This window comes from Schistocerca piceifrons, chromosome 4 (assembly GCF_021461385.2).
Source record: "Schistocerca piceifrons isolate TAMUIC-IGC-003096 chromosome 4, iqSchPice1.1, whole genome shotgun sequence".
In the NCBI taxonomy this organism is placed as follows: domain Eukaryota; kingdom Metazoa; phylum Arthropoda; class Insecta; order Orthoptera; family Acrididae; genus Schistocerca; species Schistocerca piceifrons.
The window spans coordinates 338352844-338424932 of record NC_060141.1 but is presented as its reverse complement, the minus strand read 5'-3'; positions in this window follow the sequence as shown (position 1 = coordinate 338424932).

Below are 72089 nucleotides of genomic sequence, written 5' to 3'. Positions count from 1 at the left end.
GCAACATGTCGACACTCCGGAGAGCATGCTGAGTTACAACAGTGGTGTGTGAACGAGCGTTATTGTGTTGGAAAACAGCCCTTGGAATGCTATGATGGCAGCGCAACAGATTGAACCACCAGACTGACATACAAATTCTCAGTGAGGATACGTGGGATAACCACGAGACTGCTCCTGCTCTCATACGATATCGCACGCCAGACCAAAACTCCAATGTGTTTAGCACGCTGACAGGTTGGTTGCAAGCCCTCAACAGACGGCCATGACTGACGACGAGGTAGAAAACACCTGCTCCCAATGAGCTCTTGCTTGACACCACTTAAGTCATAAATGATGATAGTTTAGGGTCAGTGGAATGCATGTCTGGCTCGGAGATGTCTTGACGTAGCCTATTTGCAACAGTTTGTTGTATCACTGTGGTGTGAACTACTCCTCAAATTGCTACTGCAGATACAGTACGATGCACCACAGCCATAAGCCGAACACGATGGCCTTACCTCTCGGCAGTGACACGTGGCCGACCCGAGTCCAGTCTTCTTACGACCTACATTGTCGTAACCACAGCTGCGCCCATTTATGTACAGTAGCTAAATTCCTGGCAAGTATTTCTGCAGTAGGAACATTCAGCTTCTCGTAAACCTATTACACGACTTCTTTCAAACTCAGTGAGGTATTGATTGATGGCGTGTTTGTCGCATTAAAGACTTGACTAACATCAACTAACCACCTCCAGTCTCGAAGGTAACTAACGCTCACGACCAATACAGCGTTTATTTAAAACAAATCTGATTTGCACCTTCATAGTGGCGATACTACGCGTCTCATGCGACCGATGCGAAATTTGAATAGAAATAATCTTGCAGATATAGGAACGCACCAGCCAGCTTTCGTCTGTGTCACACAACTCCTTCTTCGTACTGCGATTTTTTCCTCGTCACTGTATTTTAGACACTTTCCATAAATATAAAACGGACATAGCAATGCAGCGTAAAAATAAAAAGGAATATAGGTCATGACCTCTCTGCAGAAAAAGTGTTTCATACTGAGGTTCTCATAGTGAAAATTGAAAGTATGCTCAATAACAAATCCATATCACCAGATAAGTCGCCATTAGCACATAACTTACGATACGGAAGACAAAGAAAGGAATAAAAAAACATTACACACAATCAGTCAGCGTATCTTGCAACAAGATTAAGTAAGGTGCTATGCATTCCAGCGTAAACACGAATTTTGTGGAGTTTGGTTGTTTCAGAACGGAGAGGGTCAAAAGCAACAGTCATTATACACACGAAGCACTTGCAAGTGAAGATGTTCTGCCGCGCGGGATTAATCGAGCCGAGTTGTAGAGACATACGATATTATTATACATAGCACAACATATTGACTCAGTCATGTGTAATTTGAAGGCAATGTGGAAGTGCATATTCATTCATTGCCTCATGCCGTATTTCTTGTCCTGGTAGGGAGAAAGAAAGACTGCGTCAATGAAACAGGTACCATAATAAGAAGAAGGAAAGATAAATACATAAAAGATAAATCTTCCTCTAAAGATACAGCGGTTGTAATTCTTATCTCGCACTTGATACCTAGATTTTTCTACATACTGGAAACTCTTATTCTGGTTTGGTGTTTTTGTTACATACTTACCTTGCTATCTTCCATGTCTGCAGGAAAACTAAAGCAATGAAGTTGGTTCAGTTAACAACGAGTATAACTGAAATATTTACTGACAATGAGTTCAGATAGAGGCAGTACTTCGTCAAATGTTTCCAGGTTGTAAACACTTTGCGTTGGGACGATGGACAGATCGAAGTAGTTGTTGTACTCAATCTTTCCTCTGAAACTAATTTTTCTCCTTGGGTTGTATGTCATTAATAATTCTGAAACAAATATCGTATACCATTAAACTCAAATGTCGTTCCGTTACCAGAACACGTGTAGTTATAATTTGAACAACATTTTGTTATCTTTACTAGTATCAGCCATTTGATATCCATTTCTGAACAAAGACTTCTCAAGACTTTTCCATGATTCGCGGTGTTCAGCCGTACACATTCATGTCTCTTCTGGGAGTTTTCTCGCGCAGTGTCTAACGTTCTTTCAGTAGGTCGCGGCTTCGGTCTTTATCATCTGGAATACAGCGAGGATCGTGTCTGGTGTATCTGTCACCACTTCACTTGGCTACATGTCCTACTCAGTTTCATCTTCGTTGATGTTACAATTCCATTTACTTCTCCAAATTCTTCTCTTTTCTGTTTCTCGATTGTAGTAATTCTCAACATGTTTTTCTCCATTTTTCATTTAGCCGTTCTAAGTTCTGGAATGGTTTTCGTTTTAAAATCCTATGGCCCCTACTATTAGTTAACACTCGTAAAATACACTGATTGTGAACTCAGGTTTCGATCAGTCTGATTCCTTGGTTTGAAAACATAATTTAGGTTTTGCTAGTTTATCTTCTTGTTCAGCCCACACAGTCTTATCGAACTTGACTTTGAAATGTATTTTTCAACTGTCTCTATTAATTTTTTCATTCATCATTTAAGTTCATTTGCAGTACAGCCGAACACATTACAGTGTTATGAGGAAAACGAAGCTGATTCAAATATATATCGTCAATCTGCAACACCAGGAAAGAGAAGCTATAATGAAATTTTTCTTACTGTGTGTATACTTTACAGCAGGAATAATACATGATTAAACTTGTGGGTGTGTACATTGCGAAATTTAGTGCACGGAACTTTCACTTCTGGCTACATAAATGGATCGAATCCAGCTTGGCATCAAATCGATCTAACCGTGGATGACACGTGTAGGTCATTCCAAACTTCTTCATATCTGTGCCATTGATCAAGACTGGTGCAGTATGACAATGACGAATGGTATCTGGCAACGTTTCTACTCTCGAACGTTCGAGAAAGATACAAGAGGCATTCAATAAGTAAAGCAAACATTTTTTCAGCCACTTTCGGTTGAAAAAATGTCCAGTTTTTTTAGGTACATCTAGGAATAATCTCGCTTCAGTACTTACAGTTTCATGAAATTTCTATTGATGGCGAGTCTGTACGTAGCCTTCAAAACGGCGTCTGTAACGGAGGTGCGTTCCAAGCAGACAGCTGTCATTGAGTGTCTTCTGGTGTAAAACCACAGCATTACAGATACTCATAAGCGCTTGCAGAATGTCTAAGAAGCCTTGGCAGTGAACAAAAGCACAGTGAGTGAGGCGTCTGTCAACACCGCAACAAGGTCACGTAAACCCGTTCGGTCTCCCGCGTGCCAGCCATCTGCAAACGGTTGTAGCTTCCGCAATGTTGGAACCTGCGGACATTCTCCTTCGAGATGATCGACGGATCACAATCAAACACCTGACTATTCAACTAAGCGTCTCTGTTGGTAGTTCCTTCATGGTGCAAAGATTAACTCTGAAATGTTCTGCGCTGCACTCAAGAAACTGGAGAAACGACTTCAGCTTGTTCGTCGCCAGAAACACTCAAACTAATTTCCTCTTCTCCAAGACAATGCAAGACACACACATGTCTGCACACCCAAGAGGAGCTCACAAAACTCACTGGTCTCATCTTCCTCATCCAATTCAAAGCCCGGATCTTGCACATTCCGGTTTCCATCGGTTTGGTCCAACGAAGGAAGCAGTACTTGTATGATGGGGACATTATTGATGCAGCAAGACGTTGGATCCGACGTCGACCAGTGGAGTGGTACCATCTGGGCATATAGGCCCTCCAAGTAAGGTGGCGTAAGACCGTCATATTGAACGTACCTTGTGATGAAAAGTATTGTTTTTGAGCCAAAACAATAACGTAGTGTATTGGAATCGTGAATAAAACAAACCTGCTTTCAGAAAAAATTTTGTTGTATTACTTATTAAACGTCCCTTGTACATCCATCGTGGTGCTGTCTGCAGAAATGGAATTCGTCTGAAAGGTGACGTGGTGCCAGTGCTGTGTCCAATGGTGTCGTCTGACACACCACCGTCAGCGCATCTATCTAGGGTGGCGCCTCAAGGAAACCAACGATTGTCACCGTGCTGACAGACCGTAGTTCTCCAGACGTCGCCGCATTGTCCATGTGGATTCTTGCCTTGCTGGAAACATCACCATTTTGACCCAAGGTGCGTGACGTGACTGTTTAATCCTGCATGTCCAGCGAACAATGTGTCTGTCCTCTCGGGTGATAGTCGCGTGAGGTCGTTGACCTCCTGCCTGGCAGTAAGAATGATCCTCATGAATCCATCGATTCCATATTCACAAGACAGTTTTGGAATCCTGATCAACACATGCAGCAATATCGCGAAACCATAACACGCAGTCATGATAGGCTACGATCCTCGTTGTCGATCTCCTACACTTCCTTATAAACGCTTCTTCTTCTTTTAGGAGGCGTAACACTCAAACAACCAACATTAAAACACCATTTCTGAATGAACAACCTACGGTGTAATGTTTCTCTATATACAGAATGTAGGTGCCGCTACACCTGCCAGCTTTTTGCGGTGCACTGACATGCTGATTCCTTGCAATTCCAGGATGTAGTGCACTTCATGCCAGTTTGACTTTTGTTGTATGTCGCCTTCATTATATTGTATTTTTAATTGCCACCGGTATAGAATGAGACGACAAGAATTGCATATATGGACCTGGCGATAGTATCGCATACCCAAGGTGTAAAATGGAAGTGCGTTGAGAACTGTCATTTGTACGCAGGTGATTCACGTGAAAAATTGTTCAACGTGATAGTAGCCCCATGACGGGAATCAACAGACTTCGAACGTGGAAGGGTAGTTGGGTTCAAAAATTGGTTCAAATGGCTATGAGCACTATGGGACTCAACTGCTGAGGTCATTAGTCCCCTAGAACTTAGAACTTGTTAAACCTAACTAACCTAAAGACATCACAAACATCCATGCCCGAGACAGGATTCGAACCTGCGACCGTAGCGGTCTTGCGGTTCCAGACTGCAGCGCCGTTAACCGCACGGCCACTCCGGCCGGCTGGTAGTTGGGGCTAGACGCATGGGACATTCCATTTCGGAAATCGTTAGGCGATTCAACATTCCGAGATACACACTCTCAGCAGTGTGCCGAGAATAACAAATTTCACGTGTTACCTCGCATCACGGAAACGCAGTAATCGACGGCCTTCACTTAAAGCTCAAGTGCAGCAGTGTTTGCATCGAACTATTAGCACTAAATTATAAGAAACAAAGCGTGAAATACCGCGAAAATCAATGTGGGATCTAGACGATCGTATCCGTAGGGACAGTGCGGGGAAATTTGAAGTTAATGGGCTATGGCAGCAGACGACCGACGCGAGTGCCTCTACTAACAGCACGACATCGCCTGTGCCACCTCTCCTGGGCTCGTGACCATATCGGTTGCGTCCCAGAAGACTGGAAAATCGTGAACTCCACAGTTGAATACCGATTTCAGTTGGTAACAGGTGATTGTAGGGTTCGACTGTGGCGCCGGCCCCACGACCCAACTGTCTACAAGACATTGTCCAAGCTGGTGGTGCCTCCATAGCAATGTGGGCTGTGTTAACACACACACATCAAAAAAAGTTTTGCATCTCTTCGGTTCAGAGAGTTCCGGAGCCTGTGTAGAAAATTAGAATAGAGGTCAACAGAAATATCATTTCCGCCCTTTTTATTGCTGATGAAAATCACACATCGCGTGTTGTACCACCATACAGCGAGACCTTCAGACGTGGTGGTCCAGATTGCTGTACACACCGGTACCTGTAATACCCAGTAGCACGTCCTCTTGCTTTGATGCATGCCTGCATTCGTCGTGGAATACTATCCACAAGTTCATCAAGGCACTGTTGGTCCAGATTGTCCCACTCCTCAACGGCGATTCGGCGTAAATCCCTCAGAGTGGTTGGTGGGTCACATCGTCCATAAACAGTCATTTTCAATCTATCCCAGGCATGTTAGACAGGGTTCATGTCTGGAGAACATGCTGGCCACTTTAGTCGATCGATGTCGTTATCCTGAAGAAAGTCATTCACAAGATGCGCACGATGGAGGCGCGAATTGAAGTCCACAAAGACGAATGCCTCGCCAATACGCTGCTGATATGGTGGCACTATTGGTCGGAGAATGGCATTCACGTATCGTTACGGAGCCTTTCATGACCGTCAGCGTCGTACGTCGGCCGCACATAACGCCACCCCAAAACTGCAAGGAACCTTCACCTTGCTGCACTCGCTGTACAGTGTGTCTAAGGCGTTTGGCCTGACCGGGTTGCCTCCAAACACGTCTCCGACGATTGTCTGGTTGAAGGCATATGCGACACTCATCGGTGAAGAGAACGCGATGCCAATCCTGAGCGGTCCATTCGGCATGTTGTTTGGCCCATCTGTACCGCACAGCATGGCATGGTGGTTGCAAAGATATACCTCGCCATGGATGTCGGGAGTGAACTTGCGCATCATGCAGCCTACGACGCATAGTTTGAGTCGTAACACGACGTCTTGTAGCGGCACGAAAAGCATTATTCAACATGGTGGCGTTGCTGTCAGGGTTCCTCCGAGCCATAATCCGTAGGTTGCGGCCATCCACTGCAGTAGTAGCCCTTGGGCGGCCTGAGCGTGCCATGTCATCGACAGTTCCTGTCTCTCTGTATCTCCTCTATGTCCGAACAATATTGGTTTGGTTCGCTCCGAGACGCTTGAACACTTCCCTTCTTGTAAGCCCTTCCTGGCACAAAGTAACAACGAGGATGCGATCGAACCGCCGTACTGATCGTCTAGGTATCTACAGACAACACGAGCCGTGTACCTCCTTCTTGGTGGAATGACTGGAACTGATCGGCTGTCGGACTCCCTCCGTCTTCAAATGGCACAAATGGCTAAGCACTATGGGACTTAATATCTGAGGTCATCAGTCCCCTAGACTTAAACCTAGCTATGGACATAACACACATCCATGCCCGAGGCAGGATACGAATCTGCGACCGTAGCAGCCGCGTGGTTCCACACTTAAGCGCCTAGAACCACTCGACCACCGCGGCCGGCTCCTCCGTCTAATAGGCGCTGCTCATTCATGGTTGTTTACATCTTTGGGCGGTTTTAGTGACATTTTTGAACAGTCAAGTGACAGTGTCTGCGATGCAATGTCTACAGTCAACGTCTATCTTCAGTAGTTCTGTGAAGCGGGGCTAAGCAAAACTTTTTTTGCTGTTTGTAGAATGAACTGACTGCTCCGGCTCCGGTCTATCTGTACCCGCCATTGACCGTAAATGTATGGAGACTTGGAGAGCATTTGCAGAAAAACAGTGATGGAATTTTTATGGATGACAATGCGCCATGACACTGGGCCACAACTGTTCGCGATTGGTTTGGAAAACATTCCGGACTATTTAAGAGAATGATTTGGCCACCCAGATCGCGCCACGTGAATACTGTCGAACATCTACGGGACATAATCGAGAGGTCAGTTACTGCGCAAAATGCTGCACTGAAAACACTTTCGCGCGAATGGACGGCTGTAGAGGCAGCATGGCTAATTATTTTTGCGGGTCACTTGTTAGGTGCATGCTACATCGAGTTGCTGCACTACGTCGTGGGAGGTATCTCACAAAATTTGTCACCTCAGCGTATAATTAAAATGGAAAGGAGTTTCGAGTTTCGCGTAGCCAGATTTATGCAGAATTAAGTTTTTAGTGAATTCTAAGACGACGACCGAATGCGAGGTGAGTAAATGATATTGAGTAACGTGCAAGGAACGTCGATGGCGAAGGTGGAAGAAAATGTTACATGACAAAGTTATGAGACTCTTTTCTGTACAGCAGTGGATGTTATTCGTTGATGATAACATCGTTGCTGCCCGGTTGAGTACATACGTGAGGAGAGAGCAACGCTGGAAACGTCCACTTCAGTATTCATGTAGATTAGGATTATACGCATTTCTGAGGTCCAACTAACGTGTCTGACAGAGCAACACTGATCTCCAGTGACACACACGTCTGACTTGTCAACTGCACCCACCCAAATCCTGTTAATGTGTACCTAAGCCAAACCTACAGTCTTGCGTCACTCGGTGTTAAGAAACGTCCGAGCTTTTGATATACCGGACACGAGGCTGCCAGAGAGACACAAAAGAAGACACCCGGGAGTGAGAGCTCTGGATTAAGTCTTTTCTATCGCAGCGCGGGACGTGGCGGCCCTCTACATACTAATCCGGCCGTCGGCCGCCGCGGCTGTTCATCTGCGCTGACCATTACCCGCGGCGGGCTGTCAGATACGGCCGCGACACCCACCAGCGGACAGGCGGCGGTGACGCGCTGCTCGGCGAGCCGTATCTGCCGGCTCAGCTCGTAAGCCGCCAGCCGCGAAGCCGCCGCGTAATGTGCCGTCCTTATCTGGGATCGCCGCGGCTGGCGTGACGTTCAGCCCCCACACACCTGCCTCGACACACGCTAACACATACGCAGGGTAGGAGGGGGGAGGGGCAGGTAGTGGGTGCTTGTGGTGGCGGGAAGAGGGAGGGGGGGGGGGGGGGGGGAAGGCAGAGCGAGAGGGAGAGCAGAGATAATCTGTAGCAGGAGTGCTCAGGAGTCAAGAAGAAATACTATGCGGTCGGTACCTGAAGGGCGCGGGCATCGCGGCCTCCCATCGGAGCGGCCAGTACGCGCGCTGCAATCTGTACTCGTTAGTCGGAGGCGTGTAAGAACCGGCGCATTAACAGTGCGGGGCGACACGACAAAAACGTAGCGGCGCCCCGCTCTGGGCTCGCGTGCTGCTATCTGCCGAGTGACCGCCGCCGCCGTACGGCTGGCCGGGCCAATCTGGGCGCCGATCGCGGCGCGCCGATGCTTTATGGGTTCATTAGCGGCGCTGCGTGCTCATTAACCAGCGGGGATGCCTAATTGAAGCGTATTTTATACACGCCGGCAGACGCCCACGCCCTCGACACCTGGCGGCGGCAGCAGCGGCGGCGGCGGTGGCGGTGGCGACCCTGCCACCACCACGTGGCGCTGTCATCGCCTTGAGATCGAGCCGTACCGACAACCGGCGAGGGCTCTCCAACTGCCTCGCATTTTACCCTAGAGATCGTCGCTCCTGGACTCGAAATCGCTTTTGCGACCTAGCAGGAGAGCTTGCTTACTGGCCTTAAATACAAGAAATTCAGATTATACTTCCGGCTGACGTCTTCGACAACCACACATACTTCGACAAATGAACACCTGTTATTTTCACACGCACACAAAGGTTCAAATGGCTCTGAGCACTATAGGACTTAACTGTTGAGGTCATCAGTCCCCTAGAACTTAGAACTACTTTAACCTAATTAACCAAAGGGCATCACACACATCCATGCCCGAAGCAGGATTCGAACCTGCGACCGTAGCGGTCGTGCGGTTCCAGACTGTAGCGCCTAGAACCGCTCGGCCACCGGGCCGGCCACACACACACACACACACACACACACACACACACTGACACTGTAAACACTAGCGCCATCACGTAACTAAGGCTGGCCGACGTAATAAGTTATCAACGTTGAATATTAATAACCAACGAGTGGGCCAACGTTAACTGTGCGCTTCTATTGTTTGTACAAATGCGTGGTGTCTCTTCTTACGGACATGTTCCAAAGAACAGACACCACGCTTTCATATAATTATTGATTCATCTAGATGGGCAATATACTACTGGCCATTAAAATTGCTACACCACGAAGATGACGTACTACAGATGCGAAATTCAACCGAGAGGAAGTAGATGCTGTGATATGCAAATGATTAGCTTTTCAGAGCATTCACACAAGGTTGGCGCCGGTCGCGACACCTACATCGTGCTCACATGAGGAAAGTTTCCAACCGATTCCTCATACACAAACAGCAGTTGACCGGCGTTGCCTGGTGAAACATTGTTGTGATGCCTCGTGTAAGGAGGAGAAATGCGTACCATCACGTTTCCGACTTTGATAAAGGTGGGATTGTAGCCTATCGCGGTTGCGGTTTGTCGTATAGCGACATTACTGCTCGCATTGGTCGAGATCCAATGACTGTTAGCAGAATATGGAATCGGTGGATTCAGGAGGATAATACGGAACGCCCTGCTGGACCCCAACGGCCTCGTATCACTAGCAGTCGAGATGACAGGCATCTTATCCGCATGGCTGTAACGGATCGTGCAGCCACGTATCGATCCCTGAGTCAACAGATGCGGACGTTTGCAAGACAACAACCATCTGCACGAAGAGTTCGACGACGTTTGCAACAGCATGGACTATCAGCTCGGATACCGTGACTGCGGTTACCCTTGACGCTACATCACAGACAGGAGCGCCTGCCGTTGTGTACTCAACGACGAACCTGGGTGCACGAATGGCAAAACGTCATTTTTTCGGATGAATCCAGATTCTGTTTACAGCATCATGATGGTCGCATCCGTGTTTGGCGACATCGCGGTGAAAGCACATTGGAAGCGTGTATTCGTCATCGCCGTACTGGCGTATCACCCGGCGTGATGGTATGAGGTGCCATTGGTTACACATCTCGGTCACCTATTGTTCGCATTCACGGCACTTTGATCAGTGGACGTTACATTTCAGATGTGTTACGACCGGTCGCTCAACTCTTCATTCGATCCCTCCGAAACCCTACATTTCAGCAGGATAACGCACGACCGCATGTTGCAGGTCCTGTACGGGCCTTTCTGGATACAGAAAATGTTCAACTGCTGCCCTGGCCAGCACATTCTCCAGATCTCTCACCAATTGAAAACGTCTGCTCAATGGTGGCCGAGTAAGTGGCTCGTCACAATACGCCAGTCACTACTCATGATGAACTGTGGTATCGTTTTGAAGCTGCACGGGCAGCTGTATTTGTACACACCATCCAAGCGCTGTTTGACTCAATGCCCAGGCGTATCAAGGCCGTTGTTACGGCCAGAGGTGGTTGTTCTGGGTACTGATTTCTCAGGATTTATGCACCCAAACTGCGTGAAAATGTAATCACATGTCAGTTCTAGTATAATATATTTGTCCAATGAATACCCGTTTATCATCTGCATTTCTTCTTGGTGCAGCAATTTTAATGGCCAGTAGTGTAAATACACAACCTTCAGTGCGGATGCGCAATTACGTTCGAGTACTTGCTGGAGTCACAAAGCAGCGAGCATGGAGGATACGGATGGGGACTGCGGATAAGCATTGCTGTGTGGGAATCTGTGACGGCCGGGATGCGTGCCGAGATAGTCGGCGAAATTGCGGTAAATATTGTGTCCGGGTGGCGCAGTGGTTCACGCAAGTGAGTTGTAATCACGAGATTCAGAATTCGAATCCTCCGTCGCACATTTTTCTCTCGTCTACATCTCCATCTACGTGATTACTCTACTGTTCACAATAAACTGCCTGGCAGAGGTTCAAAGAACCGCCTTCAAGCTGTCTCTCTACCGTTCCACTGTAGAACGGCACGCGGAAAAAACGAGCACTTAAATTTTTCTGTGCGAGCCCTGATTTCTCTTATTTTATTGTGATGATCATTTCTCCCTATGTAGGTGGGAGGCAACAGAATGTTTTCGCAATCGGAGGAGAAAACTGGTGATTGAAATTTCATGATAAGATCCCGTCGCAACGAAAAACGCCTTTGTTTTAATGATTGCCACTACAATTCACGTGTCACATCTGTGACACTATCTCCCCTATTTCGCTATAATACAAAACGAACTGCCCTTGTTTGTACTTTTTCGATGTCATCCGTCAGTCTCACCTGATGCGGATACCACACCGCACAGCAATACTCCAGAATAGGGCGGACAAGCGTGGTGTAAGCAGTCTCTTTAGTAGACCTGTTGCACCTTTTAAGTGTTCTGCCAATGAATTGTAGTCTTTGGTTTGCTCTACCCACAACATTATCTACGTGATCGTTACTGTTTAGGTTATTTGTAATTGTAATCCCTAAGTATTTAGTTGAATTTACAGCCTTCAGATTTGTGTGACTCATCGCATAATCGAAATTAAGCTGATTTCTTTTAGTACTCACGTGAATAACTTTACACTTTTCCTTATTCAGGGTTGATTGCCACTTTTCGCACCATACAGATATCTTATCTAAATCATTTTCCAAGTAGTTTTTATCATCAGATGACTTTAAAAGACGGTGAATGACAGCATCTTCATTCGTATAAAGTCCCGATGCAGCTCATATCAACAATTCCTTCCATTTTCTTCTTTCTCCCCCTCTACCTTCAGTTTACATAACCATGGAGAGTGAAAGATTAAACAAAGAATTTGAGTAAAACCTCTATCTCTGTTTACAGGATCATTTGTTAATTTAATTTCAACTGCCTCCTAATACAACTATCCCAACATCTAGAAGTGCATGCCAAAAGCTCTATGATGTTTCAATTCACAGCACAACCGGTGCCCAGTCAATGTTCGGCAGTAGCAGATATCCTCGGCTGTTGGAACTGTGCGTGACACTTAACCGTCGACACACCGTTTCTCCCTGTTCCCGATGGTATGATCAACATATGACACGCACAATTGCAAGGGATACTGTAGACACCCAGACACCAGGCTTACGCAAATCAAGATCGTACTTTATTAATTCTTCATAATCTTATATGGTGGCCTGAAAACACATTGCACGTCACATTATCACAGAATTCCAGGGAACAACGAGCTTTTGATCTGTCTTTCACAATAACCATACTGACGAAAGGCGACTTCGAGATGCACTAACTCAGCTGACAAACTTCCAGGGTCCGATATGATGTTTGCCCTGTGAACCATCACCCTGTAGAAACAGATCGATGTTGGCTTCCATGTAAACGGCTGGATATTCGGTTGGACTGAATTCAGGTTTTCTAGAAAACCATTTAATTTCTCACTGCCATTGGCCCAAACAATAAAAGTATCGTTTACATGTCTGAAAAAAACCTGCACGTTTCAATGCTGCCGACTCCAGGACATGTTCCCCGAGAACTTCCACAAACAGTCAGTAATAGATGACAACGGGCCGTCCATCGAACTACATCTGTCTGCTTATAGTAGTGGTCATTGAAGAAAAACTAGGTGGAAATAGATTCGTTAAGTCAACACAAAAACAAATCTCAATTAACCGTAACGAATGAGATAGTGAAACGAGAGTCAAGAGAGAAACCTCATTAAAACTTACTAAAATAGCAGAACCGTTGAAATAAATTCCCTCTAATTGACGTAAGAAATCTGTCGAGTTCATGTTGTGCAAAAACCGACTTATTTCTGTATATAGGCCCTACAATTCGAAAGCGATATAATTTAGGCTCTCGATAGTGTCTTGCGTTTATCGAAAACGTTACCCGGCTGCATCCGTGTAAGTATTTGAAAATTTTATACGTCGAGAGAAACTCAAGTTTCAACAGAGATTGCCGGCCGGAGTGGCTGAGCGGTTCTAGGCGCTACAGTCTGGAACTGCGCTACCGCTACGGTCGCAGGTTCGAATCCTGCTTCGGGGATGGATGTGTGTGATGTCCTTAGGTTAGTTCGGTTTAAGTAGTTCTAAGTTCTAGGGGACTGATGATCTCAGATCCCATAGTGCTCAGAGCCATTTGAACCATTTTTTTTTTTTTCAACAGAGATTATACACATATCAACAAAAGTTTTGCAACCTCCTGACATGTCGTATTGTGGCTGTTACTGCACCGATCGGAAAGTCATCCCTGACGCTGTTTGTAAACATACAAACAATATCTACTGGTACAACACCGCACTCGAATAGATTGCAGTAGAGTGAACACCCATCATCCCACGAACAACAGTCACGTACAGTGGTCGGGTCCTCGTCATCACGTTAAGTGCAGAAGGCTGACAGGTAGTTTTGACAAGTTACACCACATAGGCCATCTATGTTAGACACGTGCACAGGATGATCGATATCTATGACTTTTGTGTCAAACAAACTGTGGGAATTCAGCATTCATTCGGAGAGGCTTCTGGGCGTCATGTAATGAATTAAACAGTTAGGATACGATTGCATGGCGCGTATCTCCATTTCCGACGATCATGGCGAGCACAACGACTGAAACGTCATCCCCTTAGAAAAATTATACATGACTGTGCTTAAACTGTCACACAATATTTTTTAGCGCAACGCAATCTGACTTTCAATAATCCCTAGAAGAGAATGGCCCTGACTAAATTAACCTATAGGTTTCACAAATCACTTACCTCACAAAAATCTTCGTTACTCGAACTGCTGCAATACAGCGAGCGCCACTACTGCCAGCTAAATAAATGATTCAAACTACTGAATGCACTAACTACTGATAGGTATAGTTAGCAAAAGAAAGATTTTGATAGAGAACAAACAATGTATTTACCTAAATAGTGTTCAAAAGTCATAATATATATGTCAGTCCATGATATCCAATATTGCAAATTTACTCTTTCTGATGGACACACGTCCAGATCGTCCGCTCTCAAAATTCCGCCATCTCTCTCCCCACATCCACCACTGCTGGCGGTTCACCTCCAACTGCGCAACACTACGCGCTGTTAACAGCCAACTGCCCAACACTACAATAGCAAATTCCAATAATGCCACCCAGCCACAGACTGCACACAGCACAGCCAGTGATTTTCATACAGAGCGCTAGGTGGCGGTGGCGTTACCAATATAAGAACCTGAACAGCCTACTTACATAGCCTCCATGCTCCCCACGGAAAGACAGCGCTGATTCTTGACATGCAGATAGGTAATGGGCCACAACAGAGCAAACCCACAGCAGAGTCAGTCGAAGTTGTGAAGAATATTGTTGTAGGTAGGCCATCACAGAGCAGACCCAATGTAGTTCTGGTAGAGATTATGGTATTGGTGGGGCACCAGAGGTGCAGAACCACTGCATTCCTTGTAGAAATAATGGTATTGGTGGGCCATCAAAGATTCAGACCCACTGTATTCCTTGTAGAGACGGTCAGCAGGCATCTCCTGCGACTGTGCTGGTGCACTATCACCATCGAACAGTCTTGCGGACAATACAGCAAGTCCATAAATCACCACTTGTGCACTCGCAAAGTTTTTGGAATTGTCCTTAGAACCAGCAATACTGTTAACCAGTCCCTTGCTGAATTATCAACACACATGCAAGCACTAACAGTCCCAACTTCTCACATACTGTGCATATATTATGACCAACAGAAACGTGTGCAGTGAAATGATACTTAATTTGAAGAACTGGTGTCTATACAATTATAAATTTACAAGATAAGAATACAATTACAAAGGTACAAAATACATCATTAAAGAACATAACAGTACAGATAACATTTGTAGTAACACAGGCTTTACAAAAGAATAGAAATAAACATATACATCAGTGTTACAGGAATTATGACATAAGTAAATACATAAAATAACGAGAATAGTTTTCGAAACATTAATTTCACACATGAGCATTGAAACAGAACAGAATTAATAATGTCTAAACATCTTTACAAAGTAAATAACATATTACTAATGCAAATTATATTTGAGGATAACAGTATTACTCATCATTGTGAATGTAGCTTAGTACCAGAAAAATTCTACAACATAAATCTTATTAGCTAAACACATAAAGACAGGAGAAACACAAATACACAAGAGTACACAGACACATAGCAGAATAACACAGGAGGAAAGGACAGGGTTTGTTTTCAGTGTAACATTTGGTACTGCAGTCCAACCCAAAACTTCATTCCATAGATCTTTCATCTCATTTCAACATTAGTTTCCACCAAAAAAATCCTAACCAAGGATGATTTCTGTATTTATATGGTCACATATTTCTTACCTCATTATTTATTTTCCATTATCTTACCTCATCATTTATTTCCAAGAAAATCCTACCTAAACCTGTTGTCCCTAAACCCTGCTTTTTTGTTCATATCCTCTTTCAAAATACCTTTTTGGCCAAACCATAGTCTTATAGCTTCTCAATGCATTTCTTCCAATTCATGACAACTCGTTCTCTTATATAGCCTACCACATCTTAAGCTAACTTAAATCTATTGAGCTCAGATGCTAAACTAAGGGACGAGGCAATGCAGCAGCACAAAACAATTAACACAAACAGCAATGACAAAATAATGGAAATTGGAAAAACAAGCAACAGTGTATCTAAATTAGCAAAGGAAATGCAACATTACAACTAATATACGGCAATGTGCAGCAAATAAGAAAAATAAATCAGTAGTAAAACTGGCTTAACAGAGTAATACAAAGTGAAATTCAGTAGCGCTATGCCTGATACACAGCAGCAGCAAATGTAATAACTTATATCTAAACATGACAAACCCACAAGCAGAAAAAATAGTACACTAAAGACAACAATGCAGATAAGGGAAATGTATATTCACATCTTAACGTCTATGTAATTAAAGTGGTGCACCCCAAAACTTATTCTACAAAAAATTACCAAGTACTTGAAAAGAAAATTATATATGCAGTTACTGTTATTAGTCCCTTCTTGTTGTTCTTTCCTTTCCAAGTGCTCCTTTTTCGAAGAATGTGGATCATAAAATTATTATTTGATAGATCTGTTGACAGTAAGTGTTCACATCAGCGAATGTATTTAATTTTATTTTATATAACCAATGCTGCAACACAGCTGGAAACCAGATATCAAATGAAATAAGCAAGTATGTAAAGCAAAGCTTAAAAACATCATTCAACAGCCATGTGGCATTTCATAAGTCACTAGAGATTCTCTCAAGTCTCGTAGAAAGACACTTGTCATAGTCAGGTATGCAGATGTAAGAATATTTTCCATCAACTCATAAGCATATCAGCAAGTAGCACAAAGCACGTGCTCCACAGTATAATCATATGTTTCCAAGTAATAGCGTGTCATATTTGAGATGCTTTCCACAAAGGAATGTCAATAGCAAGGTTAATGGCCTCTTTTTTCCACCTAATGGCTTTTTCTCCAGGTGGCTTGCACAGCTGGCCGCTCACAACGCATTACGTCAAGGTCACTTGGCTTTCTTACCGAAATATTTACAACAGCAGTTTGCACTACAGGGACAGTCTCATATAAAAAATTTCACAGGTCGAGAATTTGCGTTACAAACGTGTAGAAACAAAATCCTATAAATATAACAGTGTCCAAAAATTTTCGTCGTCATTGTAATACATTTACGCATTTACACACATTTCATAACTCTTAAAGTACGATTCTTGGTTTCGAACATCCTTTTTCACAAACCAGAGTCCCTAACCACTACTCTTTATTCCTTGCCTTATTACACATACACATATTCGTCAACATTTCTTCAATATTTCATCATAATAAATACGTAGCATAATAATTCCTCATATAACATCAGCTTATTGATCATAAACATACCTCAACAGCATAATACACATCGTCATCGTAATAATAACGTCATAGCACCTCAGTCAAATCTCAGAATCGACGTAGCTTCCTCCAATAATTTAAAAACCTAAAAAAAATTCTCTGCTCATTGCAGTAGTGTCATCTACCTCAAACATACATTAAAAATCATGATCCCACACCAAATACATCTTTCAAAGCTGTCATAGTATCACAATGGTTCAAAAAAAATGAACAGTTCACAAAATACAGACAAAATAATATTTCATAAGTGTGAAATTATCCATCTGTGTAATTGTGTAAACATGTGTCACTGACATAGTAAAAAAAATTTGTTTCTCTGTTAAATAATCAGATAGCTGTGTAATTCAGTGTTAGAGAAATATGGTACCGATGTGTAAAGTTGTATAAGCAAATACCATATTAGCTAGGGCTTCTTGTGCTTGCCAAACACATGGTACACAAAGTAAGCTTGTACCCCCCTGAGGATTAATGTAATTATAACCTCAGGTGTTAAAGATTACAGCAATGGAATGAAATGTATCAAGGAAAACCTTTGTATCATCGTAATTCAAAAATCTTTAAAAATAAATGTTTTAAGTACAAAATTAATCACTCAAATGCGTGTCCTGTAGCGCTAAACTGTGCGTCTTTTTGTAAGATAATCTCTGTGGAAGTGTCGTAGTTATCGTCCTCTGTAAGCAAAGTTCTGCTGAAGTCAGTGTACTCACCTCTTCATAAACAAAAGTGAAATGCTTTGCATATAGATATCATAGTTATTATGCTTATTGCCATGATGAAGGAAGTACTGTGCTGTAACGTATTGTTGTGCTACGGAAAAGGCTGTCTCATTGTAGCTATACCACAAAAGTTACTACTAAAACATGTTTTACTTTGCAGAAGAATTCAGAAAAACTGTGCAAATATAAAACAGATACAGCGCAAAAGTAATAATATAAATTGTGTCACTCATTAGTAGCGTCGTGATACGATCGTGTAACTGTCACATAAACTAACCACTGTGTCATCTGGTATCTCTCAGAAAGTACTTTAAATCCAGAATGTATTTTCAAGTAAACCAAAATGTTGCATTAAAATCTCGTTAGCAGTACTGGTACATGTTCTAAGCATGTGAGCCTTATAGTCGTTACGTAATAGTGCAACTAACAAGCAAGAATGTACACACACAATAACACTGTGTCGTCTGTTCACTATAACACTGCACTAGTAAATCCTGTCTAAATATGTTCCCTAGGTTCTAGACTGGATAGTTAACTTCAAAACATTGTTGCATGTTAACAGTTTCTCAGTGTGACAAATTGTACTAGTAGCGTGAAGTGAAAAATTTTATGGGAAAGACTAAGTTAAACAGAAGGTTATCTCTCAATAAACGGTTTTACATGTGAAACGTGGTGCAATCTTTTACCCTTTCTAGTGCGCAGAGTTTCAACTTTAAAGCAATTATCATGTTGTATACATCAGTAAGAAATGCTAAAATTTTTCTCAAGGTTAGCGTCTATGTTATTTTTCTCTGAGTCAGCCGGTGCACGTGGCTGCCTGCGGTGTGAGTCATTGTCTGTCTCTTTGTTGGCACGCGTCGTTATTGGGATAAGGAGACCTAACTTCTTTAAATTCACCTTGTCGAGAGAGCCCTGCCCTGTTTGAATCCCTCCAGTTCTGATGAAATTCAGGTCTGTCGTTACGATTATATCGTCTGTCGTCATGTCAGTAGACCCTATAGTTTCGTTCCTGCCAGTCACGTGATGGAGAATTTTTCCCTGAATCGTAACTGCGCTCTGAACTGTTGCGGCTGAAGTTATTCTGTCTCCCTTGATAATAATTGGTTTGGTTCCCATATTGTTTGTTTCTATGGTTATCTTTGTCATATTCATTACTATGGAAATGTGATCTTTCTCCGTAACTATTATTCTTCCAACGGTTGTCGTATGGGTGGTGTTTGTTTTGGTCACGATTTATGATGTAAGAATATCCTTGTCGTGGCCATTTATTATTTCTGTCATAGCGGAATTGTGACGGATGTGACCTGTAATTGTTGTGTTCCTGTTTTCGCGTGCCGTGACTGTCAGTGGCGGTTTCCAATTCTTGTAACAGTCCCTGAAAAGCTTCAATGTCGTCTTTGCAACGTCCTGCTAAACTAATATGTCGTAAATGTTCAAGCAATGTGATTAAGCAAATGCAGATGAGTTCTCAGGGGCTGTATGGGTTTGACAGGTACTGATTCTTGTGCAACATGTCTTCAAAATATTTCACAAGACTGGAAAATTCAGATTGTTCGAAATGTTTCATCATTATGATGCTATAATTTACTCGGTCTTGTGTAGCTTGAGACCAATGTGCTGAGAGGAAGGCATGATAAAATTCTCCTTCACTGCGACAATCGTGAATGACCAATCGCATTCTTTCAGCTGGTTCATTCTCTAAGTAACCACACATAAATTCTTATCTGTGCTCTAATGACCAGCTGGGAGGAAAACAATGATAGAATTGATGAAGCCACGCTTGTGGATGAATGTCGTTGCCGCATTTCTTAAATGTTTTGAATTTACGTGTAGTAATGAACGGCTTATAGTCAAAACCATCGTGTCGGCGAGTCGCATATCGGTCATTGTTACGTCGTGTCGGCGGTTCCATTTCAACATTCGGTGCACCTTGCCAATTTCTTTCATAATTTCCGAAATGCCCTGTGTTATTATTTTGTGGCTTTTCGGTATTTATAAGTCCCTCTTCCCGTGTTGGAGCGCGAGTGTCCTCTGAAATACGTAAGTCTTGTATTACTTGTGCCAACTGATCTTGTACCTCCCGGATTTCTCTTTTGTGTTGCGTATTAATTTGATTCTGATTTTGTTTGAATTTTCTAATTTGTTCATACTCTTCTGTGTCAGTGAAGGCTACAGGTCTTGTGTCATTCAGATCATCATCTTCCTTTGTAGATAAGTTAGTTAATTGATCCGAAAGTTCGGCTACTCTCTCCAGTGGTGAACAGATTTCCTGAGTGCGTTTTTCAAAACCAGGTTTCAGAGTGTCCATTTGTGTTGAAATCGTATCTACTGTGTCCTTTAATTTTTCCGGAGTTTTTGCAAGTTGCGTAACTGAATCGGTAGATGCAACTGTGTCAATTTTAGCTTGCAAGGTGTCGTGATTTTCATGAACAATAATTTGCAGTTCTTTTATGGCTGCTTCGGGATTCTGTAATGCATTTTCATGACGTGAAAAAATAGGTTGAAAAGGCTCACAAATTTGTGTTTTTACGTCATTACAGACTTTTTGACATTTCGATTCGATTTTAAGTAACTCAGCAGTTAAACCTTCACGTGTTTGTTCAAGCGTTTGTTCCAATGAGTGTAACTTTTGAAGCTGTTGCTGTGTTTGTCTCTAATTTTGTTCCATCGTGTCTAACTTTTGAAGATTTTGTCCCATTTGTTTCTGATTTTGTTCAAGCGTTGTGTGTAACTTTTGTAGCCTTTGTCCCATTTGTTGCATTAAATGTGATAACAATGCACTGGTGTCTGAAACATGTTCGTCAGTGCTATTTGGCAGTTCATTTGAACCGGCAATATTCGCATTTTGAAAAGCAGAAAATGTGTCCTGACTTATTTGAGAAAACGGTGAGGACGCAAAACCTGAATCTACAGTATTTGCAAGATTGTGTCCTGTCGTTTCGGATTCCTGAGCCAAGCTGTAGCCGACCGATCGATCGATAATGCTTCCAAGTTCACTAATTGCTTCACTGTGTACACCATTATTTGCAGCCCGCTCCGTTTCCCTAAGCACAATTACCAAATTACTACTTTGAATGTCTGTTAATTCATTACACGGTGGCGCTAACAGACTGCTTTCGTCTTCACTGTCATTCCTTAGTTTACTTTGGAGCCTAGTGTTAAGTTTTTCACACGCCATTGTTGTCACAATATTTCACACGATAAAACAGAAAAGCACAATTTGAAGAGCAAAATAAGAAAAAACATTAGCATAGCATTGAAAACAATATCTAGTTAATTGCAAGCGCAGCTGCGAAATACTTGGTGCAAATCTACATGCATGCCTCAACTGTTTTACTGTACAACAATGAAAAACTACAACTACAAAGAAGATTCTCTCTACACTTATGCACTAGTAACAAACAATAGCTACACTAATTACACAAACTACAAGAAAAAATCAGAAGATTCCAGTGAGGTATCCTGGCACGTTTGCCATATGAAACGTCCCCTTAGAACAATTATACATGACTGTGCTTAAACTGCCACACAATACTTTTTGGTGCAACGAAATCTGACTTTCAATAATCCCTAGAAGAGAATGGCCCTGACTAAATTAACCTATACGTTTCACAAATCACTTACCTCACAAAAATCTTCGTTACTCAAACTACTGCAATACAGCGAGCGCCACTACTGCCAGCTAAATAAAAATTCAAACTGCTGAAGGCACTAACTACTTATAGGCATAGTTAGCAAAAGAAAGATTTTGATAGAGAAAGAACAATGTATTTACCTTAATAGTGTTCAAAAGTCATAATATATATATCAGTCCATGATATCCAATATTACAAATTTACTCTTTCTGATGGACACACGTCCAGATCGTCCGCTCTCAAAATTCCGCCATCTCTCTCCCCACATCCACCACTGCTGGCGGCTCACCTCTAACTGCGCAACGCTACGCGCTGTTAACAGCCATCTGCCCAACACTACAATAGCAAATTCCAACAATGCCACCCATCCACAGACTGCACACAGCACAGCCAGTGATTTTCATACAGAGCGCTAGGTGGCGGTGGCGTTACCAATATAAGAACCTAAACAGCCTACTTGCACGTCGTACACCACAACATAAAACACTCTTACTAATGGACTAGAAATATTGCAAAATGGGCGTCCCATGCCTGGCGTCGGGTGTTGTTTACTAACGAAACGCTGATGTGGGCGTACCCTAATAATCGAAGACAGCATGTATCGAGAACACCAGGTAAGTCGTGCACAGCTCGTATTAATGCATTTATTGTTTGTCGTCGTCTATTACGGAATGCCGCCTCGTTTTCTTATTCCATTTACTACCGTCACTGACTTCCTGCCTTACTTGTCCGTGAGCGGCAGCAGCAGCGCATATTGATAAGTGCACTGTCGTAGCATCTCTGTGTAACGCCGGAAATGCATACCCTCCTATTTCCATCTATTGTACTATAATTTTTTTCCTTATTTTTTCACCTGAAGATAAGATATTTCTGTCTCTTTATTGTAACTGTTTTAAAATTTGTATATACATGCATTTATGTCGATGTATAATTGGTTTGTCTTGTACATACTATTTGTATTTTTACGCTGGGTCTGGCCTAGGGAAAACTATGCTATCAAACGATTACATCGATAGGTCGTGTGGAGAACCAAAGTGTTTAGGATCTTTGGTAGTGTTATGAAACGTCCCCTTAGAAAAATTATACATGACTGTGCTTAAACTGACACACAATATTTTTAGCGCAACGCAATCTGACTTTCAAAAATCCCTACAAAAGAATTGCCCTGACTAACATTAACCTATATCTTTCACAAATCACTTACCTCACAAAAATCTTCGTTACTCAAGCTACTGCAATTCAGCGAGCGCCACTACTGCCGCCTAAATAAAAGATTCAAACTACTGAAGGCACTAACTACTGATAGGCATAGTTAGCAAATGAAAGATTTTGATAGAGAACAATCAATGTATTTACCTTAACAGTGTTCAAAAGTCATAATATATATAGCAGTTCATGACATCCAGTCTCATAAATTTCAAAACTCCGCCATTTCTCTCCCCACATCCACCACTGCTGGCGGCTCACCTCCAACTGCGCAACGCTACGCGCTGTTCACATCCAGCTGCCCAACACTACAATGGCAGACAACAATGCAAACTAGCCACAGACTGCACACAGCACAGCCAGTGATTTTCATACAGAGCGCTACGTAACGTTGCCAATAAGAAAACATAAACAGCCTACTTACAGTGGGAACTCGGCCGCGTGGAGCGAGAGCAGAGGGAGTCTGGCTGCGGTGGTGCAGTGGAGCATGTGTGTTGTGTGAAGCTCCCGCGAGTTGCCGCGCTTTCGGGGTTTGGCAGCATGTAATTGCGCTCGACTTGCGATGATAGTTTCTGACATGGTGTCGCGGACGGGAAGCATTAGCTGCCGCACATCAAGAGCCCGTTTCGTCTGGTGACCGTGTCGAGAAGAAGGCGCGCCAACATCCAGCTTCTGCAACAGCGACGGCCGACAATGAGTGACTGTCGCCACCTCCTCGATCGACGGCTTTAAACCTTCAATCAACCAACAAGGAAGACTGGAAGCACGTAAAGTTTCAGAACTGTATGGCAGACCTCAGCTTTTCAAACTTTTAAAATTGTTGCCTCACAAAATCACAGCAACTTAGCATGAACGTTTGTTGCTCATTGTCCCAATTGCATTACCAAGCAGGGTCCCTTCCTTTACCGGAATGAACCCGAGTGTCGTTGAAATTCAAACGCCAGCATCATTCGATTTCACTGCTTTAATTTCAAAGTTCAGTTAAGGTATTCATAGCTGGCTACAATATTTAGATTACACAAGCTCAAATTAAGAGTGCGAGTTTTGTTACCGTATTTTAGCTTACCTGTGACTGCAGCTCAGCTTGGTACGTACTAAATTTTACTATTGTTAATTGTTCAGAATCATTTAATTCTAGTTCAAAGTTAAATCAGTTATTTCTAAATTGCATAGATTCAAGTAGCTTTTGAAATAATTGTTGAGGTAGTCCAAGACTAACCGTATTTTACTGAATTTCGATGTGTTTCAGAAAGAAAGCCCACTATTAACTTCAGTCACTAAATTATCTTTCGATTTTCCGGTTTTATTAATTCTTTTGCTAAATTAAGTCAGAGTGTAGCGAAATTTATTACTTCTGACAAACTTTCAGTTTTCACACTACACATGTCAACCTTCAGTTGCCACGCTTCTAGTGCTAATTATATGTGTAATAACCTTTCTTTTTCAGTTACTATAGTAATTGTCCTTAGGACTGGCGACCGTAATTTCCCCCAAATCTCAAATATCTAATTACCGCTAGTTAATTGTTAACGTAACGGCCGCACATTTACTTTCTTTTTTAACTTTACCCCTTTTCAAAATTAATTTCCACCAGTTTCATTAGCATTTTTCCTTTCATTTAGATGTAACCCTTTCCTCCCTCTTTACCGACAAATTAACTTCGGCCACGATTGCTTTTCCCAAATTCCCATTAGGTACACGCGGTTTAATTTTTCACTGTCATTAAGGTCGATAAGTGAGGGGGAGGTTACATCTGGAGCCACCGACAGTATTTCCTGGTGGTCGTGTGTCTGGCAGTCTTCGGAACGGACCAGCGAGGAAATCTCCGCGGCGGTAGTTTGACCGAGGCCGCTGGCATCGTCCACGCACGATCGGAGTGTGTGGTGCTATTCTCGTTTCTACGAGGTCCGTAGCTCACCGATCCTGGACACGAAAGTCGAGTTTTGACTTAATATACCATCAAGTAACTACTGTTCACATTGTGTCGTTTGGAACAACGTGTGTTTTCAAGCTGGCAAATTTTAATCACCCTCCGGTGGAGTTTAACTGTACTTGGTTATTTGAATTTAAGTGCACCAGCGGAATCTTCTGCCTTGTGGCCGTTAACGTTCCGGTTACCTGCTCTTGCCGTTGACCTAAATTCAGGCAGTGTATTTTCCTCATCGTTTTGTCCCTGTCCAGCACGGTGTGAAGTCTGAGAGCTGCGTGTATAATTGGTTGTGGGTGCCAATACTTTCTGCGTTGTCCCATTAGCTCCCTGCTGTGTGCTGGTCGGGTGGAGAGGAAGTTATTTTGTTGGTTGGTCCGTTGACTGTGTGTCGGTTGGGTTGTCGTCGGATCGACAATGGTTGGTCTCCGACTGCCTGTCTCACCTAAGCGACCGTTAGTGTTTGAGTTCCAGGCCGACCCTCGAAATTTCTGAGCGCCCTTGGGTGCACTGCCTTTTCTTGTTTGTTCTTGTTGTTTGTACTTGTATGGCTTCTAGCCGATTTTTAGTTTAAGGTTGTTTGCCCCTAAGGTGTGAGATGGTTTGGGCCTTCAGCCTAATTTAAGAACTATTTTACATAAAGAATTTGGCATTTTTAAAATTAATGTTCTTGAGACTTGAGTGGGGGGGGCCTTCAGCCGATTTCGAATTTAAGTTGTTTGCTCTTAAAGTGTTAGATTCTTTGGGCCTTCAGCCTAATTAAGGAACTGTTTTAAGATAAGGCTCTGCCTTTTAAATTTCTGATTTTGGTTGAGCTTCAAGTTATTGGCTTTCACCGTTTTAATGTTAAAGTGGTCTTGGCCTTAAGGCATGAGATTGTACTGCCCATTCAGCCGCTAATTAAGTTCCAAAACTAAAGCTGTGTTTTTTTTTAAATATTCTTGGCTGTTGTAATGTTTGATCAAATAAAAGATAGTGTTTTCACGTGTAACTGACAGCCGCTTATTTTGGCCCCTTTCCACAACTTAAACTACCTGTCCTGTCCTGCGGGTTTAGCAGGGCGTCTCACCAGGTACTACTGAATGCCTGCAGCACTGCGTCCCACAAGTGCAATAAAGTGGCGGTAAACTGATATTCTGGGATGGCATTACATGGGGCCACTGTACACCTCTCTTGGTTGCTGAGGGCATTCTCACTGCTCTGCCATTCTGATACTGTAACCAATAGTGGGACCGTGTCGCCAACATTTTGGCGACAATTCTAACTTGATGGATGATAGCTAGCTTGCTCATCTTGCTTGAGAGGTGGCATGAGCCACCTCTCATATTTCTATCTTACTCTGATTAATTCGATTTTCCTCTCTAATTGCATGAGGTGAAAAGTTGCTATTCCTTCACATGCGGACTTCCCACGCAGCATCTCTCGTCACCCGGCTAATCCGGTAACAGGCGGGTTCTGCTGAACTTGAAAGGATTAAGCCGAAGGGTGTGATGGAGTCGAGTTGATGCTTTCCAGACGCTGACATTGTCATAAGAGTGGGCGCGGCATGCCCACAGAGGTCTGACGGAGCGGCTGGGATAGAGTTGCCGTTACTTCGAAGAAATTTACTGAAAACACTTCCTGGCGGGCTACCAGCGAGGCGTGGGAATCACTTGTGTTCCCAGGCAGTCTTGGTGGGCAAATTCCCACGTTTTTTGCAAAATCATGACTGTGATTAGCTGGCTCAGGGGATAGCTCTGTGACGTAGCAAATTCGGAGCAGGAATTGGCGCCAAGTACATCCATTGGTGGAAAAGTAGTGTGTCGGCAATAGAGTGGAATTTTCCGCCGGTTTTCGAGTTGCTGATTGGAACGTTTAACCATGGCCACTGTTGTGGGGGCAGGAATGATCTGTGTTCGGCTTGTGCAGGTGCTCTTGAGAGAGTCGGCTCTCGCCTTTTGGTCGGAGTAGGTTACAAGACTTAGCTCTCGCTGCTCTGGACAGCCTGCCTTCCGTTGGCTGTCTAATATACTTTTACTTAATTGTAACTGTTTGACGAAGTTGCTAAAGTTTTGACTTCAACGTAACTTTCCGAGTACAGTTGGCAATTGAGTGTTCTGCGTACAAGTGGCCTATGTCTGTCTTGAGCAGTTTTGGCTAAAGTTGACTGTATCAGAGTTACTGTGTGACTTTGCTTGTTAAAATCAATCACTGTACCGTCAGTGATTGTGTGGCGGGCCATCTTTATCTCCCTCAGAGGCGCATTTGTATTGCTAGGAAGTCTATAGTCTGGAACAACCAGACCAGGATAATTTGCTTCGGGCTATACTCGCGACTTTATCATCACCACGATGGGACGTCGAAGCAACCAGCCATCGCCTCCGGTACACCAGATCGTGTTCTTGCAGTTAAGAAGACAGCTTGGTAATGTATGTCCACAGCACCGGCACATTAGGGAATTTTGCTAGGTGATAATCAGAGCTCAGCAGAGCGTGCCTGTTCGTCTTTTCTAACTTTTTTTCTGTCTTGGGTGTTCATTGTCTGAGTTCTCGTAGCAGCAATTAAAGTTGGGTTGGCTGGGTGTTTCTCTTAAGATTTGAGTTGCAAGGAATTGGCTCCACATACCACTTCGTCATAAATGTCACAATCTTGTTTATGGACAACTTCACCGTCACAGCATTTATTTGTGTATCCAATTTGATCCAATTTGATGTACTGTAAATGTTTCATGTGTTTTGTTTATTATTTTGAGTTTAGTCATAATAAATCAAATTGTTATTTTGGACAGAAATTTCATTTTGTTAATCGGTAGAGCAAACCTTTCATTTCTCACTATGTTAATGAAACATTCCTTTGTTTAATTAATTTCTATCAAATAAAATTATTGCATGTGACAAACACTTTTATACTCCACTTGTAGGGTCGATTACAGTCAATTCGCGTTTCTTCTTAATCCATGTGCAACAGCAAAAGTCGGACTTAGAAAAGGGGGGCTTAGAGCATCATTTACATATGAATATTCTAGAATAATTTAGTGTTAAATACACTGCTAGGCCCGGCACCTCCCATGCTGTTATTGTGAACACGTTCATTCACCATACTAGGATCACCAGAATAGAGTAGCCTGCCTGTATTCTGGACCTGAATTCAATCGAACATTTGTGGAATCGATTGAAACGAGCGGTTATTGGAAGTCGACGACGACTGCGTACTCTATGTGCCTTACACACAACCGCCTTTGAAAGGTCGGCCGATTTGTGCCATTACTGGCTTGATGATCTCATAGATAGTATGCCACGACAGATTGAAGCCTGCAACCAAGCAAGGAAGTGTTCCATCACCTATTGACGTTGCCCAGAGTACCGTGAATAGCCCCCCCCTCCCCTCCCCCTCCGTCTTCTCCCAAGGAAAACTGACGATTTTGTCTTTATACTCATGTTTATTTGTTTGATCTGATCACATGATGACACTGAAAATGAATATATACGCGTGTTTCACAGTCAATTTTTGCGTTCTATGCCATGAATTTCTAGGTAGGTGGGCAATGGAAAACTGTTGTTGATGTATTTATTTGCCAGGCGCTCCAAGCCGTATTATGAAAGAAGTAATAACTGTTCCGTATCCACTAATGAATGTAACAAATCCAATTCCAAAGAAGGTTGGCACTAACAAGTATGAATACTGACAAAAATTATTCGAGCTTATGCCGATTGCTCCTCGATCACTGTCAAGTCCTGACTGTTGAGTAATTGCTGCTGCTGTCCTTATGGAAGCACAGTCATCATTTGACTATGGTCGGAAAGCACTTGACTGAAAGTACGTGGATATTGGACGGTATGTGGAAGCTGGAAGCTCGAGGAAATTTTATCAACATACACGGTGAGTCACTCACTATTGCCACCAAGAATAACTCTGAAAGTATGATAGGAGCTGTAAAGTTTGGGGGACAAAAGTTGCATGGGTCAGCGGGGGCCATAATATGACGTTGGTTTTTTGTTGATAGGTGTGGTAGCTTCAGAGATATGAAGGTCAACTTTTTTAAATGGGATGCTATAGTTTGGTGCTTATTTTCTGATAGCGGCTATCGAGACGAATCCAGTGGTGTGTAACAGTAAGCCACGCGGGATTAGCCGAGCGGTCTATGACGCTGCAGTCATGTACTGTGCGGCTGGTCCCGGTGGAGGTTCGAGTCCTCCCTCGGGCATGGGTGTGTGTGTTTGTCCTTAGGATAATTTAGGTTAATTAGTGTGTAAGCTTAGGGACTGATGACCTTAGCAGTTAAGTCCCATAAGGTTTCACACACATTTGAACATTTTTTTGTGACAGTAAAATCTCTATAGGTCAACAAAGATCACAGATGTGGCATGAACGTCCATTTACACAAGGTGTTCGAAGTGATAACCATTGGTATCAATGCAGTGCTGCAATCTTTTTATCATGGATTGGGTGGTATTCCTTATCACATTGGCACTTATCGAAGCACATGCTCTGACAATTCTCTCTCGCTCATCGTCAGGTGTAGTTGGAACATCTTTATAAACAATCCCCACAAGACAAAATCCAGAGGTGCCAAGTCTGGTGAGTGAGCCGGCCACGACACATCTCCTCCGCGTCCAATCCCATGATCTGGGCATTGTCTCTGCAACTCATTTCTAGCCATCAGCGAAAGATGTGCCGGCCAACCATCATGTTGATACCACATTCTGTTCCTTGTTCCCAAAGGTATTTCTTCCAAACGCAGATCTAATGTTTCTTGCAGGAATGTGGTGTACTTCCTACCACTAAGAGTTCCTTCCATGACATAGTGGTCTCCAATTGTGTCCTCCAGAATCCCACACCACACATTCAACGACCATGGTTTTTGGTGTGCAACTTGTCGCAGCCAACATGGATTTTCAGTTGCCCAAAAATACATGTTATGCAAATTAGCATTTGCATGGTTCGTAAATGTAGCCTCGTCAGTAAATAAAATCAAATTAATAAATGTGTCATCCCTCTGAATCTGAAGTTGAGCCCATCGGCAGAATTCTATGCGACGCATACAAGCCGTACCAGTTAATTCTTGGTGGAGACTGATATGATAAGAAAGATTTTGTAGTGATGCAGAGCACGAACAACACTACTCTGGCTCCTGTCAGATTGTCTTGCGATTTGACGCAAACTAACACAAGGATCTCGAATCACAGTGGCAAGAGTACCAATTTCCGTTTCCTCGTTAGTAACTTTCCGTTGCCGGATATGTTTCCCATGCTTTAAAGATCCAGTTGTTCTCAATTTATCATACACATGTTTAAATGTACGACCTATAGGGTGAGTACGTTGAGAATATTTTTCAGCGTATAAGTCTCTACCTCTCACCGAATTTGGCAACGGCCTTGCCGCAGTGGATACACCAGTTTCCGTGAGATCACTGAAGTTAAGCACTGTCGGGCGTGGCAGGCGCTTGGACGGGTGACCATCCGGCAGCCATACTCTGTTGCCATTTTTCGGGGTGCACTCAGCCTCGTGATGCCAATTGAGAAGCTACACGACCGAATAGTAGCGGTTCCGGTCAAAGAAAACCATCATAACTACCGGGAGAGCGGTGTGCTGACCACGCGCCCCTCCTATCCGCATCCTCCCCTGAGGATGACACGTCGGTCTGATGGTCCCGACGGGCCACTTGTGGCCTGAAGACGGAGTGCTCTCACCGAATTTCGTTGGCATTCTACGTAAACAAGAAGCATATCGACTTGTTCTTCGAAGGAATACATCATTCACATTCGCTTGATTCGACGATAGTAGTCTTACCGCTCCTTTTAGTGTTGCTTTGCGAAACCATCGAATGGTGTTTACATGTCAATGGCACGTTAGACAGAATGGCAGTATTCGGCGAATATTTACTAATTGCACGATATATGAGAGAGAATTGTCAGAGTACGTGCTTCGATAAGTGCCGAAGTGATAAGGAATACGACTCAATAAATGATAAAAATATTGCAGCACTGCATTGATACCAATGGCCATCACTTCGAACACCTTCTATAATGGACGTTCATGCTACGTTTGTGCTCTTTGTTGACCTTCAAAGAACTTACTGTTACACATAATTGGATTCGTCTCGATAGCCGCCATCAGAAAAATAAGTACCAAACTATAGCATCCCATTTAAAAAACAAAGTTGACCTTCAAATCTCTGACGCGACCCCACCTAGCAACAAAAAACCAACGCCATATTATGGCTCCGGTTGTCCCATGCAATATTTGTCTTATGACTTACCTCTCAATATGGATGTAAATTTAGTTTTTTACTTACTTCGACAGTATAGGCGGCGTTTATCGGTTAGTGTCCATCTGTCTGCCTCCCCATCCCCCCCTAACCCCTCCCCCAACCCCCCTTCCTCTCCTTACATCCTAACTACACTGGTGTCAATTTAGTATCCTACCACAGAATAAAACTTGTACTATATTTCTAAATGCTAAAGCCCCCTACTGCTAACACAAATCAGTACTTTTATACACATTACTTCTAGCTGGAACAAACAGAAGCTGCCTTTACCAATATTCCAGATCACTTCAATGTAAGAATAAAAATAAGTCAACAGTTAAAGAACTTTTGTTCATGGTTTTTTAAATATAAAGTGTACAGCCATACAAGCAGCTTTAGTCCATTACAATCACTATAACTTTTATACATATACCTTTAGCTAAAATAAACAGAATATACTCTTGCTAATACCCAAGACCACGTTAACATAACAACAGAAATAAGTCAACAGTTCATCTGAAGGTTTGTTACCAATTTAAATATAAAGGTCCTAGTCATACAGACAGCTGTATCTCACTGTAGATACAATAACGCTAAATCACTGATTCCTAAATATTCATGTTAATGCCAATCATGATTAAAAACAAACAAAAATGCTATAAACTGTCTGTATTATACGAAATATAGAAATAGAATAAAGGTACCCGATCACCTGAAGTTTGTTCTTGTAGTAAATTATTTATTTATTTTATTTTGTGCTCTCATGTTATCACCAGTTTGATTAAAATATTTCCCCTTATATAGACTTTAATAGATGTAAAAAAAATTACATCTCTGTGCAAAGTAGGCCTTTGCCATGTCTTTCTGTCAAGATCTTTGTTACAAGCAACAATTGTAAAGCGCATGTTGGATGCTGGAACAGTCTCGCTGTCAGAGTGTAAAGTAATATAGTTTGTATGGAAGTGTGTGTAGTGATATAACAACTGGATATCAAAATGATGGCAGACAGATTGACACTAACCGAAAAAATCCACCTATACTGTCGCAATAAGTAAGAAACTAAATTTCCATCCATATCGACAGATAAGTAATATTCATAATATTCATGGCAATACATTAAAGGGTGTTCCATCTTTTTGTCATAGAGCCAGCACCCAGCAGTATGCTGGCTATAATGATGTAACTTCCTGAAACCATCTGAAGATGAACCTGAAAAGGTTCGAAAACCGGTTCATGGGATGAAACACAGTTATTCAAAACAGTGACTGGTTGCAGTTTTGTATAACTTATTTACGTTAAAATACAGTTTATATGTGTGATGAAACGAGAAGAGAGATGATGTAAGATTCATTTCAAATATCTGGAGATAATATTGGAAGTAGCGGTATGTGAAAGCCCACCTGCTTGAATAGCCGAGAACACCGAAGTGCACGCTCTCAGTACATGGGGAGGCGAGCCAACTCCGGGTTGAATCCGCCATGCTCTGTGAGTTGGACAGCCTGGAAATTATTTTTAGCTGGTCGAGCACGTCCTACTAGGTAAATACCAGGCCAGTATCCAAGTCCCGCCGGAGGTACATGCTACGCAAACACTTAGGAAACGTTCTCACACTTGAACATGAGAAATACACTAGTCAGATAGGGTGCAGAGATATCCTGGTAAGTGAGGGAGGGCAGAGGGGAGAGGAAGGTGATGGCTCAGGTGAGGAATCGAGCCGTTAACACTGTTGAAACCGGTGTAACAGCGCCGATCACGCAGAGAAGCGGAAAAAAGTAGAAGAAGAATCGGAATGGGTGAAAGTTAACGTCCCAGGAGGACACTGTGAGCTTCTTGAGGGTGTTGTGTCTGGCACGGATGATCAGTTTCATGTTCTAACAGTACTGTCTGGCGAAATCGCATCAGACGACGAAAAGATAATTTCTGTAGTGCTACTTAGTTGATAATGCGACAAGATTTCATCACTCCTTGTTAAAAACGAGTGTAGCTGAAATAACCATTGAGAAGTTCCATGCCTTTTTTTGTATGTCACCTCTCATTTTCATCTATCTGATTAATGTTTTATGTCATTTCACGGTAGGAACGGGCCGAATAAGGTTATTCTGATGAGAGTATTTGTACTGAGAGCTCAAATTACTTTCCACTTGATTGCTATGCATGCTCGGAACTGTATGTGGCCTTGCTTTTTTTTTATTACTTCCCTGTGTGGCTTGTTGTGAGGCAAGCACTGGTGGACACGACACACTGCGTTTTTGTTGGAGACCTGCACTTCTGCGAACAAGGGGAGGGTCGTACACTATGGGCTTGAGGGCCTGGCTGGACGACTGACCTCGGTCGAGTTTTGCCTATTGTATGAAGGGTAAAACGACCTGCAAGCTGTCTGAGTGTCGCCACAGTTTATGTGTTTACCGATCCCGTGCGTCTGGAACAAAGACTGATGGCGCCGACTCACTGTCCTGTCTTCATGATTCTGAGAATTCTTGACTGCTGGGTGCGACTGTATGGCGTCAGGTGGCCGGTGGTTTCGGCATGCTGTTTTCATAGCCAGTCAAACGGCAAGTCCAGTGCCCCTAGCTAAATAGCAGACGCAAAATTGGTCAACTTAAACTGAGGCCAGCTGACATCATAAAGCCCTGGACGAAACTGGCGCGAATGATGTTCTGAAATAGAGTGGGGGAATTTTGAAATCAGCGCTGAATGCCGTTTCTTGGTTTTTCGAGGGTAGTGAGGAGTTCAATAACGTCGGCTTCGCTCTTGCGTTGCGCGACCAACGTGCATTCGGAATCTGATCTTCGTCGGAATCGGACGATCTTGCTACTTCGTCGAACTCTTTAGCAATCGTTGTGGAGCATGGCTTCGGCCAAACTCCAGTTTCATTCTGTGACTTAAGACCCAGATTCTTACTCTCTCTTTTCGCACCTGTACCGATAGGGGAGTTTAGGCGGTTTTGCTGTGCCTCTTTTTGGAGATACATCCTCGTGCACCGAGGAGTTTCTCTGATTTGGGCACGCGAGCAGAACTTAGAATTCTCGGGCAGCATTCGAGGACACAGGTTGAAACAGAGTTGCTGCACAGTAGGAGTCGGTGCCTACATCATCAGAACGCTGCCTACAGACGATGTGGTGCAGGTTTCAGGACTGGTACAGTATTTTGCGGCTCCGACATTGTAGGATATATCATTCTTATACTGAAGTCCTCAGCAGCACGCGAGCTCGCTTTTCTACAAGTCCACCTTGTTTGTTTCTCCATGTGTTGCCATTTGAGGTCTCACTACTAATCGCGATACTGCATTATAGGCGGGGGAGTAACAATTGATTCATTAAGACCTCCAGTCATTATCTTCAATCTATCGCATCACAGAGAGCAGGAGCTCCTTGTTCTCGAACCAATTCTGATTCTCATAATGGTTCAGTATACCCTACCCTTTAGCCTAATTTTTAAATTGACAATCAAGTACCTTTGTGTTCTGACTTAATAAATCTGTGTGAAATATTTAATCCACACATCATTTCGTACATAGATGCAGAATCCCATTTCCTGTCTGAGACGCCCTACTAAACCTGCAGGACAGGTCAGGTAGTTTAAGTCGTGGATAGGGGCAAAATAAGCGGCTGCCAGTTGCACTCGAAAATACAACCTTTTATTTAATCAAACCTCACAAAAGCCAAAAATATTTTAAAAAACACAGCTTTAGTTTTGGAACTTAATTAGCGGCTGAATGAGCCGTACAATCTCATGCCTTAAGGACAAGACTACTTTAATTTAAAAACGGGTGAAAGCCAGTAACTTAAAGCTCAATCAAAATCAGAAATTTAAAGGCAAGGCCTTATCTTAAAACCAATTCCTTAGTTAGGCTGAAGACCAAAGAATCTGACACTGCAAGAGCAAACAAATTCAAAATCGCCTGAAGGCCCAAAACTTAAGACTCAATAACATTAATTTTAAAAATGCCAAAGGCTTTACGTAAAACAGTTCTTTAATTATGCTGGAGACCCAAATCATCTGACGCCTTAATGGCGAAAAAACCTTTATGCAAAAATCGGCTAGAAGTCATACAAGTACAAACAAGAACAAACAAGAAAAGGCAGTACACCCAAGGGCGCTTAGAAGTTCCCAGGGTCGGCCTGGAACTCAAACACTGAAGCTCTCTTAGGTGAGACAGGCAGTTGGCCTAACCATTGTCGATATGACGACAACCCAACCGACAGACAGTCAACGGACCCACCTACAAGATAACCTCTGTTTCACCCGACCAGCACACAACAGGGAGTTCAATGGAACAACTGAAACGTCCCCTTAGAAAAATTTATGAATGATTGGGCTGATAAAGCCCTTACGTTATTTGATTTTCAAACATCTGAGCAGAACTGAACGTGCGCAGACATTTCTCTTTTTACTTATTCTGATCAACACTAGACTGACACACAATATATTTAGCGCAACGCAATCTGACTTCCAATAATCCCCACAAAAGAATGTCGCTGACTAACAATAACCCATACCTTTCATGAATCACTTACCTCACAAAAATCTTCGTTACTCAAACTACTGCAGTACAGCGAGCGCCAATACTGCCAGCTAAATAAAAGATTCTAACTACTGACAGGAACAGTTAGCAACTGAAAGATTTTGATAGAGAACAAACAATGTATTTACCTTAATAGCGTTCAAAAGTCATTATATATATATATATATATATATATATATATATATATATATATATATATATATATATATATATCAGTTCATGACATCCAATCTTACAAATTTACTGTCTCTGATGGACACACATCCTGATCATCCGCTCTCCAAACTCCACCATCTCTCTCCTCACATCCACCACTGCTGGCGGCTCACCTCCAACAACGCAACGCTAGCACTGTTCACATCTAACTGCCCAACACTACAATAGCAATATTCCAACAATGCAAATCAGCCACAGACTGCAAACAGCACAGTCAGTGATTTTCATACAGAGCGCTACGTGGCGTTACCAACATAAAAACCTAAACAGCCTACTTACACAAAGTAGAAGGTATTGGCGCTCACAACCAAATATACATTGAGCTGTCAAACTACACACCGTGCTGGACAGCGACAGCAAAATGAGGCAAATACACTACCTGAGTTTATGTCAACGGCCACGGCAGGTAACCGGAACGTTAATGGCCACAAGGCAGAAGATTCCGCTGGTGCACTTCAATTCAAATCACCAAGTACAGTGAAACTCCATCGGAGGATGGCTAAAATTTGCCACCGAAGGATGGCTAGAATTTGCCAACTTTAAATCATACGTTGTTGCTCACGGGAATATCTCAACAGCCGACAATGGATTCCAAAAGCACAATGTGAACAGTCGTGACATGCTGCTGGATTAAGTCAAATCTAAACTTTCATGTCCAGGATCGGTGAGCCACGAACCTCGTAGCAATGGGGACAGCACCACACACTCTGACAGCGCATAGAGGCCGCCAGAAGGCCCGGCCAAACCACGCGCTGCGGAGATTTACTCGCTGCTCCACGCCAACTGACCAACTGCCAGGCCCAGAAACGTTGAAAGGACCAGATATACGTCGGCCGATGAGACGACGAACCGAACGACCAACCAACGGTCATCCCGTTTCAATCTCCCTCCGTCGGACGGTTCACGTGTGTCGCCAGCGGTCGGCGAGCACTGGCTGACGGCGCCTCACCGGCGCTCCGTCCCCGACTTCACTGCTGCTGCGTCCCGACTGCCTGCTGGTCCATTCCGAACTGACTGCCAGACACGAGACGACCCGGAAATACTATCGGTCGCTCCAGAGATGGTGCGACAGTGCACTTATCTATACGCGCTGCTGCTGCCGCTCACGGGCAAGTGAGGCAGGAAGTTAGTGACGCCAGTAAATGGAATAAGAAAGCGAGGTGGCGGTACCGTGATCGTAGCTGACAACATTAAATGGCATGAACACGAGCCGTGCACGGCTCACTGTCGTTTTTTATAATAAACGTCCCTATTTATACTGAGTAGATTATGATTTTTATTAAGTTATTGTGAGTGTGCTCCCCTTATTTTACCAACCAGCAGGGTCCTCCATCAATTCCTTCCGTTACCATTGTGCGCATAATGAGTCAGGTGGCAGGTAAGGAGGAGGTCGAGTGCATTTCTAGTTGTCATGCACAATTCGCCAGAAATAAAGAGGTACAAACTCTTCTCCACCCCGGCTCCTCGCACCATCATGAAGAATCCGGTACGGCCTGTGTACGCGAGGTCTGAGAGCGGGCTCCTGCCGGCTCGCAATACGCGTGGCGTGGGCCGCGACGGCGCCCGCGCTGGAGGCCACGCGTTGGCGATCATCTGTCAAGCGGCCCGCCTTAATCACCTACGAGGCTGAGGCTACACGCAGAGGCTGACAAAGGCTACGGCCGTGATTCAGCCGTGACGTTTCTGACAAATGGCGGCCCGTCGCTGGGCCCTGACGGACGGCTTAATGAAGTGCCGCCGAAATCGCAGCTGACAGACAAATGAACGCTGGCGCTAGCGCTGGCGCGGGCGGCGCCGGGCGCCGGATTTCATGCCGCTGGCGCGCACTGCTCGTTACGGGCTGGCCTCGAGCTAGCTCCGCCTCTACCTGTCCTCTGTCACGTAAGGCGTCCATAAAGCTCCGCTGTCGTTTAAAAAAATTATAAATCCGAGACCATTAGAAATAGAGAATAGTGGTTTGTTGTGAAAGTTCTAGCGCCTTGGTTGGCAATACGAACTGGTAGTTGCTCTCAGTGGCGGCTGCTGTGTAAGAGCACAGGAGAACATGAACACCCTAACTTTCGGCACCTTGCGTATTTATTGGTTATGTTTCTTTGTATGCTGTTAAACATAACAAAGATGCTGAATCTGAAAGACGCGGCACTTAAATCTGCGCCGCTACCTTTCGTGAAACTTTGCATCAGGGCAGGAAGCACACCTTCAGTTGTGCACGTTTTAAGGAGCCTTTGCGTATGCCCAACCAGCGTGACGTAATTGCCTTACGGGCCAAATACACACGGATCTGATAAGCAATGTGCACAGTTCACAGTGTGCACAGCTAGCTCTGGGCACTCAACTGGAAGTTTACGTCAGTGCCACTAGGTGGTAGCACACTGCAGTAGACTTTTATCCCCATTCGCTCTACATAAAAGTCCTGCTAGATGATAGCACACAGATGCGCTAATTGACTCACTACATACTGTAGTAAAATTAGATCTAAGGTCAGTATATGTTAAACCTGCACCGATAGTAAATCTATTTCGTAGGTTTCTGAATCAGTTATAGTATATTAAGTTATGAATTTTATCATACACTAATCCATCTGAGGCGCTGAGAATGACACAGGCCTAAAACACATCACTGTCGATTGTAAGATTGTAGCAATTATTCATGTTTCTGAAATCTGTTGATCTTATGGTGAGTCATGTTTATCTTTCTGTAGGTTCAAATGGTTCAAATGACTTTGAGCACTATGGGACTTAACATCTGAGGTCATCAGTCCCCTAGAACTTAGAAATACTTAAACTAACCTAAGGACATCATACACATCAATGCCCGACGCTGAATTCGAACCTGCGACCGTAGCGGTCGCGCGGTTCCACACTGAAGCGCCTAGAACCGCTCGGCCACAACGGCCGGCTGTACTGTAGCTCAAGTTCTATACATGAACATTCACGAAAAGCTGTATCACAGATTTCTCTGACATTCACTTAAATGTGGGATCGACGGCAGTGGGCTTTAGGCCCTTATGTATCTCACCACCTCATTTGTATTCTAGTCAAGTTACCATGTTGGTGGGCATTAGTATTTGAGTTTAATTATTAACACAAACGGCACTCTGTGTTTAGAGTTCTATGTTTACTATGCGGGAATCGACTTTCGTGTGCAGTCTAAACGTGAACTATGTTGAATCTATTTTAAATGCTCACAGAAAAGTAAAGCTGTGAGGACGCGTCATGAGTCGTGCTTGGGCAGCTCAGTCGGTAGAGCACTTGCCCACGAAAGGCAAAAGTCTCCGAATTTCGGTCCGCCACACAGCTTTAATCTGCCAGAAAGTTTCGTATCAGCGCACACTTTGCTGCAGAGTGATAATCTCATTCTTGAAACAGAAAAGTAAATTACCAGGAGAAGCTAGCCGCAAAGCAACTAAGGCCTCCGAGAACAGATCCTGTGATTGAGAGAGCGACGAAGTCAAATAAGCGTGAGTACAAGCCAACATTGAAGAAGGAAGTTTTACAGTTAGCACAAGTTATTGTGTGGGAGCAGCGTAAGAATATCTGATTTTCAGCCCGGAAGTAAATTCGTGAGCTAATGAATCTGTTAGGGATCTCGTACATTTGTCCGAAAAAATGGAAAAGCGTGAAGACTTCCCCTTACACAAAAATGCGAAATGGAGAGTTGCGAAAGCTTACACATTATTTCATTATTGGCCTAAAGTGTACTCAGTTGTGCACAAAACAACAGGATTCCACAAAAGCAATGCTTTCATTTGTCAGATAAGTTATGCATCTCATTAATATTGTTACTGTTAATATTATTGGCAGTGGCTGTAGTTCTATAAACTTGTTGTAAGTGTAACTGTTACACAGTCGATGCTGTTAAATTTAAACACTCAAATTTATCTGAATCTAAAAATTCATGAACACCCAGAATGTATTCTCAAGAACCGCCACTGGTTACTCTGCACAACTTGGTACACAGCGGTAAGGAGATGTGGGCTACAACGGAGTGCGACAACTGTCGTCGTAGGAAAGCTGGACAGGAAAAAAATGGTTAGGGAAGAAGTAACACAGCAAACAGAAGCTTTATTTAACTTGTACTTCTCAAAGCTTACGAAAGCATGGCGAACAATGCAGAAAGAAATAGAGTCCAGCTATTACAACAGCAACAAAGATGGTTACGGAGCTGCGACCAGGTAACATGTTTCACTGATTAACATTGTAAGCTCTCTGATTAATGTAAGCGTGAGCTACGCCACTGCGAATGTGAAACGCTGGTACATTAACAACCGGTGTAAAAGGCAGAATATTGAATGCAAGCTTCCAAATGCGCATACATTGTGTTGTTACGGATGTCAGGTCGCGGGAGGTAGGTCCACGCCTCTTCACTTGGTCGTTCGATACAGAGACGGTCTATCTATCTATCTATCTGAGATCATTGGAACAGCGGAAAGTTCCACGGGACTGGAAGAAGGCCCAGGTCATAGCAATCTATAAAAAGGGTAGAAAATCGGATGCACATAATTACCGGCCAATTTCACTGACACCGATTTGTTATAGAATCATGGAACATATTTTGTGTTCAGACATAATGACCTTTCTAGACTCTGAGAAGCTCATCTGCAGAAACCAGCACGGCTTTAGGAAACAGTTGTCACACTAGGCACAGCTGGTCCGCTTTGTGCATGATATACAACAGGCTCCCAGGTTGAGGCCATATTTTTCGACTTTCGAAAGGCTTTCGACTCAGTTGTGCACTGTCGCTTGCTAGTAAACGTGCACGCTTACGGTCTATCCGATACCATATGCGGTTGGATAGATAGTTTTCTAACAGACAGGAAGCAGTATGTCGTCCTGAACGCGGTGACTTCAACAGAAACAAGAGTAACTTCAGGTGTGCCCCGGGGCAGCGTAATAGGTTCTTTGCTTTTTACGATTTACATAAACGATCTGGTTGATGGTATTGACAGCGGCCTTAGACTGTTTGCCGATGATGCTGTAGTCTACAGGAAAGTAGTATCACACGAAAGTTGTGAACAGTTCAATGAGTATTTGCGGAAAATAAATGCGTGGTGTAGTTACTGGCAGTTATCTCTCAATATTAGTAAGTGTAACCTACTGCGTATAACAAGGCGAAAATCCCCGTTAATGTACGAGTGCAAAATAAATCCCCACTCTCTGGAAGCGGTAATATACGTCAAGTATCTGGGTGTGACTATTCGAAATGATCTCAAACGGAGTGGTCAGATTACACAAGTAACGGGTAAGGCGAACCCTAGATTGCAGTTTATTGGTAGAATCCTGAAGCGATGCAGTCCTTCAACAAAGGAAATAGCTTACAATACGTTATTTCGTGCAGTCTTGGAGTATTGTTCGTCTGTGTGGGACCCTTACCAGTTGGGTCTGATTCAAGAGATTGAGAAGGTCCAAAGAAGAGCGGCAAGATTCGTGACTAGTACATTTAGCCATCGCGAGAGCGTTACAAATCTCATAGAAAGTTTGAAGTGGGACACTCTTGCAGATAGACGGCGCGCTAAACGGAAGGGGCTGCTCACTGATTTCCAAAATCCGTTCTTCACCTAGGATGTGTTGTTGTTGTTGTGGTCTTCAGTCCTGAGACTGGTTTGATGCAGCTCTCCATGCTACTCTATCCTGTGCAAGCTTCTTCATCTCCCAGTACCTACTGCAACCTACATCCTTCTGAATCTGCTTAGTGTATTCATCTCTTGGTCTCCCCCTATGATTTTTACCCTCCACGCTGCCCTCCAGTACTAAATTGGTGATCCCTTGATGCCTCAGAACATGTCCTACCAACCGATCCCTTCTTCTGGTCAAGTTGTGCCACAAACTTCTCTTCTCCCCAATCCTATTCAATACTTCCTCATTAGTTATGTGATCTACCCATCTAATCTTCAGCATTCTTCTGTAGCACCACATTTCAAAAGCTTCTATTCTCTTCTTGTCCAAACTATTTACCGTCCATGTTTCACTTCCATACATGGCTACACTCCATACAAATACTTTCAGAAATAACTTCCTGACACTTAAATCTATACTCGATGTTAACAAATTTCTCTTCTTCAGAAACGCTTTCCTTGCCATTGCACAGTCTACATTTTATATCCTCTCTACTTCGACCATCATCAGTTATTTTGCTCCCCAAATAGCAAAACTCCTTTACTACTTTAAGTGTCTCATTTCCTAATCTAATACCCTCAGCATCACCCGACTTAACTCGACTACATTCCATTATCCTCGTTTTGCTTTTGTTGATGTTCATCTTATATCCTCCCTTCAAGACACCATCCATACCGTTCAACTGCTCTTCCAAGTCCTTTGCTGTCTCTGCCAGAATTACAATGTCATCGGCGAACCTCAAAGTTTTTATTTCTTCTCCATGGATTTTAATACCTACTCCAAATTTTTCTTTTGTTTCCTTTACTGCTTGCTCAATATAGAGATTGAATAACATCGGGGAGAGGCTACAACCCTGTCTTACTCCCTTCCCAACCACTGCTTCCCTTTCATGCCTCTCGACTCTTATAACTGCCATCTGCTTTCTGTACAAGTTGTAAATAGCCTTTCGCTCCCTGTATTTTATCCCTGCCACCTTTAGAATTTGAAAGAGAGTATTCCAGTCAACATTGTCAAAAGCTTTCCCTAAGTCTACAAATGCTAGAAACGTAGGTTTGCCTTTCCTTAATCTTTCTTTTAAGATAAGTCGTAAGGTCAGTATTGCCTCACGTGTTCCAGTATTTCTGCGGAATCCAAACCGATCTTCCCCGAGGTCGGCTTCTACTAGTTTTTCCATTCGTCTGTAAAGAATTCGTGTTAGTACTTTGCAGCTGTGGCTTATTAAACTGATAGTTCGGTAATTTTCACATCTGTCAACACCTGCTTTCTTTGGGATTGGAAGGATGTAGAGCATATATTATTACCCCCAACTTTCAAATCGCGCAGTGATCACCATTCAGAGATAAGGGAAATGATAGCACTTACTGAGGCGTTCAGACAGTCGTTTTTCCCTCGTGCAATCCGCGAGTGGAGCAGAGGGGGGCAAATATGACTTTGGCGCGAATTGTGCCCTCCGCCACACACCGCTTGGTGGCTAGTGGAGTATACATGTAGAACCAGTTGTAGACGGTTAACGCTGTTATGTAGACGGTTAACGCTGTTCGAGCTGGAGTTGTAGTCCGATGACGTCTCTTACGTGCTGGGATGGAGACAGATCTGGTGATCGAGTAGGCCAAGGCAACATTTCAACGCTCTGTAGAGCATGTAGGGTTACAACAGCGATACGAACATTATCCTGCTGGAAAATACTCCCTGGAATGCTGTTCATGAATGGAGGCACAAAAGATCGAATCACCAGACTCGGTAAAAATTTGCAGTCAGAATGCATGAGATAACCACGGGAGCCCTGCTACTGTCATACGATATAGCACTCGAGACCATAACCCCAGGCGTAGGTCCAGTGTGTCTACGACGCAGAAAGGTTGTTCGCAGGTCCTCAATTGGCCTCACTCTAACTGGCACCGAGTCAGAACCAGCTTTCATCAGAAAACACAATAGATCTCCACCCTGTCCTCAGTTAGCTCTCGCTTGACACCACAGTAGTCGCAGGTGGTGGTGGTTTGGGGTCAGTGGAATGCACACTACAGAGCGCCTAGCCCGGAGCTGCATTCATTCAGTTGCCACGCTAAGTGTTCGCGCCGAGCAATAACAATCAAACATTCTTCAAAACACTGTCACCGGGCAGTGACTACTTTGGAATTCTATCTAGGCCAAAACTATAGGTAACTGCAACATCTTACAGATAATAACAAACACCTTGACATATGGCCGGCCGCGGTGGTCTAGCGGTTCTAGGCGCTCAGTCCGGAACCGCGCGACTGCTACGGTCGCAGGTTCGAATCCTGCCTCGGGCATGGATATGTGTGATGTCCTTAGGTTAGTTAGGTTTAAGTAGTTCTAAGTTCTAGGGGACTGATGACCACAGATGTTAAGTCCCATATTGCTCAGAGCCATTTGAACCATTTGAACCTTGACATATGATGATGTAGGATTCTTACACACCTAATCACCTCATCTGCGTCCGCCCCCGGTAGCTGAGTGGTCAGCGTGACAGAATATCAATCCTAAGGGCCTGGGGTCAATTCCAGGTTACGTCGCAGATTTTTCTCTGCTCAGGGACCGGACGCTGTGTTGTCCTAATCATCATTTCATTCCCATCGACGAGCACGTCGCCGAAGTGGCGTCAAATCGAAAGACTTGCACCCGGCGAACGGTCTACCTACGGGAGGCCCTAGTCACACGACATTTCTACCTCATGCACGGTCCATCAAGTGTCCGCTAGAAGTGAGAGAGAATTGCGGGCATATTTCACGTTCTGTTAGGTAAGAACTTCTTCCGAAGCAATTCACAGGGCGGCCGGCCTTGCACCAACGCAGCCTACGCCTGGCATAACTCATCAGTATTCATTTGTATTAAATATCTATTTCCTTGAGTGAATCGACTTAGTCTCGATTTTAAGCTTCCATTCCTCATTTATAAACTTCATCTGTGTATTTTTTTTCTGGCGTCATTAGTCTTCTGACTTGTTCGATTCGACCCACTACGAATTCCTCTCTTGTAACAACCTCTTCATATCTGAGTGGCACTTGCACCCTACATCCTCAGTTATTTGCTGGATGTATTCCAGTCTCTGTCTTCACTTACAGTTTTCACCCACTACAGCTCCCTTTAGTTCCATGGAAGTTATATCCTGATATCTTGACACATGTCCTGCCACCCTTTCGCTACTTCTTGTCAGTGTTTTCCTCACGTAACGTTTCTTTCATGATTCTGCGGAAAACCACCTCATTCCTTACCTTATCAGTCAACCTAATATTCAACATTAATCTATAACACAACGTCTCAAACGCTTCGATTATCTTCTGTGTCTGTTTTCCCAGTCCATGATTCACTGCCATCAACGATGTGCTCCAGACATACGTTCTCACATATTTCCTTCCTCAAACTAGGGCCGATATTTGATACTAGAAAACTTCTCTTGGCCAGGAATGCCCTCTCTCGCTGCGCTAATCTGCTTGTTAAGACCTTGCTTCGTTCGTCATGTGCTATTTTACTTCGTCTCCTTCTTGGACCCGAAATTTCATGTTAAGTTCATGGCTACTTTCGTTTTTTCTATTCCTCATCAAATGTTTGAGAAGATTTGGAACAGCCAGTGAAACCTAGGTATCAACATCTCTACAGTGTGGCGTCTCTGAGCGATCTAATCATCCACGAGAGGCTTCCTCTGGCTATGAAATTTTTGAAAAAGCTTTTAGACCCTTTTGCTCGACGAATTGAGGATACGATGAGTGTTAGATACGATGTTACTTGGTATTAGCGTGATATTTCTTACATGTCTAAATTTTTGGTCTGTTGTGCTGTAGACCTCACACCATGCTGCCTGATGTACGGGGATGAGTTCCAGTGATTTTGTTGCAAACAGTTACAGATGATCCCACACTCAGATATTCTCGTTTGTTCTCGTATTATCAGTAAATGTTGAAGGTGAAAGAGAAGGTACTTTGTAAATTCTTAAAAAGTCTCTTGAAAATCAGATTTTTTTTCTGGGTCAGTACGTCAGTTTTTCCTTTATTTTCTGCTAGATTTTTTTCAGAGGTACTTAAACAATGATGTTTGCATATTAGAATCCTAGATAGAAATACACCTAAAGACTTATTCACATCACTTGATTGTTAACCATTTACTCTAAACAGTCTCTCGGAGACAAACAGAAAAAAGCCACGACGCTGAACTCATTTGTCTGATACTACATTTTTAATTAGATGCTCTATCACATATAATCTGTCAGAGTATGAGGTATGTTGGTGAAAGTCTCTATTTATTCACATAGTGGAAATGGATATTACACTAATGAAGTAGCGAAATTCTCCTCAGTACTCCTAAACGACTGAACTTCATTGCAAAAGTCTTTCTAGGCTATTTTTAAACAACTTGATGCAAATTAATCTTCTCATCCCGTTCTACACTATATGCTAAAAGATGGTAGTGCCCAGAACGACACTGTAGCATGTTTCAAAAGCATTACAATAAAACAATAAAAGCTACTGCTGATGCAATGTTGTTCTACCGAAGTGGAATAACTACCTTCATGTTCAGTTATACAATACACTCAAACGTCAAGATATGAGCACTTCTAAGGTTTGTCGGTTGTAACCCAAAATATCGGTCTTGGCGATGTGCAGACTGAACTGAACTAGGTCGAGGGGATCAGGATGTTTGTCTCTTGGAGATAAGGCAGCTTAATATCGAAGGCGAAATCTCAGAAGACAGTGGAAAGTAAGTTATTCTGACTCGCGTGTGTTCAAGTACAGACAGTACAACGTGTATGACATCGATCAAGGGATAGTTTACACTATTCTTCACTACACACCGGTACCGCTAAGAAGTAGGTACCATATACTGCGCAGTCCATATGATTCCAGGAAGGTATTGTTCCTGAGCAGGACAGGCCAATTACTTGCCAGCACTCTATCGAGCTTTTTGAACACTGTTCCTCGTATTATCAAGGGAGCGAATGACGTGTAGGATACTGCAAAAAAGAGCGTTTCATTATGGGACGATACGCTCGTCTCACGATCAATCCGGCATCTCATCGAATGAGCTTTCACAGTCATTGTAAGATCCTAGTCGTAGTAAGTGTTCCCCAGTTTGGTTATAGATACGAAAAGACATGTTCATAAAGACATCTTCGTTGATTAAACATTCCGTTCTAAAACTGTGTACTTATAAAACGTATAGTCGACCGTCGCCAACTTGCACATTTTCAGTTGTCGTTTAGGAAGCATACTCTTAGTAGGAAACATTTGTACTACATTGTACTGTTTTTCCATGAATGCATTTACTTGCTCACAAAGATTAGAGAATGTGGCACGAGAAAATGGGAGAAAACTGAGAAACGTAAGATATGCTTAAATAACACCCAACAGGGAACAGGGGAGTCTTTGGCAAAATACAGAGGGAGAGGAAAAAAACACACACACACAGCGTTTGATACAAAAGGAAAATTGTGAGTTTGAGGCTAATCCAAAACGCAAAGGTTGGAGAAGATAAGATCTGAATATAATACATTGCAGACACTAAATGGTATAAAAGTCGGAGAGGCAGGTATAAATGTGACTGATTAAGCAGAATGGGTGGACCATTTATTTTTAAATTATGGGACAGGTGAAGACGGAGCAAGAAAAGGGAATGATAAAAAAGAAAGTAAAGCACTTAATGACTCTGTCCTAACAGCAGAAGAATTTGATGAAGCACTGAAGGACACTGAGAACAAAAAGACTCCTTGAATGGAAGGTTTCAGATTTGAATTAATAAAAATTGGAGCGATAACAAGCAAATATCCTTCCTGTCATATACCAAAAGTGCGTTGGACGGAGAAGAAAATACTGTACAGAAAAGTCCCTAGAATCATTTCATTCTGGATATAAAATATACTCCAAGAGCCGTTAACAACTGAAACAAAGCAATTTGAGGAGCCGTGATAATTGAGAAACTGCATGAATTCTGTAAAGGACGATGATGGATGACCTGATAATACGAAAAGGAATTTGGCTTTTGCTTTCATTGATTTCACTGAAGACTTTGATACGCTGAGCAGGAAGAAAATGTAGGATATAATGATGCAATGTGGGTACACGACGCACCTCGTAGACTACAGATCCATGCAGAATCCAGTCCATACATTTGTACTTATAACAGCTAAAACCATAAAGACGGGGAACTTATCTGAGATAGATGATATTTCTGTATTAAAGGATAACTCAGATGCGTTACAAAATTTTTACTTTCCACGGATGCGTATCAGCAAACACATCAAATCAGATTTGGGTGTTAATAGCAATTTCAGGCTCTCCGTAAATATAGTATATCAAGAAAGAGATCCAGTAGGACATGGGCAGAGGAACCTGAAATGCTTCGACGTTTCTAGACTTTCTAAAATAATACAGTCATGTGGGATATCTAGCCACGTTTGCAACTGAATCGTATGTTTGGTCACACGCTATTGGCACATGTTGTCCCGTGCGGATTGTGGCCCTCACACCCTGAAATAAATCTGGTGTGTCCCAGAAGCGTATAATATGAGTATCCCTATCCGTGTTATAATATATTAATGACTTAGTCGGATGGTATTAGTAGCAATTTCAGGCTTTTCGTAAATAATAGTGTCAGTTACGAGGAAATTCAATCCGATAAAAATTTCAGTGATATCCAATCAGGTCACAATGAAATATCTTTACGAAATGAAAACGTGTGGTATCCTCTGATTACCGGATTAATTATTGAAAAACAGTTAGTCAAGTTAGATGTTTGTCTTAAGTAATCATATGTAGAAATATGAAGGGGAACGACCAAATAGGGCTCAGATGTAGGCAAAGTAAATTTCATGATACGATTCATTGGGCTACTGGGAAATTACAATTCGTCTACAAAAAAGTTTCCTACAAAATACTTACATGTTCTATTGTTTAATACCATTCGAGTGTATGGGACTCGTATCAGATAGGTCTAATTGGATGCATGGAGACTACGTAAAGAAGGGTTGTGCCCCAGGTGAAAGGCTTTTTCGCTGATAGGAAAGTTCAGCGGAAACGTTGAACAACATTAACACAGGTTGCTTTTACGAAGGACGTCCTATTTTTTACGAGGACCTGAAAACTTAAAATACTTTCTTTCAGATCAGAAGCTACAAATATTCTTCAGCTCTTTACGTACTTATTCACTAAGGACAAAACAGATAAAATTAGGCAACTGTCAGCTCTACTAAGGTGTAGTGCCTGTCATTCTTCGCACGCCTCATCCGCGAATGGAACAATAGAAAAAAGGAACCTCCGTCAACCATTTCACAGTGCTTTGAAAAGTATATAAGCAAATAGACATGGACGAAAAGGACCAATACATTTTCCTTGTAACGATTGCCTTTGCTTAATTCGTAAGCCAACTGTCCAGAGAGCCGTTAATTACTGTTTTTCGAGGTGGCACTGTATTAGCAACAATCAACAATCATAGGTTCAGAGACTGCACTACGACTGTGAGGCTTTCAGGTGCTGATGGCTATAGCTGTAGGATATCGTATGTAATCGTTACTGAGTAACCAATATTCCCCGAGTCTCGAAGTATCGTCTCGTTACTGCTTGACACGCTTCCTTCCCTGCACGCTGTTTGTGCTCGGGTAGGACAGAATGAATAGTTTTCTTATTCGTCCAGTTCGTTACCTTTAACGGACACGTCATATTGGAAACGGTCAATTACTCACCTTTCTTCACTCCCGCACGTTTTTACCAACACGATAGTTTTCGTATTGCTCCATTTAGTCATTAGTGACATGGAGCAGCAAATATATTTTGGCCCTTATCATGTTACAGCTGTTTTCGATTGATTGAAATTGGACTACATGATGTGTGAAACGTAGTTAATGAGCTCTGTTCCCCGTGAGCTGCAAAATTAATCTCACCTGCCATTTTTCCGTACCCCCCCCCCCCCTCCCCACCGACTCTGATGACACTTGGCTTCTTCGCGTCTAGCAGCTGTTTCAATAGCTAAATAAAAACTTACTGGATCACAGTAACAGGGGAATGCTCCAGAGCAGGAAACAGACAGAGCTGGCAAATAATTCAGATTTAATTACCATAAAATACATGAAATGTGAGGTAGCCTGTTCGATTCTGCAATAAACTGAACCATTCGCTATTAAAGATAAGAGGGAGTGTTTCAACGTGGAGTAAAAGACCAAATACTTGCACGAAATAGGAGAGATTAATGTCACGGCAACTCAGACAGGGTTTCGCAGATCCTATTCGAAGTCGTTGGTCGGAATAAGTTATCTTCCAAATCCTTGACTTGTCGGGAAGTTATCTGCGGTCGCAGCTCGTAGCGGAGGTCGGCAATCCTGTCTGTAGCCTACAAAGCAACCCCAGTGCTGATAGCTATCTACCCATGACCCGACTTAATTTTTTGGTAAAGTAGGGACTTGTTAATTTACGCTGACCCTCTCAGCTAGGTTCAACATGCGTTGTGGTCACACCAGGCATTATTTGCACGTTTGGAAGTTTAGACGAGTAATCTTGCTAGATCACTGCTCCACAGAGTAGCCAAGCTTTTAGTCTATTTGAAATTTCATTCTCCTCAAAAAAGAACGTAGGGACCCGTAGTTACATAGTTCTCTGTAACTACGCTCATTTTCAAATACCTCTATTTTGTCGATTGTGTTACGAAATCGTCAACGGTCTTGCCGCAGTGGTGATACCGGTTCCCGTCAGATCACCGAAGCGCTGTTGGCCTGGGCTACTACTTGGATGGGTGTCAATCCGGTCTGCCGAGCGCTGTTGGCAAGCGGGGCTCACTCAGCCCTTGTGAGGCAAACTGAGGAGTTCCTTGATTATCTCGTAAACTGACACACGGCCGGGAGAGTGGTGTGCTGACCACATGCACCTGCATATCCGCCTCCAGGGACGCTTGTGGGCTGAGGATGACTCGGGGGCCGGTCGGTACCGTTGGGCCTTCCAAGGCCCAAATGGTTCAAATGGTTCAAATGGCTCTGAGCACTATGGGACTTAACATCTATGGTCATCAGTCCCCTAGAACTTAGAACTACTTAAACCTAACTAACCTAAGGACATCACACAACACCCAGTCATCACGAGGTAGAGAAAATCCCTGACCCCGTCGGGAATCGAACCCGGGAACCCGGACGCGGGAAGCGAGAACGCTACCGCACGACCACGAGCTGCGGACTTCCAAGGCCCAGTTCAGACAGAGTTTAGTTTATTTTACTGAATGATTACCTTGTATGTTGAATTATCTCTGTGTCCTTGGACAACAAATCTCATAGTGATATCCAATCTGATTATCATTTCCGCAATAATGTATCACGTTTAACATCCTGTCTCTGTTTCAGATATTTTTGTGGGATTTTAATTAATGAAATTATCAGTAAAATAAACTATGTCGCAGATGTTAACTCTTGTACTGTCCACTCGGTGGTCCAAGTAGTTTCTTATAGCGTTAATTATTGTACATTGGCTGATGGGAAAAGTGGCAGCTCAAGAGGTGGGGGGTGGGAGGGGGGTGGGGGGAGGTGGGAGAGATAGAGTGTTCTTACCGTTTCAGGTACAGATTTACATGAAATCAGGTGATTCACCTCTCCTCCCAGGCAACTAGCAAAGTAATCACGACAACCTCTTGCTACAGCTCATGACTAAACAGTAAAATGCACTAGACATTCGGAATAAAGTATGAACACTCTTCCAGCTCCTTTGAAAGATTGTGCTAACAGAAAATCGTGATAGAAAATGTGATCAAAATGGAAACAGTTAATAGCCAAGAGATGTGGCTTTGAACGCAAGCCCAGACATGGGCAGCAGGAACTGGCCTTTCGCCTCAGCATGGATAACGTTGTCACGACCGTCGATTGAGATTTGAACGGATGCATTGCTTGGAAATCGCGACCTAAATTACTCGGGGTCCTCTGTGGGGAAACTGAGGTACTAGAACTGTGAAAGCCTTCTACTTACGTTTCAAATCTAGACTTTAATAACAAAATGGGAAGGTACTGTTAATCAGAACTCAGGGAGGAGTTGTGATCTAAATAACAATAGACTTATTCATCCTTAACATCATAAGACAACAAAAATTACTAAAGAAACGTCACACAAACATTTTTATTTCACAAAGGCTTTCACTAACGTGGGTTCTGTGGTGGACAAAGTGATCTCTGCTCGGGATCGACACACGTCACTAACTAGAACACAAATCGCTTTATCTGACTTCGTACAAGTGAATCAGGGTAATGGCTCAAAAACTACGCGACTATCAGGTATCTATAATCTATCACCCCAAAAAGAAAAATATGGTTCGAAAGAACAGGGCGCTGAGAAACATATACTGGAGCAGCGAATCCCTTACCCTCCTGCTGGTCAGGGCGCCACACCACGATGCGTCCAGCGACCGAAGCCATGGACGGCCGCAATCTGTTACCAATGGCACGCGCCCGAAAAGTGCAAGTACACGGTCTCGCGTTCGGTTAATTCGGAACGCAGGTACTTTCCTATGAGCCTCTGAAACGCCGGTGCATTCCATTGTGCAGGTGGACCCGTTTGCTGGTCTGCCAAACTAATTGGACTCCGTGCCACGACGATATGTGACAGAATATGTCAAATGTTTAGACGGCTGACTCAAGATAAAAAAAAATGGTTCAAATGGCTCTGAGCACTATGGGACTTAACATCTGAGGTCACCAGTCCCCTAGAACTTAGAACTACTTAAATCCAACTAACCTAAGGACATCACACACATCCATGCCCGACGCAGGATTGGAACCTGCGACCGTAACGGTCGCGCGATTCCAGACTGAAGCGCCTGTGATTATTACTCCCACGGCATTTCTTCCACACCGTAACTAGTATGTGAAACAAAGACGGCTCAAATCACTTCAGGATTTTAAAATCAGCTTTCTACCCGTGTCTTTGCCCGGGTACGCACATGTCAAATATATTTCAGACGTACTTGTCACATAAATTACCTGTGAGCCTATCTGTAGCGAATTTTGTCCTGCAATATCATTTTCACGCAGCTCAAGGTTGATGACGTTGCATCTCCTGAATTACATATGTGATGTACAAAAATATAATTTTGCACATACATCCAAGGGAATATGGGCGTACTGTCTGCGAAATGTGTTGTGAGCAGATTTAGTAGTAAATAAGTAATAAATTAAAACGTTATGCAAGATGCGGTAGCTTTTTATCCATCTCAATGTATATGACGTTATATCTCGTCAACTACGCGTCTACGTACATTTAGCAATATACAGGGTGAGTCACCTAACGTTACCTCTGGATATATTTCGTAAACCACATCAAATTCAGACCGAACGTGAGAGAGGGGCTAGTGTAATTGTTTAATACAAACCATACAAAAATGCACGGAAGTATGTTTCTTAACACAAACCTAAGTTTTTTAAAATGGAACCCCGTTAGTTTTGTTAGCACATCTGAACATATACACAATTACGTAATCAGTGCCGTTTGTTGCATTGTAAAATGTTTATTACATCCGAGGATATTGTAACCTAAAGTTGACGCTTGAAACCTCCGACGTTCAGTTGCGTGTTGTAACAAACACGGGCCGCGGTCGGCGAGCAGCATCTGCAGGGACATGTTTACGATGACGACCGCGTTTACGAGTGTGGCTGTAGTGCACTGTTGTGGTTTGGTCTAGCTGTCGCAGTGTTCGCATGTAGCGCTTGCTGCTATTGTTATTCTGCATTCGTCTCCGCACGCAGACCAACTATAGTACACCGTGTTACCAGACGTCTGTGATAGTGTAGTGTTGTAGGAGCTGTGACCATGGTGTATTCGAACTCTGAAAAGGCGGAAATGATACCCATCTATGGCGAGTGTCGACGATATGCAGCTGAAGCCTGCAGGGTGTATGCAGAACGGTACTCGGACAGAGAGCATCCAACGTGCCGCACATTGCAAAATATCTACCGCCATCTGTGTGCAACAGGTATGGTCGTAGCACGCAAACGGGCCCGTAACAGGCCCGTCACAGGCGAAGCGGGTGCAGTTGGTGTGTTACCTGCTGTTGCCATGAAACCACACATGAGTACACGGGACATTGCGAGAGCTGGTGGACTGAGTCAAAGTAGTGTCATGCGCATACTGCATCGTCACCGCTTTCACCCGTTTCATGTGTCGCTACATCAGCAATTACATGGTGATGACTTTAATCATCGAGTGCAATTCTGTCAATGGGCATTAACAGAGAATGCGTTGCAGTTCTACCTGTTTACCGATGAAACGGGTTCCACAAACCACGGGGCAGTGAATCTACGGAACAAGCATCACTGGTCCGTGGACAATCCTCGCTGGCTCAGACAGGTACAGCGACAGCGACCATGGACTGTAAATGTATGGTGCGGAATCATTGGCGACCACCTCATTGGTCCTCACTTCATTGCAGGGGCACAAACAGCTGCAACATACATCGCGTTTCTACAGAATTATCTGCCAACGTTGCTCGAAAATGTCCTACTGGAAACGCGTCGACGTATGTGGTATCAGCATGATGGTGCACCTGCACATTCCGAAATTAACACTAGGCTGACCCTTGACAGGATGTTCGACGGGCGTTTCATAGGACGTGGAGGACGCATAAATTGGCCAGCCCGTTCTCCTGATCTTACACCTCTGGACTTCTTTCTGTGGGGTACGTTAAAGGAGAATGTGTACCGTGATGTGCCTGCAACCCCAGAGGATATGAAACAACGTATTGTGGCAGCCTGCGGCGACATTACACCAGATGTACTGCGGCGTGTACGACATTCATTACGCCAGAGATTGCAATTGTGTGCAGCAAATGATGGCCACCACATTGAACATCTATTGGCCTGACATGTCGGGACACACTCTATTCCACTGCGTAATTGAAAACGGAAACCACGTGTGTACGTGTACCTCACCCCTCATGGTAATGTATATGTGCGTCAGTGAAAAATACCAATAAAAAGGTGTTAGCATGTGGACGTAATGTGCTGTTCCAGTCTCTTCTGTACCTAAGGTCCATCACCGTTCCCTTTGGATCCCTACGTAATTCGGTGCTCTCCGATACACACGATCGAACAGCGGAGGAGTGGTACTCAAGCGTCAACTTTAGGTTACAATATCTCCGGATGTAATTAACATTTTACATTGCAACAAACGGCACTGATTACGTATTTGTTTATATGTTCAGATGTGCTAACAAAACTAACGGGGTTCCATTTAAAAAAACGTAGGTTTGTGTTAAAAAACATACTTCCGTCTATTTGTGTATGGTTTGTATTAAGCAATTACACTAGCCCCTCTCCTCACGTTCGGTCTGTGGAATCGATTCGTCAGTATTTGATGTGGTTTACGAAATATATCCAGCGGTAATGTTAGGTGACTCACCCTGTATGTGGACGCTGTCTGCGAAATGTGTTGCGAATAGATATAATAGTGAAGCAATAATAAATTAAAAAGTCTTATATGACGCCGCATTTTTTCACGCATCTCACTATTTGACGTTATGGCTCCTCAATTACGTGCCGTGAAGCGATACATCTTTGTAGGTACATTATGTAACAAAATTAAAAGGTAACACACAATCCGGTAGTTTTTGTGCTTCTCAGTACTTGGCGTGATATCCCCTGAACAGTGCATCATAAAATGATATAATTTTGGTAGTAGATTCAGTAGTAAATGTGAATACTGTCACCACAATATGTCGTGCGTACATGTATTAATAAAGAAGTGGTAAATTAAAATTCCATACCTCTTGCTGCAGTTTTACTGCACGAACAGCGAAGACGTGGAAGGCCGTAAATTTTTGTCATCTTATTATTTTGTGCGGATTGTCAGCGAAAAGAAGTTTCATAAAGGTTTGAATTACGCGTAAATTTTGTTGCAATTCGCTAAGTGTTCTCATTATTAAATACTGGATGACTAAAGGATTGATATTCGAGTGTCGTAAGCTATAATGCTTTTTCTTCCACACCCCCAGATTTTTCTTCCACACCCACAGCAGTTTGACTGGTTGGTGGTTTGACCACCACAGTGCTTCTGTCCGGACAGTTAATGATATGAGTACAAATTTTGGTTGAAATCGGTCCAGTTGTTCAGGAGGAGAGGAAGAACACACCTCTGTTCATAAAGGTACACGAACACCCGTTTTTATAATATGTATGGATACTACAGAGCCGGCCGTTGTGGCCGTGCGGTTCTAGGCGCTTCAGTCCGGAACCGCGCTCCTGCTGCGGTCGCAGGTTCGTATCCTGCCTGGGGCATGGATGTGTGTGATGTCCTTAGGTTAGTTAGGTTTAAGCAGTTCTAAGTCTAGGGGACTGATGACCTCAGATGTTAAGTCCCATGGTGCTCAGAGCCATGTGAACCATTTGATACTACAGACAAAACAACATGGCTAGCATATGAGCAGTGACATTTTAATATGACTAGGGTTGCAATTTTACGTGTGTCCATTTTTGTAACCAATCTGTGTGGTGACTTTGGAACCGGATACAGACAACTGCCGCTGCAGGGCACTGCGGTCTTAAAACATTAAGAAGGCCGCATTCTGCGTAATGCACCAGCTCGTTTCCCAGAGTGCACCATAACCACGATGTAAACCACGACTGGTGTGCTTAACGATGACAAACACACCCTCGTGAGGATGGTTTTAAGATACCTCGGCAATTTGCTTTTCTTGCCGCCGTTTGTTGGTAGAAATGAGGGTACCCATATGTACAGTCGCTCGACGCTCGGCGCAAAACATACTATCACAACTTCCGCTGATGTCTCTAATGTTAGATTACGGCCGGCGATGTATCACGGCTGTCATCGTCGGCGGCTTATTCTCACGCCACCGGGCTTGGACCCACGGGGTCCCAAAAATAGCAGCGGCGTCGGTTGCGCCTCCGAGAGGATTCGTTAATCAGAGACGATAGTCCCTCCTGTCAGCCGGCAGCGCAGATAAGATGGGACGCGCGCTGCCTACGACACGAGTCAATTCAAAGATTAATCGTACGTCAGGAGGAGTGACAGCCAGATAAGGTGAGAAAATTGATTGGTCGCGCGCAAAACATCGCGACGCCGCATCGGAATTAATTATTACGAGTGTCTCGCGAGCTCGACTGTCACGGCCGGTGGAGGAGCCACCGCCGTGGAATGCGGGAGCCGTGTTGGCCAGAACCGGTAGCCGCTGAGAGCAGTCGTATTTCAAACCGGCGGGAAAGATAAGTGACGCCCGTACGCAGGGGCAGCAGAAAGCGGGGAAAAAAGTTTAATGTATTCCAAGGGTACGCCAAACATCGTACCGTGCCTCGCCGTTGCCCCACTACCGGCGGTATACCTGATAGAGACTGAGGCGTAGCTAATAACGAAGCATATGGCACCCTAAATCTTCCGCACGTGTAGGTTCTAGTGATTCTGGCTGTCAGATGCGTTTATCAACGTCATTTACCCGACAATATTTCAGGGATCTGTTTCTTATATGATCTTGGGATTTTAGGAGCTTATCCTTATCGGGATGAGCTCCACGTTTTTGTCAGTATTAATCCACTCAAGTTCGTAGACGCCAAGGAAGAGTGTAGACTTTTCACCTCGTTCCACTGAGAAGTTAGGAGCTGAACCGAGCTACTACGTCGTTACAGATACTGCTTTGTTTTGCGCGAAACGAGGACAAGACCCATAAAATTTGCATTCTACTTTTTTGTATAAGGAAGCAGAGTAGTTGCCTCTTCCAAGTCTCGAAGATTCAGGCGGCATTATATGTTTAATACACTCCCTTCAGAAGGGGTCCTAATGGGGAACACCTGGGAACTCCAGTTCAATATATACAGTTAAGGAAACTTTCCGTGAACCTAGATCGGAAGCAAGGAACTGGACCTATGTTTAATTTTATTCTCGGACGGTTTGTCTTACAAGGGAACATCACCAGCACGACTTAGTATTTTAAGAAGTAAAAAGCACACTTGCGGGATATTAATCCTAGCAATCGATGTCGTTTAGGCACATGCGCGCGCACCAGTTGCTTTCCATTGCCCAGCTGCAACCGCTTAATGCCCAAGCTCGCGGTACTGTACACAGGTACGAGCAAATGGTTTGGGTTCGTAATGTCGCTGAACCAACAAGCCACAGTGCTGCACCTCGAGGTGCGGTACTAAATTTAACAGCTTAGCGTCACAGAGTTCCTGAAAGTCGTGAAAGGTCTCACTTCATGCGGCTATTCGACTAAATTTTATACAAGGCAAACGAAGTCCTATGGGGCTTTCTGTGTGCTGTTATTTGTGCTTTTCAGTTCTCGAGTGAAAATATGCTAGATATAGAGCAAAAGAGTTGACTAGTGTTCGATGCCTTTTTATGCGAGGATGTTGTTGATGTTGTGGTCTTCAGTCCTGAGACTGGTTTGATGCAGCTCTCAATGCTACTCTATCCTGTGCAAGTTTCTTCATCTCCCAGTACCTACATCCTTCTGAATCTGCTTAGTGTATTCATCTCTTGGTATGCCTCTACGATTTTTACCCTCCACGCTGCCCTCCAATACTAAATTGGTGATCCCTTGATGCCTCAGAACATGTCCTACCAACAGATCCCTTCTTCTGGTCAAGTTGTGCCACAAATTTCTCTTCTCCCCAATCCTATTCAATACTTCCTCATTAGTTATGTGATCTACCCATCTAATCTTCAGCATTCTTCTGTAGCACCACATTTCGAAAGCTTCTATTCCCTTCTTGTCCAAACTATTTATCGTCCATGTTTCACTTCCATACATGGCTACACTCCATACCAATACTTTCTAAAAAGACTTCCTGACACTTTTTTGCCTTTGCCAGTCTACATTTTATATCCTCTCTACTTCGACCATCATCAGTTATATTGCTCCCCAAATAGCAAAACTCCTTTACTACTTTAAGTGTCTCATTTCCTAATCTAATTCCCTCAGCATCACCCGACTTAGTTCGACTACATTCCATTATCCTCGTTTTGCTTTTGTTGATGTTCATCTTATATCCTCCTTTCCATTCAACTGCTCTTCCAAGTCCTTTGCTGTCTCTGACAGAATTACAATGTCATCGGCGAATCTCAAAGTTTTTATTTCTTCTCCATGGATTTTAATACCTACTCCCAATTTTTCTTTTGTTTCCTCTACTGCTTGCTCAATATATAGATTGAATAACATCGGGGAGAGGCTACAACCACTGCTTCCCTTTCATGCCCCTCGACTCTTATAACTGCCATCTGCTTTCTGTACAAATTGTAAATAGCCTTTCGCTCCCTGTATTTTACCCCTGCCACCTTTAGAATTTGAAAGAGAGTATTCCAGTCAACATTGTCAAAAGCTTTCTCTAAGTCTACAAATGCTAGAAACGTAGGTTTGCCTTTCCTTAATCTTTCTTCTAAGATAAGTCGTAAGGTCAGTATTGCCTCACGTGTTCCAGTATTTATACGGAATCCAAAGTGATCTTCCCCGAGGTCAGCTTCCACTAGTTTTTTCCATTCGTCTGTAAGGAATTCGTGTTAGTATTTTGCAGCTGTGGCTTATTAAACTGATTGTTCGGTAAATTTTCACATCTGTCAAGACCTGCTTTCTTTAGGATTGGAATTATTATATTCTTCTTGAAGTCTGAGGGTATTTCACCTGTCTCGTACATCTTGCTCGCCAGATGGTAGAGTTTTGTCAGGACTGGCTCTCCCAAGGCCGTCAGTAGTTCTAATGGAATGTTGTCTACTCCTGGGGCCTTGTTTCGACTCAGGTCCTTCAGTGCTCTGTCAAACTCTTCACGCAGTATCGTATCTCCCATTTCATCTTCATCTACATCCTCTTCCATTTCCATAATATTGTCCTCAAGTACATCGCTCTTGTATAGACCCTCTATATACTCCTTCCACCTTTCTGCTTTCTCTTCTTTGCTTAGAACTGGGTTTCCATCTGAGCTCATGATGTTCATACAAGTGGTTCTCTTATCTCCAAAGGTCTCTCTAATTTTACTGTAGGCAGTATCTATCTTACCCCTAGTGAGATAAGCTTCTACATCCTTACATTTGTCCTCTAGCCTTCCCTGCTTAGCCATTTTGCACTTCCTGTCGATCTCATTTTTGAGACGTTTGTATTCCTTTTTGCCTGCTTCATTTACTACATTTTTATATTTTCTCCTTTCGTCAATTAAATTCAATATTTCTTCTGTTACCCAAGGATTTCTACTAGCTCTCGTCTTTTTACCTACTTGATCCTCTGCTGCCTTCACTACTTCATCCCTCAAAGCTACCCATTCTTCTTCTACTGTATTTCTTCCCCCCATTCCTGTCAATTGTTCCCTTATGCTCTCCCTGAAACTCTGCACAACTTCTGGTTCTTTCAGTTTATCCAGGTCCCATCTCCTTAAATTCCCACCTTTTTGCAGTTTCTTCAGTTTTAATCTACAGGTCATAACCTATAGATTGTGGTCAGAGTCCACATCTACCCCTGGAAATGTCTTACAATTTAAAACCTAGTTCCTAAATCTCTGTCTTACCATTATATAAACTATCTGATACCTTTTAGTATCTCCAGGGTTCTTCCATGTATACAACCTTCTTTCATGATTCTTAAACCAAGTGTTAGCTATGATTAAGTTGTGTTCTGTGCAAAATTCTACCAGGCGGCTTCGTCTTGCATTTCTTGGCCGCAATCCATATTCACCTACTACGTTTCCTTCTCTCCCTTTTCCTACACTCGAATTCCAGTCACCCACGACTACTAAATTTTCATCTCCCTTCACTATCTGAATAATTTCTTTTATTTCATCATAGATTTCTTCAATTTCTTCGGCATCTGCAGAGCTAGTTGGCATATAAACTTGTACTACTGTAGTAGGTGTGGGCTTTGTATCTATCTTGGCCACAATAATGCGTTCACTATGCTGTGTGTAGTAGCTTACCCGCATTCCTATTTTCCGATTCATTATTAAACCTACTCCTGCATTACCCCTATTTGATTTTGTGTTTATAACCCTGTAATCACCTGACCAGAAGTCTTGTTCCTCCTGCCACCGAACTTTACTATTTCCCACTATATCTAACTTTAACCTATCTATTTCCCTTTTTAAATTCTCTAACCTACCTGCCCGATTAAGGGATCTGACATTCCACGCTCCGATCCGTAGAACGCCAGTTTTCTTTCTCCTGATAACGACATCCTCTTGAGTAGTCCCCGCCCGGAGATCCGAATGGGGGACTATTTTACCTCCGGAATATTTTACCCAAGAGGACGCCATCATCATTTAATCATACAGTAAAGCTGCATGCCCTCGGGAAAAATTACGGCCGTAGTTTCCCCTTGCTTTCAGCCGTTCGCAGTACCAGCACAGCAAGGCCGTTTTGGTTATTGTTGCAAGGTCAGATCAGTCAATCATCCAGACTGTTGCCCTTGCAACTACTGAAAAGGCTGTTGCCTCTCTTCAGGAACCATACGTTTGTCTGGCCTCTCAACAGATACCCCTCCGCTATGGTTGTACCTACGGTACGGCTATCTGCATTGCTGAGGCATGCAAGCCTCCCCACCAACGGCAAGGTCCATGGTTCATGGGGGGGGGGGATAGCAGTGACGAAAATGAGGCTGCCCTGTTCACCATAATAACACTCGTCGTTCATTGGTACAACGGGATGTTAAAGCGAGGCAGTGAGTGACGATGAGGCCTGCGTTCAAGATGTAATATCGTCGGATACCCTTTTACGCTGTAACAGAGCAGTATATGAATTAAAATGTCGTCTTTTGGAAATGGAAAGAATGGAAAGACATCCGTCAGGACTGTCAAGAGGAACGTTATCTTACAAAATCAATAAATGAGTTGTATGTATTCCAGAAATAAGTTGAAAACCGGGAAACCGGGGTACAAATTAATAAAAGTCTTAGAAGGTTAGCACAGTCTGTCTGTATATTTTCAATATGCATACACATAAAGGATGGTGCTTCACGATATTAGTATGTGGCGGCGGGCCTTCAAGTCACAATCGACGTGGGACTACAAAATTTTAAACTATCGGCTGAACGGTGTCCGCGTTGAAGAAGAAACGTGGTGTTGTGTAGCGAAAAATACCCATGTCACTACAATTAAAGGGGAGCGCCATGCTTAATGCATACTTACTTACTCACTGGTCATACCGGACTTGAGAGTCCATTACCGCAGCAACGTATTTTCGCCATTTGTCCCTGTCTTGGGCTATTTCCTTCCTTTCACCTTCAATACCTAGACTCCTCAAATCAGCCTTCACATTGTCCTCCCATCTACGCCTCGGTCTCCCCACAGGACGTTTTCCCTCTAAGTGCCCTACCAGTACTCTGCGCGCAGCCCTGCCCTCATCCATTCGAGCTACGTGACCCGCCCATCGCAGCCTACGTGATTTAATAATAGTGATTACGTCAGGGCTTGAAGAGAGTTCGTGAACCTCTTCGTTATGCAGTTTTCGCCACTCTCCGCTAATGTCATTTTCGCTCCGAAAATTTTCCTCAAAATTTTGTTTTCAAATACTCGAAACGGCTTTTCATTTTGCATAGTGAGAGACCAAGTCTCATACCCATACAGCATAACTGGTAGAATAATAGTTTTATATATTGTAATCTTTAAATTCTTAGACAGTATCCGTAATTAAAGTCATCTATTCAGTGAGAAGTAGCACGCATTTCCCGCCCGTAATCTCTTCTTCAGTTCGGATTCAATCTCATTTCTCGAAGTGATGTCCACGCCTAGATACTTAAATGTGTTCACTTTTTCAAACTGCATGTCTCCAACTCTTAACATTTCCTGATCTACTGCTGTTGGCATTCTGGTAGTAACCAGATATTTAGTTTTGTCTTCACTTAGACCTACATCCTCACTAGCCTTGATTAACGCATTCGCATTTGCTGTTACAGATTCTTTCCTACCGCTAATGATGTTTAGATCATCTGCATACCCTAATATCTTAATATTTCCATTTAACTCCACACCCTCTGAATTATCTGCTGCCATTCATACAATATATTCTAGGACTAAATTAAAAAGTAGCGGAGACAGGGTATCTCCCTGCTTAAGACCGTTCTTTATTACAAATTCTTCTGACTCCAATGTCCCCACGCGTACTCTATCTTTTGTGTTTGTCAAACTCGCTTCTATAAGTCTAACATACTTCTTTGGTATTCCAAGTTCCAAAAGAATTCTGTACAATTTTGACTGCAATACTGAATCATATGCTTTCGTAAAATCTACGTAAAGATTATGAACTGGTTTATTTTATTCCCATTTCTTTTCCAAAATTTGACGCAAGGTGAATATTTGGTCTATAGTTGATCTGTTCCTCCGAAAGCCGGCTTGGTAATCCCTCACAACTTCATCTGCATAGGGTATAAGCCTGCTTAGCAGAATATTCGAGAAAATTTTGGAACATACTGGTAATAGCGATATCCCTCTATAATTACTACAATCCATTATGTCATCTTTCTTAAAAATTGGGATCAGAATCGACTCCTGCCACTCTTCAGGTATCATCTCTGAGTTCCATACTTTAGTTATCACTTTGTGAACTACTTCCACCAATTTCTGTCCCCCGTTTTTAACTAATTCTGCATTCATGCAACCTGATCCTGGTGCTTTATGGTTTTTCAATTTGTTGATTGCATCTATTACTTCCTTTAACGTTGGCTCAGGTATCTGGGGTTCTGCTGTATGTATTTCGTACGCCTGCTCATTTCCTGCTTCCTGGTGTACATTTAATAGATGCTGAAAATACGCCCTCCATTTACTTTATATAGCACTGCGGTCTGTCAGTATTCCCCCAGCATCCCCTCGAAGTGCATTTGTCCTAGCCTTGAAGCCCTTCCTATACCCATTTATGTCTGGGTAAAGTTCCCTAATGTTTTTTGTATTACTGTTTGTTTCCATTTTTGTAATTTGATTGTTCAAATAATCCCTCTTCTTTGCCCGCAGCCTACGACCAACTTCCCTTCTCAAGTTCAAGAACTCCTCTCGTTTTCTGTCTCCCATTCTATCCCAATCTACTCGCGCTTTTCTTCTTTCCTCTACCAATTTCTTGCATTCCTCATCAAACCACGGTTTCCTCCTGTTCTTCTTAATTGTACCTATTGTGATCTTCGCTGCCTCTTTGATATTATTCCTCACAGTGATCCACTGTTTATTTACATCCTCGTCTTGATATTCGTGTGTCATGAGAGCATGATTAATGCATGCGATGAGTTTTTCGCTTATGGAAACGGTAATTAGACAGAAAGTGTAGAATATGGATCAGAGTGGGTTTCATTGAGAAATCACGTCCTGTCGATTTCTTTCCAAAATGGAATGAAAGACGTCGACACATTCTTGCAGTCTGTCGGTAAACCGACGCACAGCTACACTATAACGCCAGCGGTATCTGCAGATGGACACTCGGTGCAGATGGACACTGTGCATTCACAAGATCATAACAGCGTACTATCAAAATTACGGCCCAAAAGTTCGCACGGGGTCGAGTGCTGATGTTCATTAAAATATGAGTTCAAGTTGGTGACATTACTTTGTTAGAAAAAATGTGTAAATTCCTAAGGATCTCGGCGCTACAGTCTGGAACCGCGAGACCGCTACGGTCGCAAGTTCGAATCCTGCCTCGGGCATGGATGTGTGTGATGTCCTTAGGTTAGTTATGTTTAAGTAGTTGTAAGTTCTAGGGGACTGATGACCTCAGAAGTTAAGTCCCATAGTGCTCAGAGCCATTTGAGCAATTTTCTTGTGAGGAAGGGTTGCTCGTTGTCACAACTTACAGTTAATTAGTGAGTGGAGAATGCATCGAAACTGTTCAGTTAGCTTAACGCGCAGCGCATTAGCTTTGGAGACAGATGGTGATCCAGGCCAGGATCGAATATGCGTGGTGTATCGACAACAACGTCTTGAGCACAGACCAGCCTGAGTCTGCTTTTTAGGCAATTTCCATCGCTGTTTTAGGCGAATGTTGCTCTGGTAGCCAATCTACGACTCAAAAAATGCGTTTCACAAACAATTAAAGGGCGATCACACACAGAAAAATGTTTACGCGATTCACAGACATGTGTAGCAGACAGGTAAATGTCGGCTGCTGCAACAGGAGAGCATCCGGACGCAAAGTTAATGACAAAATAAATTTGCTATTCCAGAGCACAGTGGATCCTGTGCTAGACGGGATTAACGCTCAGTAAAAGAGAAGGAGAATAGAAGAGTCATGGAACTGAAGGAATAATCCTATTGTTGGTGATGGACAGAAATTCAGCATGATTCAGTTCGCTGATTACACAGCAGTAGACGCCAAAAGTGGAGGTGAACTGAGCCACCTGCTTAAATAATATCCACATAACCAAAATCGAAACTGAGTTAACAAAGACGTGGGCAACAGATGTAGATGCAGCAAGCCTAAACGTCAAAGTTTGACGAGAGGTACTTGAAGATTTGGACCAACTTTGGCTCCTGGAAAGTTGAACAGATAAAGAAGGAAGAGACAGGCAAGACATAAAACCAAGAACTGCACTAGGTGTAAGGACTTTCCATAAGCAGGAAAGCTATTAACAACCAAAACCATAAACATTGAAACGACAAAAGTTTCATGTCAAGCTGTGTTAAAATCAGAGCTCTTTGTGAATGCCAAACTTTGATAGTTGGATAGAGAGAAATGTGGTGTTGGAGATCAGATGGACTGATAGTGTTATTACCAATATTGTATGGCAATACAGGGCATGCACAGACACATACACAAAGGATTTACGTGTTTATTTTCAAATCTGACAAACAGATCGTAGCAATAGTGTAACTTCAAGCAAATCTTTGGACTCACTTAAAAGGATGTAGTGGGCATTTATCGACAATATTACCTACTGTCTGTTCATCCACACCACAGGCCCACGAAGCAATTTCAGAATAATCCCACTTCTTTTAGATATCGTCACATCTGCGTTGTACCGCTCGGACGCGCTACCGTCTCAAAAATTCATAAGGGGGAGATCAGACTCTGTAATCTTCGTCGGTATGTTTTGAATCAGGTAGCAGATGTGGGTTAGATGTTTATTCTGGCTTTCTTTCCACTTCTCATTCACGTCGCACACATCTGTGACCCTAAATTCAAGCTAAGGTGGCTTGCGTCATTACAGGCATATAGCTGGTGGATCATGAAAAGTGCTACTTGAAAATGACTTCTTGTGGGGCCCAGTCTTCTTAAGATTTTACACCTTGGCAGCTATTCTTCTGGAATCCGTATGAGCAATACTAGAGAGAGTAGGCTACCAGAGCACAGAGTAGATTAGACAGCGCGAGTACAGTCCTCATGGCCTAATGCAGTCGTATTTCGCACACCTATTATAAGACATTAATATCCGGTGTATCCACCTTCCGCCTTTATGACGACTTTACCTCTGATACGAACACTTTCAATGAGCTGTCTGAATGTCTGTAAAGATATGACAACCCATTCTCCCTCAAGAGCCGAAAACAGACATTCTAACTCACCCCAAAGGTGTAGCACTGGGTTCATGACTCTCGGAACGCCAATCCATTTCAGGAATGTCATTGTCCACAAATCATTGACTCACTGACGCTGCTTTATGACTAGATGCACTGCCGTTCTGATTAAAACAGTCACCGTCTCCTGACTGTTCCTCTACTTTATGCAGCATACATTGTGCCCGTACCCATCCACATTTAGCGTTTTCTTAAGCGCAGTGAGGAGACCGCACACCAACAACAGAAAACACCCACATACCCCAACTCCTCATTACGTCACCGTTGGCACTACACCTGCATTACCAAACGGCATTCAGTGGTTCATCATTCCAAATCATCTTTTTCCGGCCATCCACTGTGCAGTGGCGTCATCCTTTACAGAACCTGGAGCGTCGCTTAGCATTCACTACAGAAATGTACGTCTTATGAGGGGCTGCTCGACTATTGTAACCCGCTCTTTTTAACTCCCTACGTACGATCTCTGTGCTAGCTGGACTGCTGGCCGCACTTTAGAACTCACAACTGATTCCTTCCGCTAATTTCATGCGAATTTTGACAACCACCTTCCGCAATGCTCAACGGTGCTGTGTGTCAGCACATCAGAAGTGCCTGTTCTTGGTTTCCATTTCACAGTCACAACAGTCGAGTCAGGCAAATTTAGAAGTGTTGAAATGTCCCTGATGGATTTGTTACTCTGGTGACATCCAGTAACTAGTACATGCTCGAAGTCACTGAGGAGTTGAGGCGGAGCGATTCTGCTGTTGTTGCGACTCTCCTGACAACACGATACTCTCCGCCCTCTTTTATACTGGCGAGTCCACCTCTGGTGCATCCACACCCATGCTCATAAATTAAGGATAATGCAGATATATGGTGAAACAACGCTCTGGTGGGCGGTTTGCGGGTTTAAATCACCTCGGGGTATGCGGTGCAATTGACCTGCGGCCGTCGCACGGTGGCGCTGGCAGCAGTCTACATACGCAGAGGTGTGTTGGTGAATGTCATAGTACGGTGAAGCGAGTAAGTGTGCAGACGTTTTCAGACGTGCTAATGGTGACTGTGTATTGAAAATGGCTCAAAGAACACATATTGATGACTTTATGAGAGATAGAATACTAGGGCGACTGGAGGCTGGTCAAACACCGCAGGTCATAGCACGGGCCCTCCGTGTGCCAAAAAGTGTGATCTCAAGATTACGGCATCGATTTCAGCAGACAGGAAACGTGTCCAGGCGCTACAGTACGGGACGTCCACAGTGTACAACACCACAAGAAGACCGATATTTCACCATCAGTGCCCGCTGACGGCAACGGGGTACTGCAGGTAGCCTTACTCAGGACCTTACCACAGCCACTGGAACAGTTGTCTCCAGACACACGGTCTACAGACGACTGAACAGAGATGGTTCATTCGCCCGGAGACCTCCAAGATCACAGGAGAGATCGTAAGGCCTGGTGTCAAGAACACAGTAGATGGTCGTTGGAACAATGGTCCCAGGCTATGTTCACGGACGAACCCACATTTAGTCTGAACAGTGATTCATCTGGCCTGAACCAGAAACCAGAAACCAACCCCTTAATGTCCTCAAAAAGGACCTGTATGAAGGTCGTGGTTTGATAGTGTGGTGTGGGATTATGACTGGTGCACGTACACCATTGCATATCTTTGACAGAGAAACTGTAACAGGTGAGGTGTATCGGGACGTCATTTTGCATCAGTATGCCCGACTTTTCAGGGGTGCAGTGGATTCCGCCTTCGCACGGCCCCACCGAGCTGCCATCGTGGAGAAGTACCTTGAAGCAGAAGATACCAGGGGAATGGAGTGGCCTGCCTGTTCTCCAGACCTAAACCCCATCGAGCACATCTGGGATGCTCTCGGTCGACGTATCGCCGCACGTCTTCAGACCCCTATGACACTTCAGGAGCTCCGACAGGCACTGATGCAAGAATGGGAGGCTATACCCCAGCAGCTGCTCGACCACCTGATACAGAGTATGCCAACGCGTTGTGCGGCCTGTGTACGTGTGCATGGTGATCATGTCGGGGTACATGCGCAGAAAACAATGGCGTTTTTTAGCACATGTGTTTCGGGACGGTTTTCTCAACTTATCACCAATACCGTGGACTTACAGGTCTGTGTCGTGTGTGTTCCCTATGTGCCTATGCTATTAGCGCCAGTTTTGTGTAGCGCCACGTTGTGTGACACCACATTCTGCAATTATCCTTAATTTATGAGCATAAGTGTAGTAGTCAGTTACGCAGTACACGGATAGTCTTGATCAGACAACGTATCTTAGCTGTAAGAAATTTGGTTTTCGTGGGTAAACTTATGTAGTAAGGAATAGAGAGGCCCTGTTACACGTAATATGTCTAATAAGGAGCGTAACGAAACGCAGAGAGAGACCTATTGGGCATGATTCGTCGAAAGTCATAGATCTTTTGGTGTGTGGGATGCAGAAGACAAGCTGAAATGAAGAAGCTAGCTGACATGTAACAGAAATGCAAAGCTGTAACTGACCAACCTTAAGGCTGATGACCAAAGCTGCACAAGAGTTTTAAATCTCGTTGATGGCGACGTCTGGCTAGTAATCGCACCAACTGAGGTTCGCTTGCTGTCGGAATCCAACAGCTCTCCTTTCGTCGGCACCCGTTGTTCCTCGAGGAGTCCGGAACGCGCGCACCCGTCTGTTCGTGGCCAGCAGCTGTTCCGACATCACTCGTTCGACGGAGAGAGAAAACACATATTTCCATCAACCGCAACAGCGCAGCTCCTTCATGCGGTGGTGACGGCCTGCCGCATAGAGAGCAAAGAAGTCCGCTAGCTATTTCGGCCCACACAGGGGGAAATTTACGATGTGAAAATTGCCGGCCAGAGCGCGACTGTAACTTAACTCTTGTCTAAAAATAATAAAAACAGGAGCGGCCTGTGGCAGCGGACGGACCGCCGGGAGAGGGCGCACGTCTTTCCCCCTTCCCTCTCTCTCTATAAAAAGAGCAAGCAGGAGAGCGCGGCGGCTGGCCGGCAAGAGGGACGGCCGGCCTGAGAGATTAAGGAGCAGTTAGCAGGTGTGTGGGCGTGATTTACTCGCGCGCTACTTTACACGAGCTGCGCAGCGCGCTGGCCCGCGCCGACGCTCCGTCCGATTTATAGGCAGCGGCTGGCGCGACTCAGCTCGCCTCGGAGACGCCGCAGTCCGCACGCCATCGCCACACAACAGCACGTGCCTCATTTAAAGCCACGCTGCACAGGAACACAGGAGTGAATCAACAGTGCAAATCCAACACCACATGAACAATGCCTAGATTTGTAAACACAGTCTCAAAAATAGCGAAAATTTTGATTTGGCTGCAGCCAAAAGGTGTGTTAAGTCCAAAAGGTTTCGAAAGTCAACAAACAAAAACCAAAGGAAAAGAGTTAAGACAGCAGTTTTAATGCTTTAGGTGTTCCACATACTCTCCCCCAAGCTAAGCAGAATGAGCGCAGAATAACGTGACCCGTAAACGTCCAGTCGGCAGGCACTCGTGGGTAGAGCAGTAATGGAGGGGGTAGGAGCAAGTGCTATAGGGGAAATACCGAACGCTGGAGAGGAAGTACCGTTGTAAACCTAGCCTACGTTCATATGTTTTTTGTAAATATTAAGTGGAGCCGCTCCAGCATCACTGTTGTTGTGGTCTTCAGTTCTGAGACTGGTTTGATGCAGCTCTCCATGCTACCCTATCCTGTGCAAGCTTCTTCATTTACCATTACTTACTGCAACCTAAATCCTTCTGAACCTGCTTAGTGTATTCATCTCTTGATCTCCCTCTACGATTTTTACCCTCCACGCTGCCTTCCAATGCTAAATTTGTGATCCCTTGATGCCTCAGAACATGTCCTACCAACTGGTACCTTCTTTTTGTCAAGTTGTGCCACAAACTCCTCTTCTCCCCAATTCTATTCTAATCATTAGTTATGTGATCTACCCATCTAATCTTCAGCATTCTTCTGTAGCACCACATTTCGAAAGCTTCTATTCTCTTCGTGTCCAAACTATTTATCGTCCATGTTTCACTTCCATACATGGCTACACTCCATACCAATACTTTCAGAAACGACTTCCTGACAATTAAATCTATACTCGATGTTAACAAATTTCTCTTCCCCAGAAACGCTTTCCTTGTCATTGCCAGTCTACATTTTATATCCTCTCTATTTCGACCATCATCAGTTTTCTTGCTCCCCAAATAGAAAAACTCCTTTACTATTTTAAGTATCTCATTTCCTAATCTAACTCCCTCAGCATCACCCGGCTTAATTCGACTACATTCCATTATCCTCGGTTTGCTTTTGTTGATGTTCATCTTATATCCTTCTTTCAAGACACTGTCCATTCCGTTCAACTGCTCTTCCAAGTCCTTTGCTGTCTCTGGCAGAATTATAATGTCATCGGCGAACCTCAAAGTTTTTATATCTTCTCCATGGATTTTAATACCCACTCGAGCTTCACAGTGGCACGGTAACCGTTCAAAAACGTCTGTCAGCCCTGCTTTGGTTAGTAAATAAAAGGAATTCCACTCAAAACGCAACAAAAGCAGCGAGCTATTTTCGCCTGACCTGTTAACCACTTATAACTCTCAGAGAAGCGTCATGAGTGTCGAATTTTGAGTAAAACTTACACCTTACCCTTGTTGCCGCCTTGAAATTTTTTGCCAAGCCTCACTAACACGCTGTGCAGACCCATCTGCGAGAGAATTCTGAACGGTGGTTTATTAAATTTATCAAGTGAGGAACTGAGGAAAATTAAGGTCAGTAGCTTATGAAAAAGTACTGCCTTGGTACAAAATAAACGTGTAATGGCTTCACTTACTTTGTTTCAAAACCGAATGCATTTCTTGTTTCACCAGCTATCGATGGCCCTTAAAACTTATGTTCTTCCATCGAAAAAGTCTGTAGTTAGTGCAATAACAAGATAGGTAATGAGGTTTTGCATACTAACCATATGGCAAAATACTCCCCTCGTTACGTGTTTCATTGCCAAAATCTCATTTCGGCATCTCAAACGGTTTATGAAATATGAGAAATGTTGTGAATATTTCACTCTGGTTTTATCGCTTGCGAGCCCATCGCAAATGAGTGTGCTGCATCAGATCAGTTTTCTCGAGACTGGTGACAGACACTTCCACGTAAGTCTAAAGTAAAAGTTCACGTGTTATCTTAACTTACTACACAGCAACATATTATGTGATACGCATCAAACGCTACATCACACAGACCCCTTGTTTTCATTGAAAACTTTTTCGAATTTCGCACAATGTCTTAATTCCATGCAAATATCAGAATAATTATAACCAGTAACTAAAAGATGGGCACTTGAAGCTGACATATAAAGCTGTAAGTAACATAGAAATGAAATTTTTTACCGCATATTTTCTGTAAAATCGTTTGAGAAAGATTGTAGGGCGTGCGCATCGATTCTGTTATCACCGACAGGCCGAGAGGGGGCAAACTGACGGCTTCCTCTTCCGAACGAACGAATGAACTTGCCCAGAAATCTTGCGAGGACTTCTAACCGGTGGTTATAATTAAAGTGCAGCTGCTCACAGAGATCCAGTGTGGGCTGTCGTATTACAGTGAAACGTGCTAGATATGCTAATGCGTTAATGCTGAACTGATTTACGAAGTAAAAACAGTTAGTTCCTGTTGTGGCCACCAGGTGCACGGGAAGACAGACCGTGCACTGCTTTATGTGGACGGCAGCAGTTACACTGCTGCATTGAGAGAGTATCGCCGATTAAGAGGTCTGAAGAGAGGCCTGAGGTCGTAGAGGTTCACAGACGATGGCAATGAAATTGGAAAACACGGAAGAATATGGTACAGCAGCTGGAAGAGGAGGACGTCCTATCCCGGTGGAAGTTACTGAAAGTTTGCTGTTGTTGTAACTGACTACAGCACGGGCTCCGAATAGTGTCAGTGCTTGTGCAGTGTCACGAGAATTGTCCAGCCCACGGTCAACATTACAGAAAGTTTTGCGATCTCTTTTACGCTGGTTCCCCTACAAGATCCAAATGGTGCAGCAACCGTAACTTAAATGATCCGCAGCAACGTTCTGAATTTGCTCTTCGGTTTCTGGCATCAATCGAAGGTGATGATATATGGCAGGCAATATTCTGTCGAGTGACGAGGCACATTTTACATTACAGGTTGAATGGAATACACACAACTACCGAATTTGTGGTAGTCTTAAACCGCGTGTTATGCACTGTGACTGTGT